General features: G+C 36.8%; 4 protein-coding genes across 35 annotated transcripts in view; all 4 read left to right on the plus strand.

Annotated features, from left to right (window-relative positions):
* The first annotated feature begins 23,219 nt into the window (after positions 1–23,219).
* On the plus strand, positions 23,220–44,022 carry LOC127837746 (Bardet-Biedl syndrome 4 protein homolog). The gene is made up of 13 exons (XM_052365062.1): positions 23,220–23,324; positions 24,272–24,380; positions 28,644–28,787; positions 30,317–30,428; positions 31,007–31,079; positions 31,923–31,976; positions 33,351–33,478; positions 34,632–34,686; positions 35,275–35,496; positions 36,140–36,311; positions 37,503–37,572; positions 39,296–39,440; positions 40,447–44,022. Exons 1-13 carry the CDS (start codon positions 23,271–23,273, stop codon positions 41,089–41,091), a joined length of 1,983 nt encoding a protein of 660 aa, XP_052221022.1. The 5' UTR covers positions 23,220–23,270; the 3' UTR covers positions 41,092–44,022.
* Positions 41,125–44,022, plus strand: LOC127837747 (uncharacterized). Of its 32 annotated transcripts, none has more exons than XM_052365097.1 (4): positions 41,126–42,676; positions 42,729–42,984; positions 43,036–43,137; positions 43,240–44,022. In XM_052365097.1, the coding sequence occupies exons 1-4, from the start codon at positions 42,346–42,348 to the stop codon at positions 43,481–43,483; spliced, it is 933 nt and encodes a 310-aa protein (XP_052221057.1). In that variant the 5' UTR covers positions 41,126–42,345; the 3' UTR covers positions 43,484–44,022. The 32 variants fall into 32 exon arrangements, with proteins under 32 accessions (XP_052221040.1, XP_052221051.1, XP_052221057.1 ...); XM_052365094.1 differs by having other exon boundaries at positions 43,087–43,188; XM_052365095.1 differs by lacking the exon at positions 43,036–43,137 and adding an exon at positions 42,985–43,035 and having other exon boundaries at positions 42,729–42,933; positions 43,138–44,022.
* Positions 44,023–47,830: 3,808 nt separating this feature from the next.
* Positions 47,831–51,426, plus strand: LOC127838594 (protein quiver-like). The gene is made up of 3 exons (XM_052366424.1): positions 47,831–48,071; positions 49,427–49,570; positions 50,948–51,426. Exons 1-3 carry the CDS (start codon positions 48,017–48,019, stop codon positions 51,130–51,132), a joined length of 384 nt encoding a protein of 127 aa, XP_052222384.1. The 5' UTR covers positions 47,831–48,016; the 3' UTR covers positions 51,133–51,426.
* A 10,604-nt stretch (positions 51,427–62,030) lies between these two features.
* The window catches only part of LOC127838420 (uncharacterized), a 27,112-nt gene continuing 18,658 nt past the window's right edge, over positions 62,031–70,484 (plus strand). The window contains exons 1-2 of the mRNA XM_052366184.1: positions 62,031–62,166; positions 65,573–66,803. Coding sequence (XP_052222144.1) covers positions 62,077–62,166; positions 65,573–66,803 — 1,321 coding nt within the window. The 5' untranslated portion in view covers positions 62,031–62,076. The remainder of the gene's footprint in view (positions 62,167–65,572; positions 66,804–70,484) is intronic.

Raw genomic sequence — 70,484 nt, forward strand, 5'->3', positions numbered from 1 at the left:
CGACATCCTGCGTGGAGTGGATCGCCTAATGCCACTGGTGGAATGGCCCCGGGCATGAAGTGGCTCGCATTGCCTGAGATCTGTCGTCTGTCCTCGCTCAGAGCGTCCTGCATCACAGTCACATTCAAAATTGATATCTAGCAACAACATAGATACCATTTCACTACTGATCCTTGTTTCATTGACATTATAATCATGACAAGAACAGTCACTTGGTTCGTTTGTGTAGTTAGGCAATGATAGTGTTCGACCGTCGCGACTTGTGATGAATTTCTTCTTTACTCGTACCAGCCTACTAACCCAAGGCGAAGTTCTTTTGTGGCTCACATAATTTTTCTTGGTGACCTCTTCGGCATTTACAGCTACGTTGGAATAGATTAAAAGCGCCCGACGATACAATTGCTTAGCTGGAGCGGCATCCTTTTTGTCGATGTTATGTTGGATTACTTCCAGCTTACCAGATTCATGTCCTTGGCTCTGCTTTACATCAATCCTTCTAATGCTCAGTTCAGTTGCATCATCTTCGCTGGGCTGGTCCCTGCCCGTTTAAAGGCTTCAGATTTCCATCAACTGCTTTGTTAAAAGCATTCTTTTGCTCTTCATTGGGGCATTCCCTCGAATAGTGTCCATTCTGTTGACATCTAAAACAAGTCACATCTTTCTTGAAGTTTCTCTTTTGCGGTGAGTTTCGCTCCGCCTCTAGTTTTTCGATTCTCGCCAATAACTCTTTTATCGTAGATGCTTCCCTCTTGCTCTCAACTTCGTTTTTTACTCGCGGAGACGTTTTCTTTGCATCTTCCCATTTAATTGCGAAAGCCTTTTCGTCCTTGTCTGAAACGGTACCATCATAGTCATCGTATTCAGTTCTCCTGGCATTATAACGGGATCGCCTTTCAGCTCTGTTTGAGCTACGGATTTCTATCAAGTTCATGGCAAAATATACCGCCTCATCAATATTTCGCGGTTCTTTATTAAATTCGACCTCGAATTTAACATCATCGTCACTCAATCCATCTAGGAATCTTCGTACTAGATCTTCGTCCCTAGTACGTCGATCTCACCAGCCATGAGCCTTGTTATAGAGTTGCTTCAACTCCGCTGCATACTCTTCGAGAGTCTCGCCATGTCGTTGCGACCTTTGACTGAATTTTGAAACAAAAGAGCGCGGCATTTCGATGACACGGAAACGGCTGTCTAGTTCTTCCACTAAAGATTGATAGTCATTTAGCAAGTTTGGGGAGAGTTGCGAGAATGCAAACTGGGCTGCTAAACCTTCGAGTCTGGGTAGCAACTGGTCCAGCATTTCATCTTTGCTCTAATTGTTCCTTTTTGCAATCGCTTTAAACTGCGATATCCAAGTCACCCAGTCCTCTTTTCCACTAAATGATGCCATCTTTACAGGTGGAAGTCTTCGCTGCTGATTTGTACGATGGCCATCCATATAGACAGGAGCCTGGTACTCGTATCTACCTCGGGCATTTTCGCACCTGGTATTTGAAACCCCAGGTTGCGCATGCGGCTGTCCATTGTTAGTTTGCCGTTCGTAATTACGGTCAATCACAACGCCGTTGTTGAGAAACCGCGGCGCTTGCGGTTCCGGCTGCGACTCCCTCACGTCGGGCACTCTGATACCAACTCTAGTATCATTTCGGCAATCACCCGCACTATGTAGATCATAGTCCAGATCACACACACCCCTGTGAACCGTCGCAACAAATGTGTTGTTGTTTTCGTTGTTAGCAGTCGATTATGAGGTACCCCGCCCTGCTTCCTTCAGCTGCTTCAACTCCCCCACGACATCACGCAAAACGGAAGCCATAGTCGACATTTGTTCGTGTAGCGCACTTACCCCGTCGTAATGTACATGTTGGTTTCCGTACGCGACCTCCGCGTCCGACTCGGGTGTGTCTTCGTCGCCACGAGCCGACGAACAACTTCCGTCACGGAAGGTTACCTCGCTTTCTACCGCCCTCGGGCTACTCATATTTCACTTATACGATTCTAATAAATTATTGCACGAAATAAAACTTTTCAAACCACTGTTTGCACGTTGTGTCTTGCAATTACTATCACGTTTATTTAAAAATACACATTTTTTAAAATCGTTTAACAAGGTATTTTCCGATTAATATATTCGTACATCGAATTCGTTTGCCTACATTCGTGTGAACGCGCGTAACAACAGGTCCGATGTTTGACCCGAAAAAGTGAATATTGAATGTGTCAAATTGTAGCGTTATAAAAAGTAACAATTTTCACTTTAAACATAAATAAGCGTCGGATTCATATCGCTGGATTGAGTTTAAAAAACTTCAATCTCACCGCTGTACCACCAAAATGTTACAGACCTCTCCTTTGAGGTATACCGTTTAAATGACTTGATTAATTACAGCTTTCAAATAGTTGTTTACAAAGTGTTACGCTTGTTCCATCCGTTTTAAAATGTGACACAAGTCCATAATAAACGTTTAAAACAATAATTTAAAGATAAATAATCGCAATAAACAATCCGTTTGACAGCAACACAATATAAGTGATTCCTAACCGCCAGCTTCCCGGTAATTATACTAGGGTAGTATTTACAAAGTTAACGGCGTGTGACGCACACTCAGTCAGTTCTGCGTTCGTTCAGTATTTTGTGTAAATAATACAATAAAAGTGTTAAAATGCTTCCAAAATCAGGGTTACTTAATGTAAACAATGTTTAATTCATTGGATTATTACTATAAAAACGTATGTGATTACGACTTAAAGGTATTTACTTTAAAAAATGAATGATTCTCTCTCGACAAAAATTACGTCTATTCACAGGAGTTTGAAATTCTATCAATATAGCTCATCTAATGGCTAAATAAAAAAAGTATACCCCTATTTAGTATAAAGACTACAGGAATGCAACGCAGCAGACCCCGGACCCGCCCATTTTCCAATATACAAGGGAAAATACTTGAAAAACAGGGTACCCTACATCGACCCATGGTATAATAATAAAAAAGGCAGTAGAAACTGCGAACACTGCTTACCGTTAACTACCTTCTTCTTAATACACAATAATTCAACACTTTCCGCTCATCGTCGGATCCATTGCGTATTGTTGTTGTTTTTTAGGCTAGATTGCACTCTACCGGTACGCAGTTGTTTACCACTATCGACAAAGCGGGGGTTTGGGGGCGATAGCTCCCGATACTAAGGAAATATATAGGATAATTAGGTGTTGCGTTAGGTGTTAGGTATTGGGCGCTTAGCAACGATACAATTATACGCTTTTCCATTTTTTTGCGTACCGGTCAAATGCAATCGTCCCGTTTTTTATTCCCATCGTAATATTTATACATATATCACAGTGTGTCGTCATACATGTGTTAATCAACTCCATGTCTTCTGCTAAAATGTCTTAAGATTTATGTTTTATGTTTTTTTCCAAGTTATCTAAATTCATAAGAATTATTGTTAAATCGTCAAACTGCTTGGAACCTGACCAGATCCCAGTAAAGGCTATAATGATTGACCTCAGCAGTTAGTAATCAGTTTGTCTACGGCAGTTTAAATGTGTCGTTACTTTATGCATTTTAACATACATGTTGCTTTATTAATTAGTACAATGTCCGATGATGTAGACCTTACGACTGTTTCTATCTGGTTTAAGTGCTGGTGTTACCAAGCTGAACGATCAGCGGTTCTAGGGAAATGTCCGATCGTGCTTGGAATTATATCCTCCGAAAGAGACAATATATGACAATAATAATATCACAGGAGTTAGCCTATATAGTCTAGAGAGACTATATAATGGGGGGTCTATTTTTATTATTTAGCCATTACATTAACTTTATGAATAGAATTTCAAACTCCTGCATCAATATACATGTAATGTATAGTGGCTATAAACGCTTTGTTAGACAGGATATACTCTATATGTTGATGATGCATTATGTACACGAATGCGAGTACTAGTATGTTCGCAAAGTATTTGCGTGTATAGTAATCATTAAAGCTGTGGTGATATTTACTAAGGGTGTTCGTTATTATTTACTTAAAAATAACTATATCATTTCCCAGTCACTTATCATCAAATTCGTGACATATCATAAGGTAAGTTATTACAGTCAAGTAATATGTGCCAAGCCGGAGTGGTCTATGAAGACATCCATGTGACTAGCGGCGGAAGGTCGGTGGTTCTAGTAGACTACCATGGTCGCAGCCAGTCAGAGTCCGAAAGTTAGGCGATTCATATCGTATGCCAAATGTGAAAAAGCAGGCACCCATATAAGAAAATGAGGCCTCTCTTGTCTAAAAGGAAGCTATTTATATACTTGGGAGCGCTTAAAAAGGTGGCTATTCTCGCCTCCCCCCCCCCCACCCCCTCCCCGGAATTAAGTCATAGAGTTTGATCCAATTATGGCATATCTTTGTGTTTCACACAGAAGTGGTCAGTTTTACACCTAACTTGACAAAATACACATAGAAAACATACCATATCGCTATGCTTAGATGACTGGCCATGATAAAATACCACTCGCTAGGAAATTTTCAAATTTTCAAATTTCCCGCTTCATGATCATTGGGTAACGTGTCTTCTGTTTACGTCAATACAACATCAACAACAACATCTTCGAATAAAATAAACATTTTAATTAACTGACAAATAAAAACAAACACATTCTATTAATGTATAGGAATATTTATTATAACATATAAAATAAAGAATATATTTCTTGTTGTTTTTGTTATCGAATTGAAAGTACATGGCAGATTCGCAGTGAATAAAAACGGGACGATTGCACAATACCGGTACGTAATAAAGAATAGAAAGCGTATAATTGTATCGTTGCTAAGCGCCAAATACCTAACACCTAACGCAATACCTAATAATCCTTTTTATCCTATATATTTCCTTAGTATCGGGAGCTACCGCCTCCAAACCCCCGCTTTGTCGATAGTGGTAAACAACTGCGTACCGGTTGAGTGCAATCTAGCCTAAAAAACAACAACAACACGCAATGGATCCGACAATGAGCGGAAAGTGTTGAATAATTGTGAATTATGAGAAAGGTAGTTCACGGTAAGAAGTGTTCCTAGTTTCTTTCACCGGCCTTTTGATTATTATACCAAGAGTCGATGTAGGGTACCCTGTTTTTCCAGTAATTTCCCTTGTTTATTGGAAAATGGGCGGGTCCGTGGTCTGCTGCATTGCATTCCTGTAGTCTTTATACTATATAGGGGTATAATTGTTTTTTATTTAGCCATTAGATTAGCTATATTGATAGAATTTCAAACTCCTGTGGTCTATTCAAGATCTTGACTTTTGCTCAACTCTCAACTATTTTGACTTATTGTTCAATACTGATGACCAAAATTGGTCAGTGACCAAGATTCTGGGCGGTGACCAAGATTCTGGTTAATAATGACCAGAATTCTGGGCACCAGTGACCAAAATAGGTCAGTGACGTGACTGACCAAAATTAATGACCAATAAATTAGAACGATACATGACGTCATTTACCAAATGTCATAACAATGAGACAAAATGGCGCCTTATTTAGAAAAACAATGAAACATACAAAATATTAAAATGGATGGCTCACCGCTAGATAAAAGTTCTGGTGATGTTTAGATTATATAGACTCAGTTGTGTACATTTGTCAATTGTTTTATATAGTCATATAATGTCACCAGAATTGAATTAACAACTTAAAAGGCAGTCAGTTGAACAGGTAAGTGCAACTGTTACACCTGGGGTGTATCATTATCATAGCCAAAATTCCTTTCTCATCAATTATATGCACAGGGTGGATCTTGTTAAAACTTTCACAGTGGAATGAACTTAAATTGTAGATGATCATAAAGAAAAAACAATTTTGGATGTGCCAATTTTTGGCATCTTGTCTGTGTGTCCTCTGTAGAATGTGTAGTCCCAAAATTGTGTTTTTAATTCCTCTGTCACTGCTTCTCAGATTTCGCATAAACTTCTACAGCCGAATGCATTTATAAAAATATATTTATTCATATGATGCTTCCAGGACACATGTTTGGACATCAATACATCCATTATATACCATTCAGTGGACAATAAGACAAAGGTCGATTGTTCTGCCAAACTTGAAAGCAGCGACAGACATAACAATAGCTCACCATGAACACTTTGTGCTCATGTGAGCTAAAAAAACAGACAAAGGGCAATAATTCAGCCAAACATGGCTGCATCCAACAGTCTTTTCTCATTAATGATATTGAGTGTCAACGTCGATGTAAAGCGCAAAGTGTTCACGCTTCGATCCGATCCGATCTGATGGACGAGTTTCCTTGTCATGCGCGTTGTGTAAAAATGACATTAAAACCCAAATAGGTGGTGGAAATACCCGAGCTGTTAACGGAAAACAAGATCATCGTTTTTTAGTATCATAATATTTTTTGCCATTGCTCTTGGTGATTCCAATCGTTTTAGAATATACATATTTATAAAATAGCATTTTCGTTATAATATCGGCATTGGAACATTAACATTGTACTGAATTCCTTTGCTGGCTAATTTATAACTTTAGGGTATAGACATCATGGGTGGGAGTGGGAGTTGAGGGATCCATGTTTTACAAACATCTCTTGCTATTAATTTCCTTTGTTCTTTGTATTTGGATGCAGAGATATATTGAGATGGTGGAGAAAAGGTTTCCACATTTCTTTCACAGATTGCCGTTTTTGAGAAACGGGCAAATATTCCATTATTAGTATAATTATTATTGTGAAAACCAATCCCATGTCAGTTTTTCCTTTTTTTGCTGAAGCCATAAATTGCTTGTTTATTGTGAGATCTGATAACAGTTTTGAGTTAAAGCCACTATCCAGTTTAAAAGTTTTGCAAAACAAGTAACATTTAGATGACATCTTTTGATATTAAAATCCGAAATTTGTTTATTCATTTAGTGTCAGTTAATATTAAAACTTGTGTGTGTTGTTTAACTATAATTTATAGTAACTGCCCAATAGTGGCAGGTGTAGAATGGCATGTAGTGGCGCTGTACAGCATTTATTTAAATTATAACACTGCGATCAAAATTAGCTACACTGCAAGGGATGTTTTGGTAATTGAAAACTTAAAAGTAAAGTTCATTTGTACATCTGCTGTTCTAAAACCACAAGGCCCAGGGTTTTTGGTATTTGGGTTGTACATTTCTATAGAGGTATTTTAAGATTAAAGATCTATGATAGACAACATGTTCTCACGGCATATATTTTAGAGGTTTGTAAAAATTGTATATATCTTGAAGCCATATCGGCAACGTTTTATTGCGAAAGTTAAGAAAAGTTATTTCAATATGACATAAAAGCTAAGTATCCATTTTATGTCATCTGCATATTAATGACATGTTTGTGTCAGCTGGTCGTTGAAGCCATCCATTTCATTTTATATCATATTCATTTTTATACAACAGTTTTTTGTGCTGTTCTGTTCATGAATTAAATACATTTAAACTCAATAAACGGTATAATAATATTATACTCATATATTTACATTTCACAACACATCCATTTATTTGCAAACAATATTACAACAAAGATAAATATTTACATATAAAACATAAAGACATAATCAAATACAACACAAATTCACAATACATTAAAATACAACTGGGCTAGATTACACTTTACCAGTTGTTTACCACTATCGACAAAGTGGTGGTTTGGGGGCGGAAGCCCCCGATACTAAGAAAATATATAGGATAAAAAGGATTATTAGGTGTTGCGTTAGGTGTTAGGTATTAGGTGTTGCGTACCGGTAAAGTGCAATTGCCCCTACAACTCTACTCAATAACACTACATACACAGAAATCATTTCATATATTATGTACACAACAAACAGTATAGTCAGACGTCTGTCTGTTATATGTCTATTTTCCTTTTCAGATGTGTTCGTCGTGGATTGGGTCGTGTGTTCAATGGGGCCCAAGCCCTGCGATGTGTCTGCATCTCCTTAGTAGTTGTGTGGTGAGGATTTCATCGTCCTCATATTTGTCTCAGGTGTCGAATAGTTTTCAGTGGATTTTCTTATATGCCCACGGGCAAGCGCGTGCTCATACACTAGTTGAATCCTCAAGTCCACTGTCACCGCCTTACCTTGTAGAAAGGGGATGAGCATGTAGAAGCCTAGTTCGGCAGGCCCTGCTTGCGTATTGATTCTTCGATTCCACCCTGAAATCTTTTTTGTCTGTTTTCGCATTTCGTATCTATCATAAATTAATTCTATAATTTAAAAAAAATTACTATTTTCATATCTGCCATGTTTGTCAAAACGTTTTGAACATGCATTATTTACATAACTCCCATGTTCATGTAAATTGTTGACATGTTTTACATATGAAGATTGTTATCAGTATATCTCTTGCATATATGTTTTTATATGTTATGCAGCCTTTATATTGTGTACATATATTTGCTATGATTAATTTGAAAGTCCATGTGTTCCTTAATATCACATTCTTTATGCCCACGGTAGGGTGGCATATAGCAGTTGAACTGTCCGTCAGTCAGTCCGTCTGTCCGAAAACTTTAACATTGGCCATAAGTTTTGCAATATTGAAGATAGCAACTAGATATTTGGCATGCATGTGTATCTAATGAAGCTGCACATTTGAGTGATGAAAGATCAAGGTCATCCTTCAAGGTCAAAATTTAAAAAATACAATCCAAGGGAAGTAATAAGCTTTAAAAGGGAGAAAATTTCTAAACCTGCCAAATGATGTATTAAAATTTTATTTCAAAGTAGCGCAATAGAGGGCATTGTGTTTCTGACATACACATCTCTTGTTTTTTATATGCTTGCAATGCTTATTTTGATGTTGCATGTGTTTTTCATTTAAACATCGCAAATGTGTTGTCCTACTCATTTCCATTATGACTTACCTGTATTTCATCTATTATTAATGTCGGATTTTCCAATCAAACTATTATATAGAACATATTACTTCCTTAATGCTAACTATGATTACTAGCTTATTTAAAGTCCTGCACTGTAAATCTCTGGATTGCACTTTCGATTCTCTGTCCAGACAAAAAATGTGTGAATATGTACAGGCATATTCATTTATTTTCATTCATGTTACATTTGGCAACATAGTTGTTCGAATTCCACGATTTTTCACTTGTTTCTATCCTAATCTGTCTTTGATTTATTCTTATTCATATTTTTGTTTATTGGTGTAAATATGTTTCTTGGTACTTTGTTTTGTTCATTTTGTTATAATTTTCTGTGTTTCTGCAAAAAATTCATATCACTATGATGCTTGCAATATTGAGTCTTTTATGTTTACATTTTACTGACAACTTAATACATTATCTTTTATTTCATTCCAACATTACGTTCATAGTAGTTCTCATTATCTCCTCCATAGACACGAAGTACTGGTTCTTCCCATGAATAAACCTATAATAGGCCATCCTGTAGTAGTCAGCCATTGACTGTAGGAACTACGAAGTAGAAGTATTTCAGTGGCAAATATGTTTTCTTTTCCTTTTTAAAGTAATGTTTTACTTATTCAATTATGAAATCTAGTCATTACAATACTTATTGACAATAAAACATACAATTAATTTAACCTCTTCTTGTTCTTCATTTCTTATTTGTAAATACCGTAAAATATACTGTCTTATTATCCCTCACTACATTCATTAAAATACATGGTCGCTTCATTACGTCTCCTTTCACTGGTGGCAAACATAACAACATCAACGCCGTATATCTTTTTAAAGATATTTCTTGTTTATTTTTTGCGCAATAACGAATGTGTAAAATGACTGCAAAATTGCGCATATACAAATTGGTTGTGCAATAAAGCATATGTGAAATGACTTCACAATTAAGCATATGTAAAGTAGCCGTCTCAATGTTCAACTGAGAAATCGCGCAGTTAACATTGGCATTGAACCAACAACATGTTTTTAACCAAATGATTTGTATGACACGAATATGTAAATTCAATATGAAACATTTTTTGTTTGAAATGTATATGCGTTGTGTTAAATTAAAATCCTATGTAAACTTTAAAATTATTTTGCACGAATAATGATAAAAATTACTTGTAATTTAAAACGAGTGTTACAGAACGTATTCACTTTAAAAATAGGGGTCGTGCTGATTCAACAACAGATTCAACGCGATCCGAACAATGTACTGTTTAAGTGGTAATACCAATTGAACGTCAAATGAATCAAACTGTGATAGTTCCATATCGATACAAAATACAGCATGCGCGTTTATCATTAAATTATACTCGAACCATATATGATGTTAGTCAAAACTTAAACTATATCTGGACAGAAAGTGAATTACAAATATTGTCTTCTTTTATGACTTGTGATAAACTATTGAAAACGCTGTTCTTATATGATAGATCAATTCTCTTAATTGTTCGGTTCTTAAATGAATTCCATTTAAAAAATGACGAATGACAATTTTTATTCTTTTGTGAAAAATTAGGTATGGCATTTAAATGAACCCTAGCTCCGTATCGCGAAAGACGCATGTCTCGTATGATGTTTATTTTCACCGATGTCGCCTCTTCGAATCGTCGTCGTGCGTCCAAAATATGTCATTAAAATATATTTGATGTATACTTCATACTAAAACAATAAGCTTATTGCATTTGTGATCCGATTTATACTACGACTACTTCAAAATCAATAACGTGTACGGGTTTTATACTCCAAAATCGCAATGTTCTGCATTTAGTAAACAGTGTACGTATATTTTTCTGTTAGCAATGGGGGAAATGAATTAATTTACCAATGCATTCAAGTTAATCATTTAATGGAAACAAATGAATGCGCTTCGATGTATCCGTTTGGCAATGTAAGTATTCGACATAACTCCCGTGACCATCGTGTCTTCTGAACTTAAACTTTCTTTTAAAACACAGACCCACGAATGAACTAACATGAGCCTAAAGTAAGACATAAAATGATATAGTTAACAGTTTATTGCAGTCTCATCAGCATATAAAAGATCACAACATACAATAAAACATAATCATAACAATAAATGCTGCCACTCGGAAGTATCGAGTTATAAGAGACTAGAATATTATTTCAGCATAAGAGTCATCATACGCTTATAGTGAAATGGAAGGGAGCTAACCTCTTAATTCAAATAACAGAAACTGTAACATGAACTACAGAGTAACCTCTCTTCCAAATACTACAAAGTTATTTATTAAAATATGTTAAAACAGCTTTATACAATCTTAGGGTTATGAGACTAAGTCACATATAGCACAGTACAGTTAAAGAATACTTTATATAATACAAGTTAAATTGCCCCCACTGACCTCACAAAATTTTCCATAGGAAATTAACCATAAATTACTTAAAGCGAAAATAAAGCACTATTGCGTAAAGACATATGAGAAAATTGAATAATGTATAAAATAAACATTAGTTCAAGGTGGTTAGAAGTTAGAAATTAGGACGATGGCTTTCAAATCGTGTGGTTACGTGCTCGAATCCGTTTTCGATCCCTCTTGGCTGTGTTGTTGTTGTTGTTGTTGTTGTAAATGTTGAATTTGAGTATGATGATTGTTTAATGTTTTACGCATAATATGTTTGTTGGAAATCTTTTGAAACAAAACTTATTATAAGCATAACATCTCAATAATAAACGAGCAATGTTAAACGTTATCTACCGTTCACTATACATTCCCAAGCATAAGCATAAACAGAATATACCAATAACGCAAAAGTAGCGTCCCCTATTAATTAAGGGAAGTAATTCGTAAAAGATTATTTGAATATTTAAACTTAGCGTGTATTGTTATGTAATAAAATCATTAAAATAATAAATATATAAGTATTGTTTATTTATATACGCTACAAAAAAATAATAATAATAAAATAGAATTGTTGTATATATACCTATTTTATACTGTATTAATGTACGGACAAAAACACGGTCACAATAACCAAGTTCGCTCACCTGAGTAAACCTCGGTTAATAACCTAATTTTGAACCCGACCTCCGGTCGGAACTGAATAAACTTACACTGAATCAAAAGGAACCACAGCTTGCGAACTTCACTCATAAAAAAGGCGAAAATTCAAATATAAGATCCAACTAAACTTTTACAAATAGGCACAAATTTAAATATTACATTCAATTTCTAGCTAGTTTTTCTTAAAGATTTTCAACGTTGGTGTGGTGGGTGTGTGTGGAAACCGGAGTACCCGAAGGAAATCCGACCTGGTCGGTATGGTGACCACCAACCAAACTCACATGTGGCGAGAGCGGGAATTAAACCCGGGTCGCGTTCTTGAGAAGCGAGTGTTCCAAACGGTGCGCTTACTGGATAGCCCCACTAAACGGCAAAATAGCTGATGACTAAAGATAAAGCTTGTAAATACTAACCTGGCATCGACCTTAATGCAAGAATATATTACCGTTACGATGATTACTAATTGTAGTCCCTCCTCCAGACTTTCCCTGCTTGTCGGTGCCAACCCTCGTGTTGCCCTCGGTATTTTGTTTCAAGATCGTAGACCAGGGGGGCCTGCTTATTTGGGAGCTTACCGCGTTTAAGTGAGAAAGTTGTTGCAAAACTTCAAAGATGGCGTCGTTTTAGTGTTTTTCGTGAAGGAGTAGCGGATATTTTCACCCGGTAAGCCAGTTTATATTTATATTTATTTTTAATGAATAAGCCCTTTCGGCTCTACGGTGTTTGTGCTCCCCTCGGTTTTTTGTTTCAAGATCGTAGACGTAAGGATAAAAAAGTTATTGAAGGAAACCCGTTCACAATTCTGTTGTCCCCTTACGTGACGTTCGAGAAATGGGATGTGCAAATATCATTTTCTCTTATAATACACAGTATTGATGCACGTGTACGGTAAAATAAAACTAAAACCATGATTATTTTATTTTCCCGACGACGTTTTATCTCTTATAACTAATTTATAGCCAAAAACTATTGGTTTAACCCCTTTTTTTGGAACTGACTTCCCTTTAAGCACATTTTGGGACTTGACTTCCAAATACACGAACTTTCTGTAGTGATGAATTTACCATTGATATGAATGTTTTAAAGAACGTTTCCTCTGTTTGAAGTTTTGCAACAACTTTCTCACCTAAACGCGGTAAGCTCCCATATACGCAGGCCCCCCTGGTAGACGTCGGGTTTAAAAGTTATTGAACGAAACCGTCCACAAGTCTGTTGCCTACCTACATGACATTCGAGAAATTGGATGTGCACATATCATTTTCTCTTAAAATACAGATTGACAGTATTTAAATGAAAATAGGTGATTTGATTCAGTTGGTTGGCAGGTTTTTCGTTCAGAATTATCAGGGTGCAGGATCACGTGACTTTGTGGGGTTCACAATTTAACACATCGGTAAGTGGTGCTTTTTTAAAATAACTTTTTTTAAAACAATTTTTCTTAAGAATTTCAACTAGTGCATAAAAGACGGGGTTTTTTTTGCTGCTTACGGCAATGTGAAATGCATCAGAATTACTTCACTTAACAAGCTTGTGTTCTTGGCCAAAAATTCGATTTTATACAGAATTCATCTACACGGTTATGTAATGTGTTAATAACCACGCAATGTCCAATTTTTGAACCGATTTAAAGGATTTATTCTTTAATCTTAAGATATCGGCACAAAGGGCAAGAAAACCTGTCTTTTATGCACTAAATATTTTTGCAAATGTATTGCAATATCTTGAGATATTTGCAAAAATAAAGTTCTCAACAGTGTGTTTACATGCTGTCCAGCCCGTGTGTAAACCCTTGAAAATCCCGTTGATCCTTCACCCTGATTATTATAATTCTACAATAAGTAACGCGATTAAGAACACACTCATATTGCACCGAATAACATCCTTTAGACCTATAATATCGTACACATATACAATTCATTTCGGGTCAAGTTCTTTAACAACTTAAATGGCTATCATTTGGAAGTCAGGTTTCAAAATGTGCTTAAAGGAAGTCAGTTACATAAAAGAGGGTTTAACCAATATTTTGGCAATAAATTAGGTATCAGAGATGTAACGGCGTCGGGAAAATAAACTAATCGTGATTTATGTTACTGTATATGTTATTGTAAACGTGCATCAATACTGTGTATTATAAGAGAATATTATGTTTGCACGTCTAATTTCTAGAACGCCACGTCAGGAGACAACAAATCTGTGGACGGTTTTCCTTCAATAACATTGTTTATCCCGACGTCTACGATCCTGAAACAAACAAGAGATGTGTTCGTCAGAAGCACAATGCCCCCTGCTGCGCCGCTTTGAAATAAAATTTCTGGTTATCATGTGGCAGGTATAGAAATCATCTCCTTTTAAAGTTTATTACTTCCCTTGAATTTTGTCCAATCCAACCGGGGGAGGGGAGGGGTCTGTACACAGTCATTCAAAGTACTGACAGTACTGGTGTGACGATGGTTTTGAAGAGGATGGATATAAAAGCATCAATTACGAAAATTCTGGGTACGAAAATAATAGGTACGAAAAATTTGGGTACAACAATTATGCCCAAAAATTGGGTACGAAAAAAATGTGGAACGAAAAAAAATTGGGTACGAAAAAAATGGGTAGGAAAAAAAATTGGAACGAAAAAATGTGGGTACGAAAAAATAATTACGGGGAAGTAGTGCCCGTGGGGAACTTCATTCAGCGAAACTGGGAGGCGGGTTATATTCTCGATCAATTATGACAAGAAAAATCTTTAAAAAGTTATTCGACGTGTATTTTCTGTACCACTTATCTTAAAAACCGTTCTGTTACAGTAAAACGTTCATTTGTGGGTTATAAAGTTACGTTTCAGCAGATAAATTCAAAACTTGACATGCTCTTTAATTAGACCATGCTCTATAATTTCACATGTATATCAAACCAAAATTTAAATTTCGTTGTTTCCTTTCCTAAGTTAATGATGTTATGTGTACGAACGTGATTTCACATAATTTTTCTCTTTTGATTAATGTTTTTTCTTTAATTCAATAAGCTTAGGCATGTTTGTTCGTTAAGTATGGTCATTATTTCATGATGATTCCCGAAAGTAGGTATGAGCACATAGTCGTAAGAGCACTTGGATACGTGAGTTCGCCCATGAACACATGGTAAGGTTAACTAAATCTCAGCGATATGACCTAATATGTGTTTAAAACAGCAAACAATATCCAACAAACGAATGAATTATCAAACATAGTATGTGCGCTGATGTGGCTCTATAATTTCTGCTTGAAAAGTTTATTAAATATGCAAAATGAGAAAGCACGCATAAGAGCGAGTTTCATAGATATCGTACGGCTATTATGCTGTTTATATACCATACTCGCTATAACGTTTACAAATAGCAGGTTCGAAATAATTCGTTTTCTTTACACTCATGATCGCGTTAAACGTTAATTATACACGTTTTCATTCGCAATTTATATACAGAATCACGTCAAATGTCAGATACAATACAGAAAATGCATAGTTGTTTCATTGATCTTTAGACATATAATGGATTGAATATAACTGATTTAAAATTAACGTTTTCAAACTATTATTAAATCTTTTCCCCAGAATATGCTGTTCTATTTATAGCTGAGCTTCCTTTCCCTTTATCAATGATAATCAGCGAGGTATGCCGATAAGAAAAATCGAGCTATCTCAATTGGACTGGCTCGGTCATTTACATAGGTGGCCATTGTGAATATTTTTTCATGGTATGATACCTTAGACGAGCTGCTTCGCAGCATCGTCAAAAATGACCAAGTCAGGCATCACTGACAACCAAGGCCTGTGGTTAATCAAAGAAATCATAGCCAGAGTTCATCATGTGTCTATGGACACATAAGTCAACAGTATGTAATAAACCCTACCATTCACAAATTTGAACAGGAAAGAAAAGATAATTATATCATTTAAAACAACCTTTGACAAATCAATCATTTGAGTTATTAATAATCAAAATAAAAAATCTGTACAGTTACTGTGAAAAGAACTTAAATTCTTGGTAGAAAAATATATAATCTGAGATTTATAATTATATAAATTACTTCCCTTGAATTTAATTGTCTCTAACAAATCTCTATTTTTAGTAGCAACTAATTAAAAGCCACTACCGTGACTGTAGATACACCACTCAAAATGTGCAGCTCCATGAGATGCACATGCATGCAAAATATCAAGTTGCTATATTCAATATTGAATAATTATCTTCCTTAAAAGCTTATTACTTCCCTTCGATTTGTTTTTTCGATCTCATGACCTAGTTTTTGACCCGGCATGACCAATAATCGAACTTGACCTAGATATTGTCTAGATACAACTTCTGACCAAGTTTCGTAAAGATCGAATGAAAACTATTTTACTTATAGAGCGGACACGAAAAGTGTGACAGACTGACAGACTGACGGACAATGCGAAAACGATATACCCCCTTTTCTTCGAAAGGGGGCATAAAAATCGAAGGAGGCGCAAACTTTGTAGAGCCGAAATGGCGTATTCATTTAAAAGCGATATAAATATAAAAGTGGGATACCGGGTGAAAATATCCGCTACTCCTTCACGAAAAACACGAAAACGATGCCATCTTGAAGGTAGGTTCCATTTAAACTTACTTAAACCAAGATCCAGTTTACGCATGCCGTGGATAACAGCTTCCCAGCTTCCACTTAATAAAATGCTCAACTTAGATTGAATACAGTATTGCGATAACGAAAAGTTGCGTCCCTTTGCAATAAAGGGAAGTTATTCACAAGCAATAAGTACTCATATTTATCCCAATTCTAATATATTTCAATATAAAGAACAATGCATTTAGTAATATAAAATATGTTATTTTCGCATCAACTACTGTTTATAGGATTTTAAAAATATGTGATAACGCTATATAAAGCTAGATTTTACCACTGATCTTTACGGACAAAAGGCGATCACAAATACCAAGTACGCTCACCTGAGTAAAACTCGGTTTAAAAGAATTTTGAAACCGACATCACGTCGGTAAACCACTGAATATCAAACCTTGACACGAGCGGCGTTCTGAGAATATCGGTCTTAATGCTACGTTATAAGTGTCGTCCCAGTCCGCACAGGCTTATCAGGAACGACACTCGCCGCCTACACTAACTCGTAACCACAACACAATAACCACAAACGACGACACAATAATACAATTCAGAACAAATTCTTTTATAAAGTTAATTCCGATTTAATTATGTTTACAAAATTGTGTGCTGTTGTTGAATTGTTATACAAAGTTTCCAAACAATATAATTTAAAAATCTAAACAACAATTAAGTTTCAATGTTATAAATTCAGCATTAAGTCTTAATGTTTAGATACAAGCTATACAAAAGGAGCTGAACTGAAGTACATAAAACATGACCCTGTTTATATTCAAAAGACACTAACCTACGTTGCTACCAAGTATAATACTGGTACTGTGTGATCCACAACTGATGTATAATATCATACTATACGTATTATGATATTATTATTATAGTATACCAACTGTCATCTTCGTGTTCTAACTCAAAACTATCTACACAACCAATGTCCATTTCCCAGTCATGTATGTATTTAATTACGTGAAAGTGTCGTCACTTCTTGTGAATGACTGAATGGTTCGGTGGCTTTAACAGATGGTGTTAACACTACATCAATCAATTTAATTGCGTTATATAATCCCTGTCAAAACCAAAACAACTGTGACTGCCTATATCTACAATGGGGTGTTTATTTATGCAACCTTGCCGGTTTGTTGATTTCGGTTTTGTAATATATGTTGCATTTCCCATTGATAGCGTTCTATCTATTGTTCATATGACTTAACCATATGGTTATTCGATACTGGCCTACTCATCTTAAATTATTCTGATCAAAATGTACCTATTATGTTACAGACATCCATTTTACGAAACATTCTATAAAGTGAAAATTATGGCCCCTAACTGCAAAGGCTAATCCTGGACGACACTTTATGAAAATGCATTAAAGGGGCATTTATGAAAATGCATTAAAGGGGCCTTTATAAAAATGCATTAAAGGGGCCTTTATAAAAATGCATTAAAGGGGCCTTTATAAAAATGCATTAAAGGGGCCTTTATGAAAATGCATTAAAGGGGCCTTTATAAAAATGCATTAAAGGGGCCTTTATAAAAATGCATTAAAGGGGCCTTTATAAAAATGCATTAAAGGGGCCTTTATAAAAATGCATTAAAGGGGCCTTTATAAAAATGCATTAAAGGGGCCTTTATAAAAATGCATTAAAGGGGCCTTTATAAAAATGCATTAAAGGGGCCTTTATGAAAATGCATTAAAGGGGCCTTTATAAAAATGCGTTAAAGGGGCCTTTTCACGTTTTGATAAATTGACAAAATTAACAAAAAAAATGTTTCAGATTCGCAAATTTTCGTTGTAGTAATGATGTTTGTAAAGAAACAGTAAAACTGAACATTTACCATGCTAATAATATCCCTTATATGCTTATTTTGACGATTTATAAACCTGAAAATTAAAAAGCGTTGTACGGCGAACGATTGAATAATTTGAAGAGGTCTGTTGTTGTCTTATATTTTGTGACTCTACGAGGATTCCTTATATAAAGTATAAAATACATTGTATGAGCAAAAATGGCCGACTTGTCTAAGCGTGAGACTTTTACTCTAGGGGTCAATGGTTTGAGCACAGATGAGGATGACTTTTTTCTTTCTTTTATTATATTCTTGATTTTTTCAGGAGCTATTTAATTCCAATGTTTACATTTATGATTATTATACCTCACTTTTATTTACAATGCTAAACTCCCATAGGCCATCGTGACATAAAAATACTGTCAGACCCAGCGGGAATAAATTTACTGTCCAAAATATACTGTATCCCGCTGCCATAGCAATCACGTGCCACCAGCGGGAAAAAAATTACTGACAAAAAAATACTGTATCCCGCTGCCTTAGCAATCACGTGCGGAATGTTCGAAAATTATACTGTCCCATTCGCGCATGCGCAGTACGCAGTTTTGCGTGTCCGTTGTATTTGGATAATTAAAATATCGATTGCAGCTGAACTGTGCTGTAGAATACATTAATGCCATTATTTAATCTTTGACAGGAGTCAAAAAGAAAATCAATTTAGTATAAACGACACGCTTACCTCAAAGGCAACTTTAATCCAATGCTAATAACAATAAAGTTAAAACGATATAAACTTCCAGTGTCTGGAATCGGTTGATTAAAGCCCCGTTTATTAAATTTCATCTATAATCAACGGCAAGGCTATAATCAATGGCACGAAATGACGTCATCAACTGCCGAACCGGGACTACTTTTTCCCACGCACCTCGTCACCTGTGTTTGCCAAGTGCATCAATAATAAAAACAATCTCAAATGTTTGTGAATCTTAATGACCTTAAAACAAAGGAAAGTAGCAAAAAAACGTGTTTTTTTGTCATTTATTTTTATTAAAACCTCAAGTATTAGGTAAATTTAACACGATGCAAATACAATGTAGGTTCTGTTGTTGTTGCTCCCCTTTGAAGAAGTCAGTGCGAGTTGCTCCCCTTTGACCGTAGAAAACAATCGTCTGGACCAAGAAATCCTGTGTTAATTTACAAGCTGTACTCGGATATGCATCCGTCTGATTTTTCTTCAAAGCATCTTTTCTACCTGGCAATACGCACAAATGACACTGCATCCCGGTGATTCTTGCGTCAACAATTGGATGTCAACAAGTTAGGTCAGATGCTGAAGGCCATGGCAAAAGACTCCGGCTTTCTCAAGCACAAGAGAATAACGAACCACTCAGTTCGCAAATTCCTGGTCCAAAAATTTCGAAATACAAATATCCACCCACTGAAACCATGGCAATAACAGGGCACAAAAATGTCCAGTCCTTAACCAATTATTCCAACATATCTGTTGAACAGCTGCAAAAGTGTTCATTCTTGCTCAGTCCAGTAAATGTAACAATCCAACAGTTCCTCTTGTACACCTTCACGCACCGAAACTATGGCCGAAATGCAGCCTAGACAACCACTGTCTACCGTCGAACAAGTTGATCTTGATGTTCGCCCCACCCAGTCACTTCACGGTTCACCAGCGTTCGAACAACTTTGCCTCACAATTCTTTGGTGCCACTTTCAACATTCAAAATGTTAATGTATATAATTAGCTTAAATCCAAGTAATCTTTGTTATTTCGTCACGAAATAACCACATATTATAACAAAGAAGCAAATAATGTGCACCTCGTGATCGACTCGATAGTTTGATGAATGACTGAATGGTTCGGTGGCTTTAACAGATGGTGTTAACACTACATCAATCAATTTAATTGCGTTATATAATCCCTGTCAAAACCAAAACAACTGTGACTGCCTATATCTACAATGGGGTGTTTATTTATGCAACCTTGCCGGTTTGTTGATTTCGGTTTTGTAATATATGTTGCATTTCCCATTGATAGCGTTCTATCTATTGTTCATATGACTTAACCATATGGTTATTCGATACTGGCCTACTCATCTTAAATTATTCTGATCAAAATGTACCTATTATGTTACAGACATCCATTTTACGAAACATTCTATAAAGTGAAAATTATGGCCCCTAACTGCAAAGGCTAATCCTGGACGACACTTTATGAAAATGCATTAAAAGGGCATTTATGAAAATGCATTAAAGGGGCCTTTATAAAAATGCATTAAAGGGGCCTTTATAAAAATGCATTAAAGGGGCCTTTATAAAAATGCATTAAAGGGGCCTTTATGAAAATGCATTAAAGGGGCATTTATGAAAATGCATTAAAGGGGCCTTTTCACGTTTTGATAAATTGACAAAATTAACAAAAAAAATGTTTCAGATTCGCAAATTTTCGTTGTAGTAATGATGTTTGTAAAGAAACAGTAAAACTGAACATTTACCATGCTAATAATATCCCTTATATGCTTATTTTGACGATTTATAAACCTGAAAATTAAAAAGCGTTGCACGGCAAACGATTGAATAATTTGAAGAGGTCTGTTGGTGTCTTATATTTTGTGACTCTACGAGGATTCCTTATATAAAGTATAAAATACATTGTATGAGCGAAAATGGCCGACTTGTCTAAGCGTGAGACTTTTACTCTAGGGGTCAATGGCTCGAGCACAGATGAGGATGACTTTTTTCTTTCTTTTATTATATTCTTGATTTTTTCTGGAGCTATTTAATTCCAATGTTTACATTTATGAATGTAAAGCATTTACTGACAAACTTTAATAAAAGCCTAAATCTGTTAAAAGGCCCTGTAATCCTTGGTTCCCCTGAACAAGGCTCCATTCTAATGGAATGTTCCTCCATTCCCAAATACGGTTTTATGCCTATTCCCACCGGCTTAAGAGGGTCCACGGTCATGACTTTACACGCATGTTTAGATTGTCGAAAATTGTTTAATATGTTTGAGTTAGTAATTTTGATGGCAGCGCAAACGTTCGTTATTTGCCACGTGTTATTTCTAAAATACACACGTTATACGTGCTGTACGAGCATGTGTTTAACTAGGTGGTTCAGCGTCGTAGCCACGTGGTTCAGCGTCGTAGACACATGGTTCAGCGTCGTAGGCACGTTGTATAGATCAATAGCCACGTGGTTCAGCGTCGTAGCCAAGTGACTCAGATTCGTAGCCACGTGATTCGGCATCGTAGACAAGTTGTACAGATCAATAGCCACGTGGTTCAGCATCGTAGACACGTGGTTCAAGGTCGTAGCGACGTGGATAAGCGTCGTAGACACGTGGTTCAGATTCGCAGCCACGTGGTTGAGCTTCGAAGACGCGTTGTTTAAATACACGTGGTTAAAATTCGTAGCCATGTGGTTCAGCGTCGTCGACACATGGTTTAGCGTTATATTTACGTGGTTCAGCGTCGTGGACACGTGTTCGGTGTCGTAGGCACATGTTTAAACATCGTAGTCACGTAAAACAGAGTCGTTGCAACGTTTTTAAGATTCGAGCCATATTGTACAGGTTCGTAGCATCGCTAAAGCACGACGATACATCTGCGTCGGCTCTTTTTCGATTTTGAAATGCTTGAACAATAATATGACCGCATTTTGCGTATAATCACGTAATAAGAGAAATTTAGTCATTTCGAGGCAATTAATATAGTTTTCAGCATTTCCTTTCTGTTCGTTACAATTTATGAATTAATTATCATTCTCTACAGTTAACGAAGCGTTCAGTTTTCCATGTTTCGATAGCGATTGTCGCTCAAGAAACATCCATAAGAATCAAACTTTCGTTACAAGTAACAGCTGAGTACAGTGGTCCGTCCGCCGCCACGGGCGTTCACATTGTTCGTCCTTTTTTAATCGGGCATATAAAAAATGGATAGCTCACCTAGCAACCTTTTTTGCACCCACATGTGTTTGGTTTTTACGTGCATATGTTAACGTAACAAATGAACATGCAATATTCAAAATAAATAAACTACTTTTCTATCGTCTGCATGTCACAAAAAAATAAATGTACACCAGCCGTGCTCCGTGAAAAGGGTGTAAAATGCATGTGCGTAAAGTGTCGTCCCAGATTAGCCTGGCCAGTCAACACAGGCTAATTAGGGACGAAACTTTCCGCCTAAACTGGGTTTTTGCTGAAACGAAAATGTCATTAACTAATGCGGCAAGTGTCGTAACGAAAATGTCATAAATGCGGCAAGTGTCGTCCCTGATAAGCCTGTGCGGAATGCACAGCCTAATCTGAGACGACACTTTACGCACACGTATTAAACCCCTTTCTTCACAGAGAATGGCCCAAATATATTTTAATTTTGGTTCATCTGTAAATAGAATAATTATTCCAAACTATAAAATGTGAATATTGACTTACCTTATGAAGGTTCGTGTGTAGTCTTATTTATAAGACGCGCAAAGAATTTAGAGATACTTTTTATATGGGCTAAATGCTCCAAATATTACCCATAAAAAAGTAGCTTAATATTTGAGAGCGTCAACAATTTGGACTAGTTCGTGTGTATTTAAGTACACTGGGTCCTCCTGCACACGAGATTAGGACCTGGTCACCTCAGAGCATCAAACTATCGCCCTTAAACTAGCTGTCAAGAAAAGAATTATCAAGTGCCTTCCTTTCATTCAAGAATTTACAGCGATATATCTGACTTTGCGTATGGGATAGCTAATCGAATTTTAAGTGGAGTTTAACCTTATACTGCGGAAAAGCCGAAATAATTTCATCCAATGAAAAAACAAGAAATACCGTTTCTGCGGTCCGGGAATATTTACATTGGTTACTTCCGATATGGCAGGATTAGAAAAAGCACCACCAATTCCAGATAAAGACGAGTTGGATGAGGTATAATTGACACGTACCATGCTAAGAATATTGTGCATTTAAGATAGATCATGGAAACACATGTTAACCGAATAACTTAACCGAGTTAATTAGCTGCAATTAGTTGATACAGAACAAGTCGTACCTGAAACAGTTCGTACCTATGTTTCTTTTTATTGAATTGAGTCACAAGGAGATGGAACGTTGTATGAATATGCTATGATTTAACCGAAAATACCTTAAACTAGATTCTTAAGTAACAAGAGTAAAAGATAAGATTTATTTTGAGTCGGCGAGGCCATCCTTAAAAATTCTTTCGTTTGGCATAACCTGACCGACCCACTAAAATCGGCCCAACTGAATTTTTTTTGTTACTTTCCTTTCCGTTTTTATCCTTTTCGGTTTTTTGGATCATTTTATTGAATGCACTTTCAAGGATATCTAGAATAGCAATGAACAAAACGCGTACCGGTATTTATTTGAGTCGCCTATTTATTTGACATATGCATATGCGATTAATTAGACTTTAAATACAATTAAACCGCTCATTTTTTTCTCGTATCCCTTTAATTAAAATACGCTGCTGTCGTTCAGGATAGTTTGGGAGTAAAAAACAAATTAATTAATTGTCACCGTTCAATTCAATTCGGCAGAGATGTGTAATATTATCACCATATAACTAATTATTTAATTATCACTCTTTAATTCAGATCGGTAAATATAAGGAAGAAAGATAAAAAGTGGTCAGCTTAGAAATATTTATTGACGGGTATTGTCACGTTTTTGTTTCATTTGCTTATCTCTTTATACGACTTTCCGACTGGTCGCTATTTTGGAGGCAGACGGCGATATTAAATGTGTATTCAAATTATACAACATCTGTGCATGAATGACCCAATATTATCCAATAGCTCCTACTGTCCTCACGTTTCATTCGACAACCAAATAGAGGCTGATTGTTTTTTCAGGAGGGTCAGACTGTCATTTCTGTGGACACGCCCTCTGGCAAAGAGGGGCCTGGGGCTGTGCCCTCAGTCCCTGATGTTCCTGTCCAGTCCAGGGCAAAACCAAGGAAAGGTATGCAGGTTTAAGGGCTTGTATTTAGAGACAGGGATATAAGGAAGGTGGCTATGGCGTATAGGATATGGTGTCAGCCTATCAGCTGGGAGGTCATATACTGTAAAACCATTTATTTTCATCGGCACAAAATTTCGCCCTTTTCATAAAAATGACTATTTCGTCCGCTCTTAAATTCGCCCATTTCTGGTTTTGAAAAAAACAACACAAAAGCGTCCGATTTGTTTGTAATACATGTAATACGCGGTTGCGAAAAAAACGTGTTGGGGAAAGAGGGGTGACACTTGGTAGTCACTTGCAGGAGGTGGGCCTTGTTTGGCATATGCCAATTAACAAGTCTGTTATTTTAGGTGATAGTAACTGTCCCTTATTATTTTATGTCACTGACACGTTCTTTGTTATGATTAGCGGATAAGTGGGACTGAATAATCGTTAACGAGGGTTTTAAACAACGAAGCCAATTGCCAATTAGTCTTTTTCCATTACTATCACGGTCAAACTGATAACAATCTTACCTTTTAGACAATCCCGGTGCACTCAATAAAAAATATTGAAGAAGAAGAAGAACCTTTATCGGCGCCAATTAGAGAAGGTGCGAACATTATGGGTTATAATTAGCGTAAGCAAATTATTTAGGTCATATTTCATTAAAGTTTCAAGTGTTTTGCATCGTAAATATTTGATCATTTTAAGATCAGTAATTTGTCTGCAGTTAAAACCAAACAACCAAACACAAATCAAAATGTTTTTATTAATTTGTAACAAAGCGCAGAATATATTTCAGTCAGGTGTTGATCACACATCGTCATATTTTAATTGCGTTTAATAGTATTGTCTTTAATCTGGATTCGCCGCATGTAGGCTGTTTAATCTGCAACACCCTTGAAAAACACAATACACACAATGGGTAATAAAGTTGTTAACAATTAGCGCTAATCAACACTATTATACCTAAACGAAGTCGACGCATTCGATACAGCCTTATTGCATTCGCGTTTTACAGGAAATGTCAGTTGTCAGTACACTGTATAATGAACACCCCTTTGTGTCAAAACCGGATTTAACTTGAGTGTGAATAGTCGACTGTTTCATGTTCTTTGTATCAATACCATCTGGGTATCTGTATTATAAGTATACCAGTCAACAAAAAAGGTGCGCGCTTCCGCATATGGGTATTCGGACGTTCAAAAAATTGACCTACGGTTTAGCGTTCACGCCTTCGAACGCATATAGCAATATAACTCGTTTTTTTTCACTATTTCTTTATTTGCAAAAAATACTAGTGGCTTATAACTTACCTTGCAATCTTTTTTTCTCGCATTTTGCGAGTGTGCGAGTGTTAATTTCGAGCCCTGTGTATATGCGTGGATTACGCTGGATTTAAATGCCTCATGCCTACGGTAACTCAGTCTTATTTGTTTCAAATATGGGACATGATTGTTCGTTAGGATCTTGAATTCGTCCATCGGTTAAAGGATGAAAAAGGCGAAAATTAATGTCGGACGAATAATAATGGTTTCACAGTATTTGATCCCCATAGCAGGAGAGTTCTAAAGATCTCGCCCAAAGACACCAAGTACTGGTTCTACCCAGAAAATGTCTCGAGAGCATTTCAATAAGCTGTAGGCTTTCAATGAAAATGAATATGTGTAAACTTAGGGCCAATAATTGCCAATTTGATTAATATACGTCTTTACACAATTTTTTTTTTTGAAAAATCTGATAAAACTCGTCTGAGTGCTGTATCATTGGATGATTCTTTTGTACCTCTTAATCTTAGACAGGTCAGTTATATTATTATAAGTAATTGAACTTGCTAAATTCCATTCATTGTCTGAAAACTTGACTATTACAAAATAAGCATCTTTTGATTGATTTGCTCAAATATCCAACACTACTATTTTGTACTTGAACTCATTCAATTTTCTAACTTGTATTTATTCTCTAAAAACTTGACTATTTTTTTTAAATACTCTTTTGATTGAGGATTTGCTCAAATTTTTAATTTCTCTTTTTTATTTACAACTGTCATAGCCGCTAACAATGAGTACCTGCCTTCAAACCTTTAAGTGTTTAATGTTCAGTTTAAAATACGTTGTTCAATTCTGTTCAGTTTGTTTTGATTTTTTTTTTGTTACAAAATTTGAAAATAACACAAAAGAATTACATTCAAAAATTTTTTATTTAATGTATTATTCATTCTTCATTTTACTATTTACTATTTACTGTTATTACATGGGCATTTAAAGACATTATGTGTGAACTTGGATGGGGTTCTGTGCTACTCCATATTGTCTTACAGTAGTTTTAACTGGCATAATTGAAACATTAAGCACAGTGAGTTTTTTTGTGGCAGATATGGGGCCGACCTCATTCACAATTTTAAAAAGTATATATTTATCGCAAATTACAACCTAAAATTCCCAATTGAAGGTTTCCAACAACAACACAAAATGTATTGACTTTATTAATTTATAATTATATATATTGTGGAGGTGGGGGTTATATTCGCAACATTAAGTTCATCTCTCTGTTCAGCTCTATAATTTGAGCCTTAGTAAGTATAAAATTGAAAATACTTATTATCAATTTAAAGAAGTTGTAAGCGAAACAAAAAACAAACACTAATTTCCCATTTTTTTCAATCCAAATTGGCTCTGGAGCCATTCACAAAATGGTGAAATAGAACACTGAAGTTTATAGCCACTAGAATTGGCCTTCTTCTTCTTTCTTATTTGCATCGGCTTAAATGTAAATTTATTAAATGTTAGACTGATGGTGAAGTTCTATGAGAATAATGAGGATGGGCAACCATGACAAAAATGTTCTAATTTAACCATAAATGAAGGAAAATTTTCCTTATCTTTAAAATACTGTACACTCATTATTATTATGTGGACATATTTTGTTGTTGATTTTGTGCATTGACCAATCTAAGAATTAACACAAACACATTAAAAAATGACTTACTAGAATTTTTCTTGTCTTCTCAAAAATCCGAAATCCACAAATGAAATGCAGTGATTTTTTTCACCATTTTGGGAATGTGGTGGGTCCCTTTGGATTGGAAAAAATTGCTGCGTTTTAGCTAAAATTGGGAAATTTGTGTTTTTGTTGTTTTGCTAAACAATGCTTCGACATTGAGAATCAAAGTGTTTTTAGTAATAAAATTATTAAGGTTGAACTTATATATATTTAGGGAGATGACAAAATATTGAGATTAAAAAAAAAAATTGGGGAGGGGGGGTACCTTACATTGATCATGACTCGCAGATGACGCCTATTGATTTTGAGGTCACTAGGTCAAAGGTCAAGGTCATGGTGACCCGAAATAGTAAAATGGTTTCCGGATGATAACTCAAGAACGCTTATGCCTAGGATCATGAAACTTTATAGGTAGATTGATCAAGACATGCAGATGACCCCTATTGATTTTCAGGTCACTAGGTCAAGGTCATGGTGACCCGAAATGGTAAAATGGTTTCCAGATGATAATTCAAGAACGCTTATGCCTAGGATCATGAAACTTCATAGGTAGATTGATAATGACTGGCAGATGACCCCTATTGATTTTCAGGTTTTTATATCAAAGGTCAAGGTCACAGTGGCAAAAACATATTCACACGATGGCATCACTTCAACGAAGAGCCCATATGGGGGCATGCCTGTTTTACAAACAGCCCTTGTTTTAATATTGGAAATAGGGCTGGTCACCTGGCTGGACTTTGAATTAAAAAAACACTGGTTCAGGTCCATGAAATCTTATGCCAATGAACATAAATAATTGTACAGTAATTTTGCTAATAGTCTGACTCTGTATAAAAACAGTTCAAAGATAAAAAATATTTAAAATGATGTCAGATTTATAAGGGCATACCGACTTAACTAATTAAATACCATGTTGAATTTTCTCTTCAAAAATAAGATTGTGTATTTATTAAGTGGCTCATTAATTTATTAGTCTTATTTTAATGAAGACATAATAGAATATTTATTTTAGTTATTATAAAAAGATTATCAAGACTCTGGAAAATAAGTTACCACCATTTTTGCAAGGGTGAAGAACCTCATCAATACTGTCCAAGGTGTGCATCACACCTTAAAATTTGGCATTATAGAAGAGGCTAAAATAACTTAGATATTTCTACAGCTAGTCTGATCTTATCAAAAGGGGAAGTGGATCCAACATTTGTCTAAAAATGTTTATTTAAAAAAATCAGAAATCTAAATGTGTCCAAATATTTGTCACCATAAATCTTCCAGCACCTGACATCCCGATCTTTGAACGTCGTAACTGGCTGATCCATCTCCACTATGTCCGCAAGGAGTACGAGCAGTGTAAGAACATCATTAAGGAGCAGCTGGCGGAGTCCGGGGGCATGTGTGAATATGCTGTCTATGTGCAAGGTACGCTTAGGTTTGGGAACCTTTGAGAAGTGATGAATATGCATTAACATGTGTATTTTAATTGACAATTGCATATATATTAATTAGCAAATAAAAATATACCTGAAAATATCAAATTTGAAAAATAACTGAATGAAAATCAAATTAATTAAAACACCAAGTAGAAAGAACTAGGGATGTATTTCTTAATATACTACTGAAACTTGTTTCAGAAATTAATTTGTAATTCAGTGACTAGAACAGTCAGTGTGTTTTACTACCTTTTGCTCTGTGTTTGATATTAACTTCAGCTCTGTGTTTGTAATTACCTTCAGCTCTGTGTTTGTTATTACCTTCTGCTCTGTGTTTGTTATTACCTTCAGCTCTGAGTTTGCTATTACCTTCAGCTCTGTGTATGTAACAGGGCTTTTTTTCCTTCTTTGAGAATTGCCATGGACGGCCATTTCACAATTTCCACACTGAAGTTTCACAAATCTAGCAAGGCCACATTATACTTAAAAATGCGGCCATTTTTACAGGGGAAAAACTGATGTTTTGGACTTAAAACTGTCAAAAATGGCCATTTCACAGTTCAAAATTACAATTTGATTTAATATTTTACATAGGCATTTCAAGATATTGACAGGGGTTAGGCTTTTCTATGGTTTTAGATAGAGTTTACAAGTCATGTTGTTGATCTAAATGTAAGGGGTTATTTGTTGAAAGAAAGTGTCAAGGCAATACAAATATGATTTTAATGCATTATTAGTCCTCTACCGGTTTCACCGAAGGGGACTTATGGTTTGCGCTCTGTCTGTCAGTCAGTCTGCCTGTCAGTCTGCCTGTCTGTCTGTCACACTTTTCTGGATCCTGGGATAACTTTAAAAGTTCTTAATATTTTTTCATGGAACTTGGAACATGGATAGATGTTAATATGGACATTCAGCACGTCATTTCATTTCGTTCCTACGTCCAAAAATCTGGTTGCTATGGCAACAAATAGACTAGAAATACTGCTGAAATGGTGGTTTTCTGGATCCTGCGATAATTTTAGAGTTCTTGATATTTTTTAATGAAACTTGAAACATGGATAGATGGCAATTCGGACATTATGCATGTCATTTCATTGTGTTCCTACGTCCAAAATTCTGGTTGCTATGGCAACAAATATATTTTTTTTAAATCTAAAAATGATGGAATTTCTGACAATGGTGGAGCCGGTAGGGGACTTATATTGCTTGACAATAGTCTTGTTTAAATATATTTTTATATGATGCAAGTATTAAACATTCATTTACTACACATATTCTTAACAAACTGAATTTCATAATTTGTACAAGTTCCCGACTCATTGTTTTCTCAATTTTCAGAAGTTTGCGACTCATTTTTTCACAAAGTGAGTGGGCCAGGACAGCTTCACAAAATCAAGAAAAAAAGCCATGTGTTATAACCTTCAGCTCTGTTTTTGTTATTTCCTTCAGCTCTGTGTTTGTTACTACCTTCAGCTCTGTGTTTTATTACCTTTAACTCTGTGTTTGTATTACCTGCAGCTTTGATACTGCGTATGGAGGGCAAGATACAGGAGTCTTTGGAGTTGTTCCAGACCTGTGCTCTGCTCAACACGTCCAGCGGGGACAACCTCAAACAAGTGGCCCGATCCCTGTGAGTAGGAGTGAGCTCTCTTGTCTTGCTGCATGCATGAGTTAACTCCCTCTGTTGTATCCCACAGTTTTAATAATGAAAAAGGTATAATAATAGTGACAAGATATGGCATATTAGTACTCAAATCATCATACCCTGTAAGTATGCTGGAGTTAGCTCCCTTGTTTTGTTGTATTCATCACTGGAGTTAGCTCCCTTGTTTTGTTGTATTCATCACTGGAGTTAGCTCCCTTGTTTTGTTGTATTCATCACTGGAGTTAGCTCCCTTTTTTGTTGTATTCATCACTTGAGTTAGCTCCCTTGTTTTGTTGTATTCATCACCGGAGTTAGCTCACTTTTTTTGTTGTATTCATCACTGCAAATGCCTTAAAATTTATTATAATATGGCAAGATATAATAGACTACTACTTCAGACATAATTTCCTGTGAGTGTGCAGGAGTAAACCCCCATTGGCTTGTTAATGCATAACTGGTCCCATGAAAATACAGAAAAAATATTACAATGCATGCAATTACTAATTGTACTATTTATTAGCGGACTTCTTCTCTCGACAGTAACACCTTTCCTATGTTGTCAGGTTTCTGTTGGCGCGGCACAAGGCAGCCATTGACGTCTACAATGAGGCAGAGAAACTTAGTGTCAATGATTGGGTAAGTGGTCAATAAACCCGTTACCCTTCAGAAACGCACTTTAATGCTTTTGAAGTCCTTTAGAAAATGAAATTAAAATTTAAGTCCTTTCTTAATATAGTAAAGTTTGCAAGGTTTCATTTCCAACCCTAAGATACTGATGAGTAGCAAACAGCATACAACCTGAACAGACTGTGAGTTACTCAGGCATGCTGTTCTGGTTTTATGCTGTTTGCACATAGCCATTTTCACTTTGCTTCTGAGTGGGAAGGGTTAATGTGTAACCCCAAAGCCTAACCCAATGTCTGTTTTGGGGTAGAGGTGTGAATGGATGTCAACACTCAACACAGTTGTTTCATATCTTAAATTTCAAAAATGACATAATTAAAGAAATTTTAGGTAAATTTCTATCCCCTCCTTTTGATTGATAAAAATAAAGGCAGACCAACAGTCCTGTAAAATTTGTATTTATATGTGTACATGAATCATGTAACATTTTGGAATGAATTATATGTAAATGTATTAATACATTTGTATTACATTATATGTATGTATAAGTTTAGATATTAATGCACAATCACAATGTATTAGACCCACATTATTTAATGATGAAATTGCAATACATTTATAATGATATTGTGTTTACTTATTTCCACGTGCAAACAGATGAAACCATACATACCCCACGTGCTAAAGTGTCCGATCGTCAAGAATGATTGATTTGATCGAGAGCTTGCTCAGAATGCAGTCAAATGATCACATAAAATTTTTTACTCATAGAATAGATATTCAAGTTTGAAAGTTTTGCATTAGAAGTCTGTAAGTGTTCTAGTATGAGTACATGTATTTTTGTCTTGTTTTCAGGAAATTTGCCACAATAAAGGAGTATGTCACATGTACTTGCGTGAAATGGACAAGGTAATCAAGATTAAGTATGGAAATATGGATTCAATTTTGTAATTCATTTATTCACAGTTTTTTTTTAAAGTAAATACAATTACATTTTAAATGTTTTTTCCCTCTGCCCCTGTTTATTTCCTAGGCCAACTTATAATTATTCTTTCTCTATGCTTGCTTATTATGCTCCCCCAAAAAAAATTGGGGGGGAGCATATAGTCGCCGCTTTGTCTGTCTGTGTGTTTGTCCGTCCGTCAGTGCACAATTTTTGTCCGGGCTATTTCTCAGCAATTAATGATCGGAATTCAATTAAACTTTATGGGAAGCTTCACTACCAAGAGGAGATGTGCATATTATCAGCCAGTTCTGGACGGATGATTTTTCACAGAGTTATGGCCCTTTGAAATTTTCAATTAATTGTACATATTGTGCAATTCTTGTCCCCCCAACTACTGACTGGAATTCAATGAAGCTTTATGGGAAGCTTAATTACCTTGAGGAGATGTGCATGTTATTTGTGGGTTCTGGTTAGATGATTTATTTAGAGAGTTATGGCCCTTTGAAATTTTTTAAGTTGCTAAACCATTCATTGTATTATTTTGTCCAAAGTTATGCCCCTCAAGACGTTTCCTTTTATCTGAATATATAGTAAAATAATGTGACAAAAAAAGACTTTGGGGAGCATCACCCGTCTCCGACGGTTTCTTGTTTCCTAGGCCAAGGAATGTCTTCAGAAAGCCATTGGTTTCAAGCGCCATGAAATCTCCTATTTTTTATTTCCTAGACCAAGGAATTTCTCCAGAAAGCCATAAGTTTCAAGCGCCATGAAATTTCCTATGTTTTATTTCCTAGGCCAAGGAATGTCTTCAGAAAGCCATAAGTTTCAAGCGCCATGAAATCTCCTATGTTTTATTTCCTAGGCCAAGGAATGTCTTCAGAAAGCCATAAGTTTCAAGCGCCAAGAAATCACCTATGTTTTATTTCCTAGGCCAAGGAATGTCTTCAGAAAACCATAAGTTTCAAGCGCCATGAAATCACCTATGTTTTATTATCTAGGCCAAGGAATGTCTTCAGAAAGCCATAAGTTTCGACCGCCATGAAATCTCCTATGTTTTATTTCCTAGGCCAAGGAATGTCTTCAGCAAGCCATAAGTTTCAAGCGCCATGAAATGACCTATGTTTTATTTCCTAGGCCAAGGAATTTCTTCAGAAAGCCATAAGTTTCAAGCGCCATGAAATGACCTTTGTTTTATTTCCTAGGCCAAGGAATGTCTTCAGAAAGCCATAAGTTTCAAGTGCCATGTATCTCCTATGTTTTATTTCCTAGGCCAAGGAATGTCTTCAGAAAGTCATAAGTTTCAAGCGCCATGAAATGACCTATGTTTTATTTCCTAGGCCAAGGAATGTCTTCAGAAAGCCATTGGTTTCAAGCGCCATGAAATCTCCTATGTAATGCTTGGCAAGATTTTCCTGATCAAAGGTGACATAGCGGGGGCTATTGAGATCTACAAACAAGCTGTCGAGTAAGTATGAGAAGGGTATAAATTGTTGATGTTTTTCCAAAATCTCTTCATTTTTGTTGTCTTTAAGAAGACAGAAATGCATGCAATCCAGGAAAATTGAGGTAATTATTTTGTCAGACTTTTTACCTTCGGTCATTACATACAGGGTTAATAAATTTACAGTAACTGCATGTATTTCATGAAATAATTGCCTGTTACTATTTCAAAGGATGCCATGGATATGTTTGTAATCTGTTAAGTGTAAAATAGACAATATTTTATTAAGATTTACCAAAATGTTACATTGCGCAATGCTCTGTGCATGTGAATATTGACTAGAGCAACATAAAATATCAAAACCAGGAAACATCACAAAATATTGCCTGCTTGTTTAACAAAAATATATAATGCTTAAATAGCATTTAAAAAGTCAAGTAGGTAATAAGGTCGTAGGGTCTATCAATACATTGTGGGTATAAAATTAGTCAACAAAAGTGAATGTGTGAAATTTTCACAATAAATGTGTAAAATGTACAATATGAATGTGAGAAATGAATGTCTGAAATGAACAAAATGAATGTGTGAAATTAACACAATGAATGTCTGCAATTTACACAATGAATGTGTGAAATTTACACAATGCATGTGTGAAATTTACACAATGAATTTGTGAAATGTACAAAATGAATGTGTTAAATGTACAATATGAATGTGTGAAATGTACAAAATGAATGTGAGAAATAAATGTGTAAAATGTACAAAATGAATGTGTGAGATGTACAAAATGAATGTTTGAAATGTACGCAATGAATGTGTGAAAAGTATGAAATGAATATGTGAAATGTACAAAATGAATGTGTGAAATGTATTAAATGAATGTCTGAAATGAACAAAATGAATGTGTGAAATGTACAAAATGAATGTGTGAAATGTACAAAATGAATGTGTGAAATGTACAAAATGAATGTGTGAAATATACAAAATGAATGTGTGAAATGTACAAAATGAATGTGTAAAATGTACAAAATGAATGGGAAATGTGAGAAATGAATGTTTGAAATGTACACAATAAATATGTGAAATGTACAAACTGAATGTGTGAAATGTACAAAATGAATGTGTGAAGTGTACAAAATGAATATGTGAAATGTACAAAATGTTTGTGTGTTTGTAGATTTTCTCCAGAGAATCCCGACATGCTGACTACATTGGGGCTGCTGTACATGCAGGTCAGACAGCATGAACAGTATTCATTACCTATTTATTTGTTCATTCGTTTGTTTGTCCATTCAATCTCTTATTAGCTCGGCTGTTTTCGGAGAAAACCCGAGGCATTGACATAGCCAGCTCGTCGTGTCCGCCGTCTGTGTCAAGGTTTGTAAAGGTTTTTAACTTTGGCTCTAAAATCAAAGTCCTTCCACCTACAACTTTGAAACGTCATATGTAGATGCACCTTGATGAGTTCTACACGCCACACCCATTTTTGGGTCACTAGGTCGAGCGTGGCACCCATTATGCGGTGCTCTTGTTTACTTATTTATTTGTCTTTTTATTCGTTAGTTTGATTGTCCATTCATTTGTAAGTTTGTTCGCTCCTACCTTCCTTCATTCATCTCATTAGACTTTTTGTGAAGGTTGACTAAAAAGAAATGAAATTCTGACTTAAAGTTTTTTTGTCCATATATAAGACGCACAGAAATATGAGACAGAGATAACTTTTGTCTGGTAAAAAAGTTGCTTCTTATACTCCATAAAATAATGTTCTTATCATTCTAATAAAACCCTGTATTGTCAGTGACGTTGCTTTTTTAAAATAGGTTGGTCAGTACCAGAAGGCGTTTGAATGTCTCGGTAACGCCATGACCTATGACCCGATGCACGTCAAGGCCATCATGGCAGCCGGGAGTATGATGCAAGGTCACGGTGACTTTGATGTTGCCCTCACCAAGTACCGAATTGCTGCAGTTGCATCCCCTGAGAGTCCGCCGCTGTGGAACAACATTGGGATGTGCTTTTTTGGGAAAAAGAAATATGTGGCTGTGCGTTAATAATTTTTAAATTTTGTAAAATTATTTATGAAAGACTTTTTGATTGATAAGAAACATATTTCTGAAGATATCATACTGATATTAATTTGCATAAACATTAGTTGTGCTCTGTGAAAAGTGTCCTCCCAGATTATCCTGTGCATGGACATTTTGTTCTGCTTGTATGGTATAATTCATTTTAATGAAGCCTTTTCTTATCAAAAATCTATTTAATGCCTTAAGTGTCGTCCCTGATGAACCTGTGCAAACTTGCATTAAGCCCAGTTTTCCTGTAGTGTGGCCCAAAGAGTATAATGTACTGGCCTGTATCACATTTTGCAATAATATGCCTTGTAACAGATTTATTTTTCTCATGGACCATTACTTTCCCAATATGAACGTAGCAACAGGACACAAACTTAGTTCTACTGTATGATGTTTTTTTAATAGTATCCATATTCCTGCAGCCTTTAAATTGTGTATCTGTACATCTGATTAAAAAGATTTACTTGTATAAAATGTTACATACAGGTAATCACAGTGATCATACCTTGGTTTAAAGTAGGAGCACACAAGGCACGAAACATTAGCACTCCATGTTGTGGCAAAACATGGACTAAACAAAATAAAATAAAATGAAGTGTTATTGGCGCAGGCTATCAGCTGTTTGAAGCGCGCCAACTACCTGGCACCCTTCGACTGGAAGATCCTCTACAACCTCGGTCTGGTTCATCTCACCATGCAACAGCACGCGTCAGCCTTCCACTTCCTGTCGGCCGCCATCAACCTACGACCCAAAATGGCGCAACTCTTCATGCTTCTTGCAAGTGAGTTGATTAACACAAATTATTTGATTGCGCAATAGCAATGAAATCCATGTTGGGTCTAAGTTACTAGTTTTCTTGGCTTGAATTGTTGTTCTCTTCTCTTTTTTTGATGCCCCCAGATCGAAAGCTTAGGGGTATATTGTTTTTGACCTGTCTGTCTGTCTGCCTGCCTGCCTGCCTGCCCGCCCGCCCGCCCGCCGGCCCGCCAGCCCGCCCGCCCGCCTGCCCGTCCGTCCGTCTGTCTGTCTGTCCCAAAACTTTAACCTTGGTTAAAGTTTGATAACTTTTGCAATATTGAAGATAGCAACTTCATATTTGGCATGCATGTGTATCTCACGAAGCCGCACATTTTGAGTGGCGAAAAGTCATGGTCAGGTCATCCTTCAAGGTCGAAGGTCAAATATCATTGTATTTTTCTTTCCTAAAACTTTAACCTTCATTAAAGTTTGGTTATAATTTTTTTAATATTGAAGATAGCAACTTGATATTTGGCATGCATGTGTATCTCATGGAGCTGCACATTTTGAGTAGTGAAAGGTCAAGGTCATCCTTTAAGGTCAATGTCAAATTTATGGCTTCAAAGCAGCACAATAGGGGGCATTGTGTTTCTGACAAACACATCTCTTGTTGTATCAAAAACCGTGAGCTTAAGACATGGTTGCGAGTTATACATGGTAAACTATGGTAGACCATTCTTTTTTTAACAATATATGCTAACGTAAGCTATACATCAAATTGCTGCATATTGCCCTAGTGTACAACAAATATCATAGTAAAATATAACAAGCTTTAAATGATGAAACAACATCAATACTATTTTATTGAACTCCATTAACTTTCAAAAAACAAAATGAAGAAATGGAATGATCAACTTAGGCCATGAACTGTTAAAACAGACTTAAGATTTATTTAGATACTAACATCATTTATATTTGTCGACATGACATTTCTTTTTAATTTTTTTTAACCTTTCAGGGACAATATTTTATATTCAAGTTCACTGGTGATATCAGAAATTATTGACTTCTTAACAATATTCAATTGTTCTAACCATTTAACCAAATTGTGTTGTGCGAATTTTTTATAATCAACATTTTGTAACACTGTTTTTTGAAAACATTATAAGATTGTTCATAATGGTTTAAAAATGAATATGTTAATATGGCCTCTGATGTGATTGACTTCTTTCAGCTGCTCTGTCTCATTTGGATGACCCCGAGAACGCCAGACAGGCTTATGAACAGGCACAGACTCTAGACCAGTGAGTATATAATAGGCTACAATTGGTAGTTTTGGTAGAAGACAGGCGTATGAACAGGCACAGACTCTAGACCTGTGAGTATATAATAGGCTGCAATTGGTCGTATTGGTAGCAGACAGCCTTATGAACAGGCCCAGACTCTAGACCAGTGAGTATATACTTGGCTGCAATTGGTAGTATTGGTAGTAAACAGGTGTATGAACAGGCTCAGACTCTAGACCTGTGAGTATATAATAGACTGCAATTGGTAGTATTGGTAGTAGACAGGCGTATGAACAGGCCAAGACTCTAGACCAGTGAGTATATAATAGGCTGCAATTGGTAGTATTGGTAGTAAACAGGCGTATGAACAGGCGCTGACTCTACACCAATGAGTATATAATAGGCTGAAATTGGTAGTATTGGTAGTAAACAGGCGAATGAACAGGCCCAGACTCTACACCAGTGAGTATATAATAGGCTGCAATTGGTAGTATTGGTAGTAGACAGGCGTATGAACAGGCGCTGACTCTAGACCAGTGAGTATATAATAGGCTGCAATCGGTAGTATTGGTAGTAGACAGGCGTATGAACAGGCACAGACTCTAGACCAGTGAGTATATAATAGGCTGCAATTGGTACTATTGGTAGTAGACAGGCGTATGAACAGGCCCAGACTCTAGACCAGTGAGTATATACTTGGCTGCAATTGGTAGTATTGGTAGTAAACAGGTGTATGAACAGGCCAAGACTCTAGACTAGTGAGTATACAATAGGCTTCAATCTGGACTGGAAGAGTGGTGTTTTGGGAGACGGGGGCTTAATACATGTGCCTAAAGTGTCGTCCAAGATGAGCCTGTGTGCAGTCTTCACAGGCTAATTATGCACAACACTTTTCATCTAGACTGGATTGCCGTCTCAAAGAGACTTTCTGAAAAGAACAAATTCTCTACAAGCGGAAAGTGTCGTTCCTGATGAGCTTGTCTGGATGCACAGGTTTATCTGAGGCCGTACTTTATGCACAGGCTTTTAGACCCGTTTTCCCAGGGCCAGGCTTATTTCCCATTATCTGTTAGGGGTCTCAGGGCTCCTGATTTCAATACCCATTCAGACAGCGTTCACCAGATGTCTCTAATTACATTTTTAACTAGCTCCTCTAGTTCTTCAACTGGTGTTTTTTGTTACCTTTTTGTAATTTCTATCATTTTAAGCTTTTACTTTAGTATAAGATTCTTCAACTGTTTGTTTTTTGTTAACTTTACTGCTATCATTTTAAGCTTTTAATTAAGTATATACGTTAGGGACCAAATTGTTAATAGGTCGACTTTATCTTATAAAATTTCAAGGTTACAATGATCAATGAACTGAATAATTGAAATGATTGCCATAATATATTGCATATTGAACAATAATTGTACAGTGATCATTTTGATTATTTTAGTCTTTACATGAGTCGTGTTCTGAGAAAACTGGGCATAATGCATGTGCGTAAAGTGTTGTCCCAGATTAGCCTGTGCAGTCTGCACAGGCTAATCAGGGACGTCACTTTTCGCCTTAATTGGATTTTTGCTAAGAAGAGACTTTATTTGAACAAAAAATGTCATGAAAGTGGAAAGTGTCGTCCCTGATTAGCCTGTGCAGACCGCACAGGCTAATCTGGGACGACACTTTACGCAAAATCATTAAGACCCGTTTTCTTAGAACGCAGCTCATATAGCCTATTTATCTCAGCATTTTATTGCAGAAAAGACCCGATGATTTCGCTGAACTATGCCGTCTTCCTCTTCAACCAAACCGATAAGAAAGCAGCGCAGAAACAGTTTTCAAACTTTGAGTCTAAGGTCAAAGCGTTAAAAGACAAAACTAGCCAAGCTTTCACGGACCCAGAGGTAAGACGTTTCCTGGGCTGGTATTCAAAAAGCATCTGAAGGAAATCTTAACTTAAGTTTTACAAGTTAAAATTTCAAATCTTATTGCGCTAAGAGATCCAATGTTTTCTGCTTACACAAGTATACAGTATTAACTACTAGTATTTTATAAATATTTATTGTTAGAAATATTTAAATGTCAAAAAGCCTACATAGGAAACAGGAAAAGACTCGAGGAATGTCATTAATTGAAGAGCATTCTCGGAAAATCAGGCTTATCACATTTTTGCATAGTGTCTTTACAGATTAGCCTGTGAAGTCTGCACAGGCTTATCAGGGACAACAGTGTATGCTTTTATGGTATTTTTTGTTAAAAGGAAGTCTCCTTTCGTCGAAATCCTAAATTTAGATGGAAAGTGTCATTTCTGCTTAGCCTGCGCAGACCGTGTTATGAATTAAGCCCTGTTTTTCCAGAGCAATTATCAATTGTATGAGCCGTGCTCTGTTAAAAAGGGGTTTAATGCTTGTGCGTAAAGTGTCGTCCCATATTAGCCTGTGGAGCCTGCTCAGGCTAATCAGGGACGACACTTTCAGCTTTTATGATATTTTTACGTTTAAAGAAAGTCTTTTCCTAGAAAAAATCAAGTTTAGGCAGAAAGTGTCGTCCCTGATTAGCCATTGCAGACTGCACAGGCTTATCTGGGACGACACTTTACGCACATGCATTAAACACCCTTTCACAGAGCACGGCCAATATGATTGTGTACATCTGAACAAGTTTGCCCACTGTTTAAATCTTACAAGATGCAAATTCATGTTTGCTAATCACAATTTAAAATGAAGGCAATTACACAGGCAAAAACCATGGTCTTATAGATTGAAATACTTTAGATTCAGTAAATTTTGTTAAATCTGGAATGATACTTTACGATTCTTTACCCATATGGGTTAAGTGTGTTTATTTCCATAGCGCAGCTAATTACTTGTATTATCCCCGCTACTGCCACCTTTCTATTTCCATACACAGGTTCAAGATATAGCCAGCAAGCTGGCTGCAGCCTTACAAGTAGGAGAGAGCCTGGTTCTGAAAGCTGAATCAGTTAAGAAATCTCAGGACCAAACTCAAGTGAAGCGACCAATCAGTGACGACTCCGGTCTTGCAGGACTCAAGGAGCCGGAACCAGACCGTTCTGAAATATTCACCCCAGGATTGCGACCTGTGACGTCAACCAATGTTGATGCCGACATCGCCCCCACTCCTGATATCCCGGAAACTCCTGCACCCAGATTCCCGCCAAATCGGGACGAAATCTTGGAGACGCCGCTGCCGAATTTAGACGGGGATGACGAAGGTTACCAACCTCCCCCTACCCCGACATTTCACCCCCCACCTGGCGAACCTATTTTGCAGAAACGGGAAGGAGATTTATCGACGCTACCGACGCCGTTTGGTAAGAGCATCCCTCCACTTCCGTTCAAGCTCGGCGGTGCGGGGAGACTCGCGCCAGTTCAAGCTCAAGGTCACTCCATCCCTGACCTTGACAATCTGCCGAGTCCCCCGGGCGACGACCTACCCCCCACATACGATGAAGTGGAAATGGCCGACAAGTTGTCGGGGAAGAAGAAAAAGAAGAAAACGCAAGAAGCGAGAGCACAGTTGGAGCCACTGTAAACTGATTTTTCGCAAATGTAAACTTATTTTTGCATATGTTAACTTATTTTCGCAGATGTTAACTTATATTCACAGCTTTTATTTCCGTCCTTTCAGTGGATTTCTTCTTTTTGAGTGTATGGTGTGATTCTCAAAATGTTTCTTGTTCTAATGGAGCTTTTAAATCAGAAAGGTGTTTGGGTTCAGTGTTTGCGGAGAGGGTTACATTACAGAACCAGAAAGGTGGCGGGATATACAGCATTTCTGTCCCCTGATGTGATTTCAAAATTACATCCCTGGTTTTAGTGCTGCTACACATTTTGTGAGTTGTGTGTCTTTAAAGTATTTTTTCTATACAAAGAACTTTGTTGGTAATATATATCTGATTAAAGGGACATATTCATGGTTTGGCAAAATGACAATTTCAAAAAAAATACATGGATTTTGACATAAATTTAATTACTAAATATAAACTAGCGAAATCACACTTCTGAATTAAAAAATGTTTAAAATATAAATTCTTAAATGGATAATCAATAACTGGAATTAAAAAAAACTGTAATGCTTTTCATTACCAACATAGTGTTAAACTAACTCAGGCCCTAAAATGCATGGGTGTTGTTGTGGTAGAGAGCTATATGTTGCTTTGAGAGGTCCCAGGATCGATCTCAAGGGATGGCACTTGTTAATTGTTGTACACTATCCCAAATGTAACAGTTTGTAGGTGAATGAATTTAATATCATTGGTCAAAAATACAAAAATCTGTTTACAAGTCCATTTAAAACAATGACCTTGATATTTGATTGTATAATTATATTAATTGTATGCTTAATCAATTAGTGTGTTTGTATTTATTGTATGTAAATTCTTCTAGATTAAATATATAGTTAATTACTTGTAATTATTCACACAAAGTTTTTTTAAGGTTGCTTCATTTTTATAAAGTCAAATATATCAACGATTTTTGACGATCTTGTTTGTATTGTTTTGAACAGTGGAAGAGATTTGTTTCTAGTGTAGTTGTTATTTTTTCCATATATTAGGTAGTAGAATTACGTGAAATATAATACGTCTTGTAACTTTTATCTTATTGTTCTTCATCGTATAGAGTTTATATTAGATATGGGTCGTGCTTTGTGGAAAAAGGGGTTTAATGCACAGGCTAATCAGGGACGACACTGTGCGCTTGTATGATATTTTTCGTTCAAGAGTGTCTCTTCTTAGCAAAAATCGAATAAAGGCGGAAAATTGGGTTCGGGGTTAGCCTGTGCAGAATGTTCAGGCTAATCAGGGACGACACTTTACACACATGCATTAAACCCCCTTGTCACAGGCTAATCAGGGACGACACTTTACACACATGCATTAAACCCCCTTGTCACAGGCTAATCAGGGACGACACCTTACACACATGCATTAAACCCCCTTGTCACAGGCTAATCAGGGACGACACTTTACACACATGCATTAAACCCCCTTGTCACAGGCTAATCAGGGACGACACCTTACACACATGCATTAAACCCCCTTGTCACAGGCTAATCAGGGACGACACTTTACACACATGCATTAAACCCCCTTGTCACAGGCTAATCTGGGACGACACTTTACACACATGCATTAAACCCCCTTGTCACAGGCTAATCTGGGACGACACCTTTACACACATGCATTAAACCCCCTTGTCACAGGCTAATCAGGGACGACACTTTACACACATGCATTAAACCCCCTTGTCACAGGCTAATCAGGGACGACACCTTACACACATGCATTAAACCCCCTTGTCACAGGCTAATCTGGGACGACACTTTACACACATGCATTAAACCCCCTTGTCACAGGCTAATCAGGGACGACACCTTACACACATGCATTAAACCCCCTTGTCACAGGCTAATCTGGGACGACACCTTACACACATGCATTAAACCCCCTTGTCACAGGCTAATCAGGGACTACACCTTACACACATGCATTAAACCCCCTTGTCACAGGCTAATCAGGGACGACACTTTACACACATGCATTAAACCCCCTTGTCACAGGCTAATCTGGGACGACACCTTACACACATGCATTAAACCCCCTTGTCACAGGCTAATCAGGGACTACACCTTACACACATGCATTAAATCCCCTTGTCACAGGCTAATCAGGGACGACACCTTACACACATGCATTAAACCCCCTTGTCACAGGCTAATCAGGGACGACACCTTACACACATGCATTAAACCCCCTTGTCACAGGCTAATCAGGGACGACACTTTACGCACATGCATTAAACCCCCTTGTCACAGGCTAATCTGGGACGACACCTTACACACATGCATTAAACCCCCTTGTCACAGAGCATGGTCCATGTTTTTTTCCCACATAATAAGAGGTCCGCGCTTTGTCATTTTGTGAAATAGTGGATTGAAAAAAAGATGTTATTTTTTATCAATATTATTTACTGTATGATATAAATTGTTGTCAAATAAATTAAAAACCGCCCTGCATTTACAACGAACCGTTTGACTTCCTTATAATGCAGTATAATACAGTTTGTCTTCCTTATAATGCAGTATACTCTTTATTTAACGCCTATGTTGACATTTTGTTTTAAGTGAACATCAAAAAATGTATTGTACTATTCAAAGTAGGGATGGGACCGACTATTCGAAAATCGGCTGAATATTCGAATCCAAAGGTCATATTCGAATATTCTATTTTTATGCAAAGATACAAAGACAAGACATTATATATAGATTTTATGTGTGGTATTATCAATCATTTCTTATGCTTTATTTTCTTAATGCGCAAAATCTTATTTCACTACACTTGATTTGTGTATGTGGACTTTACTGTATCGTGTATTGTTAAAGATAATTAAGTATTTGTTCACTTAGACCTAATTTTGGCTAATTATATGAAAGGTGTGTAATAAATTAATTCATGTGAAATTGGATACGCGTTTTGTTTTCACTTTCTAAATAGACTATTCACCAAATAATGTAAAATTATTTATACTCGTCAGCATAACATTTCGTGGTTCAAAAAAAAGTGTTTCGTAGACACGTTCATTCACGTGTTCCTGATATAGGAAAAAAGAGGGATTTGTCTCGGTCATTTACCGACGTGTTTGTGCTAAATTCGTAGATCGGTCAACCAATAAAATCAACAAAATTAATGCCCCACGATTGATAATGATTGTAAAGTATTTCGAGCTGTACTACTGGTCATTTCTGTGCGTTTACGTAATGCTATTTAAAAATGTATTTGCATGCATGATGATTCCAAATAAATCACACAGATAAGAAATATTGATGTTCTTATTGAAGGGTCACTGATTAAATACCATTACAACGACCTGTAATTTAGCAAAGTTATGTCCCCTTTCGTACTTTCGTCCCCTTTCAGTTTTAACATTAAATCACCTCACCATGCATGATTAATCGAACATACTTTTATCTTCTCACTTATTCACTTTTAACACTTTTATCTTGCACTGACTGCGCACCTGTCAATAATACCCGCAAGGGGAGTTAGACAGTAAAGATAGATAGATAGTACTGATTGTCACGTGTAATATTGAATACATGTTGGACATTAGTGTTTCGCCTCCTTTTGGGTATATTATGCGAAAATGATTCTTTTGCCAAAGTAGGCCATCACCAGCCGGCGAATTCTCAAAGTCTGGCCAGGGGATACCCGGTCTATTAATGAGATCGCGAATATCTGCGTGACGTAATAGCGGACATCGTAGCTACTGAAGAGACTGCGAATTTGCGCAGGTTGGTCTGGGCCTACTATGGCGCACTTGACATAAGATCAGTTTTATCGTTTAGTTGTTAATATGTCTTTGCTATGATCCATTTATCACAATGGCATCGTCAGGAGCACAGGTAGTAAGCGTGTGGCTATGATATTAATTAGTGAAAACATCATTTTGAACGTTAAATAATCATATTATAACGAAAAATTATTTTTTTGAAAAAAAATTCACTATCAAATATATATATATAACAAGACATATACACTTCTAGAAAGGAAATTCATTTCTGCGTTGCACAATTGATGAAGATATGGCTGTTCAAAGCGATGCACCCCGTTTTGGGATGATTTTGAGTTGCATACCTTGTTATATATATATTTGATAGTGAATTTTTTTTTATAAAATTTAATATTTCGTTATAATATGATTATTAATCATTCAAGATGATGTTTTCACTAATTAATATCATAGCCACACGCTAACCACCTGTGATCAGGAGTGAATTAGCCACACGCTAACCACCTGTGATCAGGAGTGAATTAGCCACACGCTAACCACCTGTGATCAGGAGTGAATTAGCCACACGCTAACCACCTGTGATCAGGAGTGAATTAGCCACACGCTAACCACCTGTGATCAGGAGTGAATTAGCCACACGCTAACCACCTGTGATCAGGAGTGACTTAAATATTCGATCATTAACCGAAATAACGTTTCACGGCGGGTTTACATCTACGACTATATAGCGAAATAATTGTTATCGCATCACCAAAGCACACGTGCTGTCAGTATTTCAGAAGTGACACAAAGGACAGAATGTTGGATACGGGCAGAAACATGTTCGTGCGACATGGGTATCTATTTCAGCGACACTACTCACACTGAACGCATTGAATCGCTGATGAATCCACGTGTTGTCTTTATGCAATAGTGTACACAATTGTAATTAGATTTAGTATTTATGCGTTCATTTTTGAGATTTTTTAATATATCGTTATTTATCGACCAATGCACGCAGATTTTGTCTTCTTACCCGTATCCGTATATAAATTAGGCCACCAGGACATTGACCCGAAAACTTGATCTAAACCTCGGGGGGTTGAACAGTTTGCAGCCAGTCCGGACGGACCTGGGTCCCTTTACCTCTGGCGTGTGTGTGGTTGTATTTTGAAGTTAATGATGTCCCTTCGCGCATGAGGCTGCATTATGTTAGGATCCGAAGCACTCCTAACCTTATTTACTAATGGACGCACGAAAGATCGGACGCATTTTAAATAATAGTTGCAATTTCCAGTTATTTGGGTTTTTACTCAAAGATAAATACATATGGTGATGTTGTGTTGTCGGTGGGGGGGGGGGGCGGGGTACCCAGAGGAAACCCCACCTGTAAGGTAGGGCGACCACCAATCCAACTCACATCCGGGAATGGGATTGAATCCGGCTCGTCTAAATGCGAAGCGAGTGTACCATCCACTGCGCTGAACGGAGAGCATTGACCTCCTCTCGCTATCAAGCGGATTGTTGGACCGAGTGAGCTACGGGCCTCCTATATATATTGGCATCGATCCCAGTTCCGCACCGTCCCGATTATGAGAAGCAGGTGTTTGTTGGCTGATAAACCACCATTATGAGAACGCTTTTTGGATTGTCACAAAATATGATATAATTCTTTTAATTTATAATAGAGCTTCATTTTGCAATGCTGTTCTTAAGATCGCGATTTTTTTGTTGCATTTATGATGTGGGTCATTTGAGATATTTGCTTAACCCATTGATGCCTAGTGGAATCACCCATCCTTCTGAATTGGATCAATATATTTCCAAATAAGGGATGTCTAGTATATTTATTTCTATACTTAGAATATTTCTTATAGAAATTCCTTTAAGCAAACAGCGCAGACCCTGATGAGACGCTGCATCATGAGGCGTCTCATCTGGGTCTACGATGTTTTCCAAAGCCATTTTTCTAGACGCTAGGCATAAATGGGTTAAATGTATGTATATACAGAAAATTCAGAGATATACTGATGCGATGTCATTTTATATGAAGGTGATAAAATAAAGAAACTAGCAATGCAGTAACCATCTTAAGTATGTGAGTGGGTGTATATATAATGTGAGTGGGTGTATATATAATGTGAGTGGGTGTATATATAATGTGAGTGGGTGTATATATAATGTGAGTGGGTGTATATATAATGTGAGTGGGTGTATATATAATGTGAGTGGGTGTATATATAACGATATGTTACATTTTATGCAAAAATTGTCATACTGAAATATTCAATTCGTTGAAAGCAATATTTTAAAACAATTTTCGATAAAACATTTTATTTTAAAAAGCGAACATGTTGACTCCGTTATAATAATGAAAACATTTTATCGGAATCCGCCTCATGTTGAACATTTTGTTATATAGGAACATATTCGTTCCGCTTTCGTGCCTGTTTGTTACGCCTTTATATTAAAGTTGTTCAATATAGTGTTCAGGTCGATCTAGGGGAATTTGTAAAGCTACGATGGTCACCAGTGCGTAGCGCAACTGTGATTTGTACCAGCTGCACGTATACATAGTATTTAAAGGGCCAGTTTTTTGAAAATATGTTAAATAAATGAGGCAAATTTAACAATATCTTAGGATAGTATTTTTATTTAATTTTTTGAAAATAATTGGCCTTTTAGAAATGCATCACATTATGTCTAAGTTTGAAAGCGCTTGCTGCAAATTGAATAATACATATCAACATTTGGTAGGAAAGAATATATAAATATACTACATCCATAACGATTCACACAAGAGACAGAACCGCCTATCGCGTGAACAGAAACTATACGATGAACAAATACTAAAATCGCTGTAATTTTACCGATTTAATTGCAGGTAAGATTTAAATTACAAATAATATATTCATGTTGTTGTTGTTTTTCAAGAAAATATTTAGGTTTTGGGTCTTTAAATTGTATGCGTCGCAATAAATGACTCACACGAATCACATGATGGTAAAAGTGTGAAACAAACTGGAAAACCAAGGCCGAAAAATCAAACTTGTTTAGATTTTGCTACAAGTAGCCGCTGATTGATAGAAAGTGACACATTAAGTTTAACCAAACTGCGTGATAACTGTAACATTACAATTACAGTTTGATTCAGAAGCGTGCGAACATCCAAGGGAATCTGTCATACAATGAATATGGGATACACTGTGAGCGTGGTAGTGATGTTGAGTTTTCTGTATGCAGGTATGTCAAGTATTAAAGTAAGGTTAAGTCAACTAAATGAATACTTTGAAACTATAAACATTTGAGTCTCTCTGTGTGAACACGGGACTGAATTAATGTGCGTAACGTGTCGTCTCTGATAAGCATGCACAGTTCGAACACGCTAATCAGAGAGACACTTTCTGCTTTTATATATTTTATCTTTTAAAGAAAGTCTCGTCTAAACAGACGTGCAGCCCCGGATTAAGCTTCCTGGACCTTCACTGACACTCACTGGCTAATCTGGGACGACAATTTGTGCACATAAATTTAAGCCCCCTTATCCCAGAATGATGCCCATTTATTATTTAAAACGACTGTGCTGAGACCCAGTACTGATTGATAAGCATTCTTTAACAGCTGTACAATTTGGCATCATTATAACATTAAAGAATTTGTTTTATATATTTATGCTCCCCAAAAAATTATTTTGGATGGAGCATATAGTCGCCGCTTCGTCTGTCCGTCCGTGTGTCCGTGTGCCCGTCCGTGCACAACTTTTGTCCGGGCTATTTCTCAGCAACTTATGACCGGAATTCAATGAAACTTTATTATCAGCGGGTTCTGGTTTTATGATTTTTTCACAGATTTATGGCCCTTTGAAATTTTCTATTAACTGTACATATAGAGCAATTCTTGTCCGGGCTATTTCTCAGCAACTAATGACCGGAATTCAATGAAACTTTATGGGAAGCTTCACTACCAAGAGGAGATGTGCATATTATTAGCGGGTTCTGGTCGGATGATTTTTCCCAGAGTTATGGCCCTTTGAAATTTTATATAAAAAACATTATTGTCCCTCAACTACAGTGCCCTCAAGACGTTTCCTTTTATCTGAATATATAGTGCAATATTATGACAAAACAAAACTTTGGGGAGCATCACCCGTCTCCGACGGTTTTTTGTTATTATTGTGTTTTAACCATATTTTTCAAGTTTATCATTAACTTAATTTATTTTTTTATTTTTACATTTTTTTCCCAGCCATTTTGTTTGTTTTCTGACGATTTCACTTTATCTATGTCATTCTCTTGTGAAACTAATTTCAAAATTTAGTCGTGTTCTGAGAAAACTGGGCGTAATGCATGTGCGTAAAGTGTCGTCCCAGATTAGCTTGTGCAGTCTGCACAGGCTAATCAAGGACGACACTTTCCGCTTTTATGATTTTTATGATTGGTATTTTTAGTTTTAAGGAATTACCGTTTTACCGAAAATCAAGTTTAGGCGGAAAGTGTCGTCCCTTTTTAGCCTGTGCGGACTGCACAGGCTAATATGGGACGACACTTTACGCACATGCATTATGTCCAGTTTTCTCAGAACAAGGCTCATTTATTCAGAATCTGCCACTGCATTACAATGCTACGATTGCGACAGCGCGAGCAACAGCAAGTGTGCCGATCAGTTTGTTGCCAGCGCATTTGCAGCGGTGAATGGGTGTGCTCAGTGCGTGAAACAAAAAGGCGTTGCTAATGGTGTGACAGGTAAAGACATATTGTGTCATTGTACCATACGCTTACGTATTTCGCGAAAAGGGGTCCAAGCATATATATAACACACATTGCATTAATTGATTCATAACATACGAACATAGCATGCGACAAATTACGAACATTATTAGCGTTTTAAAAATGATTACTATATTTCCTTTGTCTGATTTTCAGTGGTATGTGTGGATATCAGGGGAAACAGTACCTTTTCTGGACGCTCTTAACAATCTGACAATCGAATCTAAGGGGTTGCAATCGAATAAAATTCGAATAATTTAAAACGAATAATCGAATATTATTTCATTACGCAGTCTGTTGAAGTTGTGTTGCTCTTACTAGGGATATAGTCATAAATATGTTATTTCATTACACATTTATCTTTTATTAACACATTTTTAATGGAATTGATTGTGTTATCAACCGAAATTCGTTGATAAAGGAAACGATCTTATGCTGCTGTAACGGCGGCCATATTTGTTTAGAGTGCCCTAAAACGACGCCTCTGATTGGTTACCTGCTTTCAATGTAAACATCACTTCTGTAGAGACTGAATGCATGGAACATTAACTCAGTATTGTTGTACTTACATTTGCATCATTGTTAAAGCAGTTGGGTCTTAAATAAAGAAATCAATTGTATTCATGTAAATCATTAAAAAGTGTTCAATAACTTGCATAGATACATTTTGTATCTTGTTTTACTCCTCACCAACACAGTAAGGATACATAAACACATGATCACCCTCCTCAAAACTCTCATAAACAAGTAATAAACATACGATGTTTTGTCCCATGAAAATCAAGTGACATAAGAATGAAAATAGTAAACTTTTGTCAACAAAATCGATGTATTTTCCCACGGTCTAGAAAACTGGGTGTAAAGTGTTCAGAAGTATTGCATTATGTAAAATAAATAAACATTCATAAATTGCAAACAAATAAACAATATCATACATGTGAACCAGCTATTTTCCACATAAGGAACAAGAACTGTAGCAAATTGTGCGTAGCATGCAATCGGTAAGTGTATGACGTCAACGGATGTCGCCAATGTATCAAACAGAGGCCAAATAAAAATGGCGTCGAAATAGGGCTGCGTCATTTTAGGGCAACCGACGATATGTTCCCATCCTAAGTACAATTCTAAAATTTGTACTATAAGCTCATCGAGTTTTACAAAAAAGGTACATTCGATTTGTTCCGGCACAGATATAGACGCTGAAACGGTTTCCGTTGCACATTTAAATAAAGAACCGCTTTCTTCGGCAATAATCATGAACACGGTGTCGCGTAGATCGAATCGATACAAGTATGTACAGTCGCTAGACGTGTTTGTAGGCGGCACTAGGTATATTTGTTATTTTGTTTTCAGTTGTCATCCGCCGTTGTGGCGCGACTGTCGACGGTAATAACGAGTGCGTCAAGAGGCCTGCATTCGACAGTGAAGGAACGTACTGCTTATGTAACACAGATCTTTGCAATGGTGCCGAAGTTGGCCGGAGTTTAAACTCCGCTATAGTCATACTGTTTCTTGCAACTTTTTTACGTTTTCTGTAAAGCCATTCGGAAAAGGACTTGTTATAACCGAATGGCAACATTACACGATTTGTTCTGAGCTCCGCTTAGGAGGGTGTATTGTCTGAATGTGTGTGTCAATCCAAACAGAGGGGACGCGTATGTTAAAATGTTATACGTAATTTTTTACATTCCATATGATAAGTCGGTGACTCGGTAAATGACAGATTTACCTACTTATGCAAATTCCATACAGTGAAATATTAAAAAGCAGACTGTTAAACGCGTGCAATTACTATTGATATTAAATAAAACATAAATAAAAGATAAAACATTTCAAGCTTTGTACCATTCGACTACTCAGTAACTCGGATGCAAACTAGAGAACAAAAGATTGTACCTTTTTAAGGAACCATAAAATGAAAATTAAACAAGTATCCATTACAATGCGGTTTTGAATTAAAAGGATAAGATTCATAACACAAAGTTTAATAATCAGATTATCGATTCGAATTTCCGGGAAAGAGAAAAATTTCCAATTACAAATAAATTGCAATAATTTTATAAAAAAAGCTAAATTTTTTATGAGAAGCATTCAAACCAGAACATTTATAATTAAGACGCCTTCATCAGAAATACACGCTGTACTTTAATTGCCTATTGCAAATGTTTATTCCTAGTATGAAATAATTGTGTACGGAAATATTTGTTCATAAATATTTTGCTTGAAACTTGGATTCATTTTATGTGTTTGCTATATAAAACAACAACAAAGAAGTCAATCTGTATGTAACCTGTGAATTGCCACTTACTACTACATTAAATTATGTGGTACACATAGCATAAATACCGCATCGAATATTTTCATAGAACGCTAATTATCAGTAATATAATTGTATCGGTCTTCAATTTTCTTTGCTTACATTGATTTCTAAATAAATTTTGAATTGCCTCTCTTTAAGAATGACCTATGAAGTAACTCTGTAAATAAATGTGACTGTCAAATATTAAACTTATACAAGCCTCACTATTACTCTGCAACGGCCCCATCTACAACATCTCTACTCTGCTACGGCCCCATCTACAACATCTCTACTCTGCTACGGCCCCATCTACAACATCTCTACTCTGCTACGGCCCCATCTACAACATCTCTTCTCTGTTACGGCCCCATCTACAACATCTCTACTCTGCTACGGCCCCATCTACAACATCTCTACTCTGCTACGGCCCCATCTACAACATCTCTTCTCTGCTACGGCCCTATCTGCAACATCTCTACTCTGCTACGGCCCCATCTACAACATCTCTACTCTAATACGGCCCCATCTACAACATCTCTACTCTGCTACGGCCCCATCTACAACATCTCTACTCTGCTACGGCCCCATCTACAACATCTCTACTCTGCTACGGCCCCATCTACAACATCTCTTCTCTACTACGGCCCCATCTACAACATCTCTACTCTGCTACGGCCCCATCTACAACATCTCTACTCTGCTACGGCCCCATCTACAATATTTCTACTCTGCTACGGCCCCATCTACAACATCTCTACTCTGCTACGGCCCCATCTACAACATCTCTACTCTGCTACGGCCCCATCTACAACATCTCTACTCTGCTACGGCCCCATCTACAACATCTCTACTCTGCTACGGCCCCATCTACAACATCTCTACTCTGCTACAGCCCCATCTACAACATCTCTACTCTGCTACGGCCCCATCTTCAACATCTCTACTCTGCTACGGCCCCATCTACAACATCTCTACTCTGCTACGGCCCCATCTACAACATCTCTACTCTGCTACGGCCCCATCTACAACATCTCTACTCTGCTACAGCCCCATCTACAACATCTCTACTCTGCTACGACCCCATCTACAACATCTCAGGGAAGTTTTGGTAGCGTCTCGATTTTGTATGCAAGGCTCCCCGATTGGAGTGCCGTAGACGATAACGCAAAATATCAAACACGATTTATATTTATCTTTTGATTCCAAAATAAGCCCGGCCACATATATGTGTTGTAAGTGGTCATTCTATCCTTTCTGGCATGAGTATCTGATTTAGTGCTGGTTATCCACCTAGCCCAGATACATTTTAAGTTGTTTAACTCACTGCCGTGACTTTAATGAACTACTGCTCAAACGTCAAAAAAAACATCTAAACTAAATTAAAATATGTTAAATCTTACAAATGTTAAGCTTTTTTGCGAGATCAGCTTCTTCTTTGCATCAAAACATATATATATATAAACATGGAAGACGCAACGCTTAATTTACGTAATAATTTTAATAAACATTATTTAATTTATCAAACTGTAATGTGCTTAACAGAAATGCTACAATCAAATAATTGCTTAAAAAATTACTGAATTTGATCGTTTTATTGAGAAAAAAAATGCGATCTGATGGTAAGAGGCTGTACGTGCGTTCACGCTTTCTTTTATTTTGTGCGACCGTAAAGAGTACTAAAGACATCGCTAGTGACTGTCCATATTTAATCATTTTATGCAATAATTTGCATGGTAATAAAATTGTCAAAAAAACACAGATAAATTTGATATACACAATGTAGTTCATTCCAAAAAATATTCATGAAGGCATCCGAGACATTGTCTTTTGGATTAACCGACACTTAGTATTTTATATTATTATATAAACATTCGCTAGAGGGGTAATTAATTTCATAACCCTAGAATCTAAAACGTCCCATTAACTAGTAGTTTTTGAACATGGTGTTTATAAACGATTTTGTTAAAAAACTAAGTGCGGGCGGGAGTAAACACGAATGTGGGAGCCAGCATTCGTCCAGCAGGCACGCATGCGCGTATGGTGTGAATACTGGTTTCATATACACTTACATGTGTCTAACATAGATACATTTTAAATTGGTTTGCGTACACGTATTTAAATTCCCATGAAGCCAACGCTATTAGATCTCCGGCCCGAAACTAGGTCAGCCCGACAGCGTGTACTAGGTCGCTTCCGGGGGATTACTCTTAATTGGCCGAAATGGGCCATTAAAGGTGCATATCCACACACTTAAAATAAGGCACACGGGGGGATGGGGTACATGTTCCCAATAGGCTCTACTGTGTATACCTTTTTATAAACTAGCGAAATAGGAAAAAAAATCTGAAAAAACTGCTTAATAGGCTTCAAATTCGAGTTACGGTAGGCTGTTTGTTTGATCCTTATTGATTAACATGCGACACATGACAAATATCCTAAATAGTGTGTATAATATGCTTAATTTGCTAATATATATATATATTTATTTATTTATTTATTTATTTATTTATTTATTTATTTATGTATTTATTTATATGTAAATATATGTATAATCTTTTTTAATAAACTTGCTTTCTATGGTAAATAACCTACTTAATACGCGAAATATGCTTAAAAGGCTAAAACTTTTAACGTGTCGTAAGGTCTTAAATAAGAAGAACGGTCGTAGATCCCCTTGTGGAAACGAGGTGTTGTGAATTATGCACTTTCGCGTTCGCAATATTACAAATCTTTTGTTAATTTTATATTTGCATAGAGAAGAATAATTGATGGTAAATTGCAGCAAATATTTTACGTGAATTACTATTACTGATACTGTTAATTATGATTCAAAGTTGTATCATGTTATTTTAATCGCTTAAGTATGGACGCTCTCCACGTATAGTTTTATGACGTTGTGACGTTGCGACGTGACCATCTGAGTGACGTAATCTACGTCAGACGTCTTATAGCGACATAGAAACAACGTCATTTTAGCGCAAGCTATCAAGCAAGCAACACGCATTTCGAAGCTGTATACAAAATGGTTTTATATACTTCGTTTCCTGACAAGGAAAACTACACCGGCAATCCAGTTGGATCCAACGGTGTTTCTAACGCTGGTCTAGTTCAAAAACACGGATTTTTGGTTCCTCGGCCAAAAAGCGACGGACAAAGTCATGTGAAGAAGACGTGGGAAACCTTCTTTAAACATAAACTGAGATTTCCAGACAAGAAAAGGTATTTGCCAATGGGAGTTCGTGCTGAATTGGTCGCAAAGGGGTTGTTAAACCCAGAGAAAATAGCCTCAATTGAGAATGATTACAGACTAAAAGCTATAAATGCTCCTGATCAAGGCAATGAAGCGACGGGCAAAAAAGCCCTCATCGCTAATTATAGCGATAGTTTGAATGAAATGACGAGTCGCATTACTGTCACTGTTGTGAAAGAGATCGACAGAAATAACAATCACGGAGCACCTCAAATAGATTCAAAACTAACGACTGCAGAAACTTTTGAAGAGTATGCTCGCAAACAGCTGGAAGAGCTTGATGAATTCCTGAAAACAGTTGATGCGATTCTTACTGAGAACAAAGTGAAACCAATTGTGTACAAAGACTCGCCAGTTGAAGATTTACTTGATGAGATCAACGCCGTGCTTGAACAGAATGGCATCCAGTCCTGGGTTTATACTGACAACGATGCTAGAATGGCGAACATCGCAACACAAATCAATGCCAATGTTTCCGGTCTATTCCCATTGACCAGCCATGCCAAGATAACCCTCTCTAACGAGCCATCTCAAGCTAAAGATCTTCTTCTTGGTGATGTTTGTGCAACTTCTAGCAACGAATCCGTCCACTCGGTTGATGATAACAACATTAATTGTAACCCGAGCACAACACATAGAAAAAGAAAAAGAAATGTAACGAATGAAAGCTTTTCTGATTATCATGGAAAAAGGAGGAGGTTCTCATATGATCCTGTCACATTTGACGTTGATAAGAAAAGGTCACCTGCAACCATTCTATTGGAAACAAACTGCAAAGACCAACATTCAGTCAGACTGAGCGCAAAGCGAGCAGCTCCAAAGGACGAGACAACTCCTTCATTCCAGACAACTCTACCAAGCGAGACAACTCTACCAAAGAAACGCAAATTTTTGTTCAAGCCAATTACCTTCCCGTGAAAAAGCCGCATAAACTAAAACATTATTCTCTAATATCAACTCCCGAAAACTCCAATTTAAATCAACAATTAAAATGTGAACAATTCAGCTGAAAATATAAATAAAAAACCTATCGTGGGGAAATCTGTCCACTGTGTCACGTGACTCAGTGGACCACCACCTGATGAGACCCGCGGAGGGGTCGAAATAGGTTTAAACTTACATTGGGGAAGAATAACCGGGTATCCGCTTACCGGTTAGGTATCCGGGTGATTTATAAGAATCCGCAAACCCAATTTAATCAGAGTGGCCTTATTGTATGCCGACATTGTGTATTGTCATAAAGCGGTATTTCGATTTTGTTTATTGAACGTGTTTAAAGTGAAATATCTAATACGTTTTCGTTTGCACTAGGTTAACTCATGTATGCCTAGCGTCTAGAAAAAAAGGCCTTGGCAAACAGCGTAGACCCAGATGAGACGCCGCATGATGCGGCGTCACATCAGGGTCTAAGATGTTTTCTTAATGGAATTTCTGCAAGAATTATTCTAAATATAGAAATAAATATACTGGACATCACTAATTTTGGAAATACATTGATCAAATTTAGAAGGATGGGAGAGTCCACTAGGCATAAATGGGTCAATGTTAAGATAATGTATAAAAGTCCGTGTTTGTCGGTCAAACATCATGGCCAAGTATACTCAGATCACCCGAATCATTTATGAATTATGTTTTACCCATAAATAAAATGAAATTTTCAAAATAAAAGTTCATCGCTCTCTCAGTCAAACAATTTAATCTTATAATCATCAAACTAAATCAATATAATACAGACCTTTATACGGGAATATTTTGTAACAAGTTGCCACTCGTGTGCTGTTAATAAACAAGTATTTACAATACACGAGTTATTTCCCTCTTTAATAAGGATAAATGCATGTAACGGCACTTTGACGTATTCTTAAACTGTAACATACATTCTGTTTGAGTTAGTTTTAGTTAAATGAGTTAACTTTAGTTAATCCTCACATCGTCGTTAATCCTTCAATAATTTCATGACCTTTCCAATACATCCATCACAGTTATAATCACGTTATAATGATTATAGGTGTTGTGTTATAAAAGTAGTAGATGGAAACAAAATTTCGCTCCTGATACAGTTTCTTGCCTTTCATAGTTTGCTATATTTCATTAAATTTTGCGAATCTGCTCGCAAGTAGCAAACGTGATCGATCTATCAAAAGTTAAATAAGCAGCGTCGATCAAATGTAGCAGAACTGAGAGAAAAAATATACTACTAAAAAGCGCTTTTATTTGGCACAAAAAGTTTGGGGCGGTCGGGTGACTGCAAATTAACGACCATTTTTAAACTACTTACCGAATATTAATAATTACCCAATCTTTGTAGTTATAATTTAAACTATAAATCCGATTAGTTGTGTTTTTTTTTAAATAAATATAATTTGATCCGCGAAATGCGAACATAAGTACTATGTCATATGCGACCAGCGTAACCCAAGAACAGTCTGCGCAATCCCGGAGTCTTGTCAGTGTTTCCCTGTCCGGTTATAATACCACGGAACTAAGAGCTTCTTTATAGCTGAAGACGTAGCTCCTCACCAGATTGCGTGATTGTATAGACTGCTATGGAGCTCCGCTAGCCGTATATGGAATTAAACCAATTGGAGCTACGCTAGCCGTAAATGGAATTAAACCCATTTCGCATGAGGCGGGTCATTTATAGTAGTTCTCATGCGACATGAAATGATTTCCTGGTCGAACAATACATTAACCCATTAATGCCTAGTGAACTCTCCCATCCTTCTAAATTGGATCAATTTATTTCCAAAATTAGGGGTGTCTGGTAAATTTATTTCTATATTTAGAACAATTCTTACAGAAATTCCTTTAAGCAAACAGCGTAGACCCAGATGAGACGCCGCATCATGCGGCGTCTCATCTGGGTTTACGCTGTTTGCAATGTCCTTTTTTCAGGACGTTAGGCATGAATGGGTTAATATCAGTGAAACCAGACGTGTTCGAGTATATAGACTTAACAGACTTAACATCTTTATATATGATATAAATTGCATCTACATGTATTTCCGTTTTACGTGCGTTGTGGGCTTTGTTGTTGTTTGTTGTTGGTGGTGGTGTTTTTGTGTTGGCGGTGGTGGTGGTGTTTTTGGGGGGTGGGCGGTCGACTAAGGCAGTGCCTATCATTATATTATTTGACTAAAACAAAAAACGTTTCTATCCGTCGTGCTGCGCCTATTTAAACACTTATAAATTATAATATTTAGTATTAAGACTTTGTTTTATAAAACTTTGGCCGATTAGTTATTTATAATTCCCCCCCCCCCCCCCCCCAACGTGTGCGTTAAAATAGCAGTGGTAAAACGTTAATAGTCTTGCTTATCCGTAAAACAAACGCTTATTGCCCATGTGCAGTTATAGTTAACTTTCATCCATAATTAAGCCTGATAGGGTCTGTGACACCATTTTGTTGGTTTCATGTCTTAATAATCCTGCACGTAGGTAATAGATAAAGGAAGATTTACTTGTTTGGGGTTTAGTGTCATCTATTTACCAAAATCATTTTATAGGCTCTTCTTAAGTAAGCAAAATTAACAAATCGTTCCGGAGCGGTGTTTGTGTTACGCCTTGTTCAGACATGTTAAACACGAATTGGTAATACATAACGAAACATTTAGATGGCGATATATACTTTAATTTCCCCTATGCAGTTTCGGGAAAAAAAGACCAATTAGAACATTTGTTAAATATGATATATATATATATATGTGTGTATACATATAATATATACATATAATGTATTTATTCTTTGCGCATAAATTAATGCATTTGCACAAACTGATCAGGAACTTCAACTAAAACGGCCAAACCTTGCGTGATTTACAGCGAACATTGTAGCTCTTCAGCTACGCTAGCCGCATATTGCATAAGACCCCTTTTTGCATGACGCTTCCCATTCGCATTATATCTTACACTGGTCTTTGTTAAAAGTCGCGTTCATGTTGATGTTGTTTTGAGTTGCCAGTCAATATGCATGTCTATACGGTACAATCTCGTTCATCTGTTACAAGGACATGCGATACTGTCAAGTCACTTTGTCGATCCAGGATATCGCTACTGTTGTCGAAAGGATAACTACAAAGTTAAAGGCACAGAATCACAAAGAACTCAAGTTTAGATCAGATCCGACAGGCGGTATTTTACTACTGTAAAATGCATTCGGGTCGTGCTCTGTGAAACGGGGATTTAATGCACGTGCAAAAAGTGCTAATCAGGGACGACACATTACGCTTTTATGATATTTTTCGTTTCAAGAAATACTCTTCTTACCAAAAATCAAGTTTAGGCGGAAAGTGTCGTCCCTGATTAGCCTGTGTGGACTGCACAGGCTAATCTGGGACGACACTTTACGCACATGCATTAAAACCCCTTTTTCACAGAGCACGGCCCATTTAAATTCGCCGGCATGAAATTTCACGGTTTTCAAAAAAAATTCTTTTTCATGGACACGTTCTTTCGTGGATTTCTGATTTTAGAAAGAAAATGGGGGATTTGCAGCGCTCATTTTCCGATGTGCTTTTATTAAGTTCGCGGATCGGTCAACCCAAGAAATAGAAAAAGACAACATTAAAGGGGCATTTTCACGTTTTGATAAATTGACAAAATTAAAAAAAGGTTTCAGATTCGCAAATATTCGTTGTAGTTATGATATTTGAAAGGAAACAGTAATACTGAACAATTACCATCCTCTAAAATATCAATTATATGCATCTTTTGGCGATTTGAACACCTGAAAATTATAAAGCGTTGCAACGCGAAACGTTTAAATAATTTGGAAAGTTCTGTTGTTGTCGTTCTATTATGTGATACAGCGAGGATTGCTTATATAAATAATAAAATACATCACTAATTGTATGAGCACGGTTGTCCAAGTGGCCTAAGAACTTCCATAGTTCGAGCCCAGCTGAGGGTTCCTTTTTTCTTTCTTTAATTATATTATTGTTCTTCTTCACTGGAGCTTTTTAGATCCAAAGTTTACATTTATCAATATAAAGCATTTAATGCCAAACTTAAATACATGCCAAAGTCTGTGAAAAGGCCCCTATAATGTCCCACGAATGATACTATATTTCAGTTATATGGTATGGTTGTTTTGAATATATAATATCATTACATAATATATTTCTATTGTAAACCGTTTGTAAAAATCATTTGCATTTTATAAGGCGACTGTTTTAAAGCATGTGTATTATGCTGCAGTTTTGAAACAAACTCGTGTAGTACGTAAGTGCAACATACTTTTGTTTTACAGTGAAATCTTAATCTGAAGCCAACTAAACCGAATAACTACAAAGAACGGATTCAAGGAACTCGTTCACATAATTTCATTAAAAATATAATTAAATTATTTTACTAACCAAGCTGTAATACTTTGGAATAATGTTCAATAATTTTAACAAGATATCATTTAAAAATGTGAATGCCCTGGGGATCGAATCAGGAATCTCTAGTAGCAACAGCTCACTTTTAAACATTACACCTCGAAGTAAGGCTTTTAGTATTTTTTGAGTCAGTACATCGCTTTGTTGGAAAACAAGTTTTTTGTTAAATTATCTACGAAAAGAAAAGCGTTACACAGGCTTTTAACCCGTGTATGCCTAGCGTCTAGAAAAAAGGCCTTGCCAAACAGCGTCGACCCAGATGAGACGTCTAATCAGGGTCTGCGCTGTTTGCTTAAAGGAATTTCTGTAAGAAATATTCTAAATATAGAATTAAACATACTAGACATCCCTAATTTCGGAAATAAATGGTCCAATCTAGAAGGATGGGAGAGTTCACTAGGCATTAATGGGTTAAAAGTGGGGAGAGTTCACTAGGCATTAATGGGTTAAAAGTAGAAGGATGGGAGAGTTCAATAGGCATTAATGGGAGAGTTCACTAGGCATTAATGGGAGAGTTCACTAGGCAGGATGGGAGAGTTCACTAGGCAGGATGGGAGAGTTCACTAGGCATTAATGGGAGAGTTCACTAGGCATTAATGGGAGAGTTCACTAGGCATTAATGGGAGAGTTCACTAGGCATTAATGGGTGGATGGGAGAGTTCACTAGGCATTAATGGGTGGATGGGAGAGTTCACTAGGCATTACTGGGTGGATGGGAGAGTTCACTAGGCATTAATGGGTGGATGGGAGAGTTCACTAGGCATTAATGGGTGGATGGGAGAGTTCACTAGGCATTAATGGGTGGATGGGAGAGTTCACTAGGCATTAATGGGTGGATGGGAGAGTTCACTAGGCATTAATGGGTGGATGGGAGAGTTCACTAGGCATTAATGGGTTAAAAGTGCGATTGATGATCACTAATAGACAAACATGTATGTAACATATGTTTCTTAGTCAGGTATGTTATTTTTCTCCATTCGGTACCCCTCGCAGATTATCCGATGTTTGACGGAAAGGGCCGAGAATGTGCGATTGATTTTCTCGTGTGTATATATTGCATACATTCTTCTTTGAACCTAGAACGTTTTTGAAATTTGTCATTTTGCCAAACTGTGAATAAGTTCCTTTAAAACACTGATACCAACACATTTTCTATTCATTTTCTGTGTTCAAATCGGGATATAATTAGTTATATTTTTTTATTATTTATTTGTATTTGTGTGTGTGTGGGGGGGGGGGGAACAGTATAATAAAAAATTAGTCTTTCTTATATTTGTATGTTCTTTGATACTAAGCACTAAATATATCATTGATACAATTAGTCACATGTTCTCTGTCGTTCGTGGTGAATCGACACAGCCGCTAACAGTCGTGCAAGATTAATCCTGTGTAGGCCTTTCACCAGCAACAAGTGTTTGAAGAGGCCAGTTCCGTTTCGCGCAACATCACCAACTTAGCGCTCCACTCTTAAACACTTAGTTTCTACAATAAATGCTTTATCAGTCCCATGCCATATTGGGATAAATGCGTAAGTGTATACATGTACCCAGTGTAAATGCCTTTATACTTGAAGGCAGCCATTGTTTCAAAAGTTTCGCTTTCACAGCGGGAAACTTTTGCAATGGCGACGGATGCGGCAGAAACGGTAAATACATGTTTTTCATCTTATTTTTCAAATATGTTGTTTTCTACGCTTGTTTACGTCGGTACATTGATTGTGTCACTTTTGGAACTCTTTCTTTGGTGCTGGAAGTGAATTTTAAATTTAAAATTCTAAAGTGGCAAACTTGAGCGAACGCCAATGGGAGAACAAGTTGTCATTTCCCCCAGTGCTTTAACGGTGTCATTGTGATTGAAAAGGAAGCCAGCAAAGACGCCGAACAAGTTCCGAACGAGTCGGCTCTTGTTTGCAGGAAATCTTTAATAGGAAATATCGAATACATTCGTCGCTGTAGTAATTGCTTCCTTTGTTTCCATCGAAGAACCACAGCGCTCACTTCCTAGCTCTTATCTCGACGCCGACAAAATGATCACAGAACACTAACAAGGTGGTAAGCTGTATTTCCTATACGCATTTTCCTTTTACTTACATTTTATTTATGGATTACTTCCTTAACTTACTCATTCATTCAATTATAGGCAAAATGTTCACTCTCTCGGTTTTTATCGAAATAGCTTTCTGAGAGCATTGAAAAAAACAAAACAACAACAACGGTGAACTGTTCTTGAAAGTGACTTTCATTTTTTATTAAACTATCCTGTATTTTGCGTTTGCAGGAAACGTTATTTTAACAAATATTTTTATAAGGCATTTAAATATGGTAAAAATTTGAACTTTTTAAAACGGATATCATGTTGTTGTTTTTATTTTAAATAGGGAACTAACTTTATCATAAATAGAGTCTATATATACAATAATAGCACATCTCTAAGATAGCTTTGATCAGGACATTCAACCTTTTCAGTGCGGGAACCGAATTTTAAAGGCCTTTGCAAACAGTTTGGATCCAGATGAGACGCCATAGAACGTGGCGTCTCATCAGGATCCAAACTGTTTGCTATTCTGATAATATTCTTTGAAAAAAATCGAAGAAAATGCTTATTTTAGAAATTCAGCAGACGACATTTTAGCAGACGAAAAATTTCCCATCATGCAAAGGGATACAGAAAACTGAACCATGCTCTGGGAACATAGGTCATGTGCGTTAAGTGAGATTAGCCTGTGCGTTAAGTGTGGATCTACATTAGCCTGTGCGTTAAGTGTAGATCTACATTAGCCTGTGCATGCAGCACACGCATAAAACCATTTATTCCTAGCGTCTAGAAAAAAGGCATTGGCAAACAGCGTAGACCCAGATGAGACGCCGCATGATACGGCGTCTCATCTGGGTCTGCGCTGTTTGCTTAAAGGAATTTCTGTAAGAAATATTCTAAATATAGAAATAAATATACTAGACATCCCTAATTTTGGAAATAAATTGATCAAATTTAGAAGGATAGGAGAGTCCACTAAGCATAAATGGGTTAAGCCCCTTTTTCCCATTACCGGGGTACATAAAAAACGAATTCTTCTAGCATGCTAACAGTTTGCCGCTGTAATTATGTCCTAAGAATTTGTTTAACCTTTTTTATGTGCTTATATTTAAAAGCTAACAGTTTGGCAAAATAACAATTTTCAAAATATTTATCATAAATTTAAATACAACTGTAAGTGTTACATTTAAAAGATACAAATACCACTCCTTAATAGGAACAATGTTTGACATACATTTTTGTTTATGGATAAACATAACCAACATCGATAAAATAATGATCGACACTGGAAAATATGTGTAATAATAAGAAAGCGATTCGGCTCTTTACAAAATAATTAAAACAAAATAGTGTGTGAGTAATACACGTTTTTGATAAATTATCGTTTGAGAGCGTTACACACGTTTTATAATTTTTAAGATCTCGATTGAGACTTACCATAAAATGATCAAAGAATTTTTAATATTTTTCTTTGTCAAGAGTGTTATTTTTCTTGTTTAATATAATGCATACATTCTTTTCATTTTATCCCACTTTTACAGCGAATTCGGTTTATTAAAGCCCCGTTGATTAAATATCATCTATAATCAACGGCAGGAAATGACGTCAATATTTCGACGAAATTACGTCATAAATCCAGCGACATTATCCAGTGAAACTAATTTTGTTTAAACAAAAAGGTTTACAAAATAAAAAGTGGGATAAATAGAATAATAGATTAGTGTTGATTATAGATCAGGTTAGGCTCGCCAAGGCTCGTGCTTTTTGTTTTCTAAGCCTCTCATGATAAACCTGATCTATAATCAACACTAACCTATTATTCTCTATTTTTCAAATGTGACAATAATTTAGAAAATTTTGTCAAACGATGAAGAAGTTCGTTTAAAATACTTTGTTTATTTGCAAAGCCTGAGTGGTGAAGTCATACCGCGTGTGCTATTGCTACTTAAAGTTCCGGGTCCGAAATGCAAAGTTTTGTATCTATTTGTGTCGTGTTATTATAATTATATTCAATTCTTCCAAACATTGTAGTTTTGTCAGAAGGTCTATTAAATGTCCCTTTTCAAAATTGTGAATATCAGTGAACCAAGTAAAGCCTTATTTATTTTAAAAGATGCTAGAAAACACTCTTTTTACTTTTTAATGATATTTATTATTAAATTACCCCCCCCCCCCCCCCCCCAAACATGTACATTTAACATCTTACTGTTACTAATCTTAATACCACTAATGCTATTTATTTGATTTACATAATTGTTAGAAAACTATCATTGTCAAAAGGTACTCAAGTAACTTTTTAAATCGTTCTTCGTCTGTCAATTAACCCATTTATACCTAGTGGACTCTCCCATCCTTCTAAATTGGATCAATTTATTTCCAAAATTAGGGATGTCTAGCATATTTATTTCTATATTTAGAATATTTGTAAGAGAAATTCCTTTGTGCAAACAGCGCAGACCCTGATGAGACGCCGCATTATGCGGCGTCTCATCTGGGTCTACGCTGTTTCCAAAGGCCTTTTTTCTAGACGCTAGGCATAAGTGGGTTAACAACGTTTTGAGATTTGATGTATTGATAAAAAGTTATAATGGCGTTAGCGATGACATTTCGATAGCCACTAATTAGGAAGGAAAGTGAACAATGTGTATTTTAATCACAAGACAGCTTTATATAACCACAACATTCTTTATGTGGTCAAGTCAACACAAAAGAAAACAGCTGTGATATCTTCAACCAAATATATGGTATTTATACAGCAATTGATTAACCCATTTATGCTTAGAGTCTAGAAAAAGGCCTTGGCAAACAGCGTAGACCCAGATGAGACGCCGCACGATGCGGCGTCTCATCTGGGTCTACGCTGTTTGCTTAAAGAAATTTCTGTAAGAAATATTCTAAATATAGAAATAAATATACTAGACATCCCTAATTTTGGAAATAAACTGATCCAATTTAGAAGGATGGGAGAGTCCACTAGGTATAAATGGGTTAACCTTTCTGGCCATAATCATTTTCAGGGTAGTCCGTTGCATTGCGCTACCTGTGAGAAAGAAAATACGTGTTTAGTCCCTGCCGAGGATGAAATACATGCGACAAATGGAGATCACGAAACGGATGAAGAAAAACTAATAACAGACGGCTCATTTGAAATTAACAATGCAGTTGTTGTGATTCCGAATGGTGATGAATCAGACTCTGAAAATAAAACCAAGAATGAAGCAGGTTTTAATGACAATCTGAAAAGTGATGTGGGCAATACAGAAAGTGATGCACCTTTTGTAGATTCCGATCATAGAGCAGCAGAAGTCAATGATGATATACCGGTAAACGTAATACATGAAAATGATGACACGGGTGCGTACATTTCTGCCGAAAGAAAACGTGCGCTCAGAGGCGACACTTTGGCGGCGGTCCCCATCTCTTCACACGAAGAACTCCCAATAAGCAATGAACCGTGTCCAGTTGATTCTAATATTGTGCCGGAAGTGAACAGCTCTGTTAGAAACGACGATACTGATACTACCGACTCGGCGACGCCGGAAGGGAACATCACTGTCCAGCCTGATGTCAACAATGAAACATATCAGCCGCTGATCGTCACCCAGTACAAATTTCTGCCATTATCGACTCATGAATATCCGGTTCAAGTCACCACTGATCAACCTCCGCCGGAATCCATGACAAGACACGCGTACGTTGACCCTCCGACCTACTACCAGCATCACGCGCTTTCACAGCAAGCGGCGACATATCAAACCGAGGCTTCAGTTGATCCAACCGTCGCGCAGTCGTATCCTCCGGAAATAGCCGAGGCTTACCGACCCGATTCATCAAATTCGGTGAAATCGGAGACAGTGGACGGCGGGGCGGCAGAGCAGGGCGCTTCCGGTACCATGTGGAACTACTACGGTCCACATCGACCGAACATGCCCGCCGCTAATGAGTACGCAACATTTTCACAGTACGTCGAATATCAGAAACACTTTGATATGAGTCAGGGTTATCAGGGTCAAGGCCAAGAGCAGTCGAGGTCACATAATGACCCCATGTTGCCGAGCGAGACAGACGCGGATGAGATGGCGGCCTTTGCGGCACAGCAGGCGTTCGTGTCAGGCTCGCGAGCAGGCGGGGAAGCTTTCTCAAACTTGAAGAGAGATTGTTCCCACCCGAAATACGGCGCGGATCTTAGTGGCTCGTCTATGGCAACGCCGGCGAAGCGGAAGTACAAGAAAGTGCGCGTGCCACCAGGTACGTGTATAGAATTACTTATTTACACACAAATTATTTAATATAAAAACCTTGCTCTTGAAACACTTGGCTTAATTAATGTGCTTAACCCATTTATGCCCAGTGGACTCTCCCATCCTTCTAAATTGGATCAATTTATTTCCAAAATTAGGGGTGTCAAGTATATTTATTTCTATATTTAGAATATTTCATAAAGAAATTCATTTAAGCAAACAGCGCAGACCCAGATGAGACGCTGCATTATGCCTTTTTTTTATGTCCTTTTTTTCAGGACGCTAGGCATAAATGGTTAATGTGCTTAAAGTGTCGGTCCATATTTGCTTGTGCAGTCCGCACAGGCGTATCAGGGACGACACTTTCCGCTTTTATGGAATTTGTGTGTATATGAAGTCTCTTCTCAAAGAAAATCCAGAGTCGGCGGAAAGTGGCGTCCAAGAATAGCCTGTGCATTACGTACATGCATTTAGACCGGTTTTCTTAGAGCGTTGCTAATATTTACATATTTGCGCCCGAACTCAAGGCCGCACGTTCAATTGCCGCTGAACGCTACCCTACAAACTATTATTTCAAATAAGATGTTTTACCAAGATGCAGTGAAACAGATGTGTCAAAGCGGGCATTATAAAACCAATGGTTGGTATAGGAACGGGATGTCACCCGTATCTTGCATTATTAGTTGTTCGATTGCGAACAACTAATGGTAGTGCTACGCGTTGCAAGTCGGTCTGCTATTTACTACGCTAAGAACGATAACCACCGCATCTGCCTGTGCACACTGATTAGCCCGTTTATACTTCACCACTGGAACACTGCAAACAGTGAGTGTGTGTATGTAATCAAAAGTGTTTAACAGCTGGTGCGACGGCATTGACCAGTTTGTCATTGAAATCTGTACATATGCATTAAGAGAACACGGGGCTTAATGCATGTCAAAAAAGTGGTGTCCCAGATTAGCCTGTGCACACTGATTAGCCTGTGCAGTAAGCACAAGCTAATCAGGGACGACACCTACTGATAATACGGTGTTTTTCGTTTAAAGAGAGTCTCTGGTACTGGGATGACAATGCATATGCAATAACCCTTTTTTCCGAACTGAAGCTTAATTAATATTTTCTGTTAATGATTTGAAAAAAAAGTGATCATAACTTCAAAGTAACCTCATGGTTGCTGACAAGGCAAATAAACAAACTCACTTTTAAATCAAATAAACAACCAATTAGTTCTAAAGTTTTACCTTAAACATCTAAACGGGACCTTTTCACAGTTTGTCATTAAATTCTTTATATTGGCAAATGTAAACATTAAATCTTAAAAGCTCCATACAAAAAAAAAAAATTAAAGAAACAAAAAAAGTTACCCCCAATTGAGCTCGAACCACTGACCCCTGGAATAAAAGTCTATCGTTCAAACCACTCGGCCATCCGTGCTCATACAATGAGAGATGTATTTTATAATTTATATGAGCGATCCTCTTAGTTTGAAAATATAATGAAAATATAACGACAACAGCAGAACATTCAAAATTATTGAATCGTTTAATCTTGTCAATTTACCAAAATGTGAAAAGGTCCCTTTAATGTCTTCAGACTTGCAAATTGAATGTGTTCAATACACTGTCATATCTTTTTTTAGTTCACGTGTTTCGATAGTATAGCGTGAAATATCTGTCTTAAGCGAAACGTGACTGTTTTACAGTAATAAAATGATTGGTCAGTCTTGCACGAGGATCTCAAACATATGGTTATGTTGTGTAGAGTTCAATCCAGGCGTCTTCAGGCAGTGCGGACCGGTTTTATTTTAATTGTATGTGCTAAGAAAAGTTTTTTGTCTTTTGTTGTGTAGCAAAGACTACATCATGAATAACTTACAGGTTTATTGGTTGCCTGTTAGCCTGGGGCCAGTAGATTTAAGCCTTGGGCCAGTCGATTTAAGCCCATGAAACTCAATTTCAAAAGTTGGTTACAGTTGGGCTTAACAGCAGGGCAACTAGCTTTTTCAAAGCTTGAAACAACTCAATCCAATGAAAAATAGAATACAAATTGGCGACTGTGGATCATTTAGGCCTAGGAAATGATTCAATTCCAGCTCACAACGAGACATGATGCATAAAAAGTCTGTAATGTCGACAAAATCGTTGCTCGATAATTTAAAGAATAAAGTATTAGATACACCTTGCACAGCATGTACATGATTCTAGGCTTGTTATTCTTTAGCAAACAACCAATTCTAAAGATGGTTGCCAGTGCAGCAACCAATTGAAAAAAAGAGAGACATGGTGTTGTTATTTTGTCTAAGTTATCTCTATAACATAAATATGAAAATAAACAGTGCACACACATCTCGATCTGTGCTTTGAGACAAACTTTTTATAAAGTTGAATTAGCCTGTGCGAATTGCACAGGCTAATCTGGGACTACACTTTACGCACATGCATTATGCCCAGTTTTCTCAGGAAACGACTCAAATGATTGATTAAGAATCAATAAATCTTTCTTTAGAGTGTGAATATGTGCAGGCTATCAAAGGAACTACGGCAATATTCAGTTTTCTCTATGAATAATCGTGCAATTTTAGATCAAACATTAAGTTAGATTCATCAATAAAGAAAAATTAGAACATAACCGCTTTAGACTATTCTTTATTCTGGGACTTAAGTTTTAGAATTGGTTGGTGAATACGCAACCGATTCTTATACTTAGGGTTAAATATTGGACTTAGATGTAATTTGAAATACGTTCAGCAATCTCCAGGGTAGAAATGTGGTTTACTTCATATATTGAGCCTTGTTCTGAAAAAAAAGGCTTACTGCATGTGCGTAAAGTGTCATCCCAGATTAGCCTCTGCAGTCCACACAGGCGTATCAGGGACGACACTTTCCGCCTTAACTGGATTTTCGGTAAGAAGGGACTTCATTGAGACTAACAATTCCATAAAAAGCGGAAAGTGTCGTTCCTGATTAGTCTGTGCGGACTGCACAGACTAATCTGGGGCGACACTTAACGCACATGTATTAAGCCCAGTTTTCTCAGAACGCGGCTCTATTCATTGTTCTTCATGAAGATTTGTGTAGTTAGAGTTTTTGAATAATTTGTCATATAACACTGTAATGATAAGACAAAAAAATCAGTTTTTAGAATGTTCTTCTTGGACCTCAGTCTGAGAACCGGTTGGTGAATACGGCCTGTGCTAAGGCCGGACAAACCAAATACTATTGGTGTGATAAAACACTTTTTTACGTGTCAATTGTATTGTCAATGAATACTTGTATTCAATCCTGTAATATAAAAAAAAGTTTAAAGAATGGGTAACAAAATCAACGGATGAAACAACACAACTTTTTTTTTCCATCAATATTTTTAATCTTTTAACTCAAGTAAATTAAAGGTACGGTCTATCATATACTATACCATCATTGAGCCGCGCTCTGTGAAAAGGGGGCTTAATGTATGTGCGTAAAGTGTCGTCTCAGATTAGACTGTGTAGTCCGCACAGGCTTATCAGGGACGACACTTCCTGCCTAAACTGGTTCTTTGCTAAGAAGAGAATTTCTTTAAACGAAAATAGCATAAAAGCGGAAAGAGTCGTCCCTGATTATCCTGTGCGGACTGCAAAGACTAATATGGGACGACACTTTACGCACATGCATTAAACCCCATTTTCACAGAGCGTGGCTCATTTATA

The sequence above is a fragment of the Dreissena polymorpha genome, chromosome 7 (assembly GCF_020536995.1).
Source record: "Dreissena polymorpha isolate Duluth1 chromosome 7, UMN_Dpol_1.0, whole genome shotgun sequence".
NCBI classification, from domain to species: Eukaryota; Metazoa; Mollusca; class Bivalvia; order Myida; family Dreissenidae; genus Dreissena; species Dreissena polymorpha.

Excerpts from the sequence above, each read along its gene's own strand:
- LOC127837746 (XM_052365062.1), top strand. The coding sequence starts at position 23,271 with ATGGCAGGATTAGAAAAAGCACCACCAATTCCAGATAAAGACGAGTTG. Across the intron at positions 28,788-30,316 it reads ATATGCTGTCTATGTGCAAG|CTTTGATACTGCGTATGGAG; the intron begins GTACGCTTAGGT and ends TATTACCTGCAG. Across the intron at positions 30,429-31,006 it reads AAACAAGTGGCCCGATCCCT|GTTTCTGTTGGCGCGGCACA; the intron begins GTGAGTAGGAGT and ends CTATGTTGTCAG.
- LOC127837747 (XM_052365064.1), top strand. The coding sequence starts at position 42,346 with ATGTTCAGGCTAATCAGGGACGACACTTTACACACATGCATTAAACCC. Across the intron at positions 42,729-42,780 it reads AGGCTAATCTGGGACGACAC|TTTACACACATGCATTAAAC; the intron begins CTTTACACACAT and ends CAGGGACGACAC.
- LOC127838594 (XM_052366424.1), top strand. The coding sequence starts at position 48,017 with ATGAATATGGGATACACTGTGAGCGTGGTAGTGATGTTGAGTTTTCTG. Across the intron at positions 48,072-49,426 it reads GTTGAGTTTTCTGTATGCAG|AATCTGCCACTGCATTACAA; the intron begins GTATGTCAAGTA and ends TCATTTATTCAG. Across the intron at positions 49,571-50,947 it reads CGTTGCTAATGGTGTGACAG|TTGTCATCCGCCGTTGTGGC; the intron begins GTAAAGACATAT and ends TTTTGTTTTCAG.